The sequence below is a fragment of the Peromyscus eremicus genome, chromosome 1, assembly GCF_949786415.1.
Source record: "Peromyscus eremicus chromosome 1, PerEre_H2_v1, whole genome shotgun sequence".
In the NCBI taxonomy this organism is placed as follows: Eukaryota; Metazoa; Chordata; class Mammalia; order Rodentia; family Cricetidae; genus Peromyscus; species Peromyscus eremicus.
The window spans coordinates 195,234,539-195,306,627 of NC_081416.1; the positions used below are offsets into that span (position 1 = coordinate 195,234,539).

At 40.8% G+C, this 72,089-nt stretch overlaps 4 protein-coding genes and 1 pseudogene across 4 annotated transcripts in view; 3 read left to right on the plus strand and 2 right to left on the minus strand.

Moving 5' to 3' along the window:
* The window catches only part of LOC131904235 (zinc finger protein 551-like), a 10,484-nt gene extending 10,159 nt beyond the window's left edge, over positions 1 to 325 (plus strand). Inside the window, exon 4 of the mRNA XM_059255298.1 lies at positions 1 to 325. This exon is cut by the window's left edge and continues 2,332 nt beyond it. The gene's annotated coding sequence lies outside the window, so the exon portion shown is untranslated.
* Positions 326 to 26,316: 25,991 nt separating this feature from the next.
* Positions 26,317 to 27,102, plus strand: LOC131902722 (small ribosomal subunit protein eS6-like; annotated as a pseudogene).
* A 3,124-nt stretch (positions 27,103 to 30,226) lies between these two features.
* LOC131904242 (zinc finger and SCAN domain-containing protein 4-like) lies at positions 30,227 to 34,188 on the plus strand. Its single transcript, XM_059255310.1, has 4 exons — positions 30,227 to 30,295; positions 30,643 to 31,101; positions 33,251 to 33,347; positions 33,497 to 34,188. Exons 1-4 carry the CDS (start codon positions 30,227 to 30,229, stop codon positions 34,186 to 34,188), a joined length of 1,317 nt encoding a protein of 438 aa, XP_059111293.1.
* An 11,230-nt stretch (positions 34,189 to 45,418) lies between these two features.
* Positions 45,419 to 49,057, minus strand: LOC131904252 (zinc finger and SCAN domain containing protein 4D-like). Its single transcript, XM_059255321.1, has 4 exons — positions 48,662 to 49,057; positions 46,198 to 46,357; positions 45,934 to 46,110; positions 45,419 to 45,627 (listed from the first exon to the last, which is right to left on the minus strand). The coding sequence occupies exons 1-4, from the start codon at positions 49,055 to 49,057 to the stop codon at positions 45,419 to 45,421; spliced, it is 942 nt and encodes a 313-aa protein (XP_059111304.1).
* Positions 49,058 to 62,378: 13,321 nt separating this feature from the next.
* On the minus strand, positions 62,379 to 63,329 carry LOC131894979 (vomeronasal type-1 receptor 2-like). The gene has a single exon (XM_059245359.1). It carries the CDS (start codon positions 63,327 to 63,329, stop codon positions 62,379 to 62,381), a length of 951 nt encoding a protein of 316 aa, XP_059101342.1.
* Positions 63,330 to 72,089: the final 8,760 nt, after the last annotated feature.

Consider the following 72,089-nt stretch of genomic DNA (forward strand, 5'->3'; position numbering starts at 1 on the left):
CCTTTAATCTTGAAGGTTCTGTTCATTCTCTGGTGTGACTTATCAACTGACCTATGATGTCAGCGTTAAGGGGTGGACCAATTTCATAGATATCCTCACTGACTATGTTTTAGAAGGTATGGTACAGCTGCAAGAAGCAGCTGTATGGAGCATTGGTCTGATTTTCATCGCTGCCCCTGCCCCTGCCCTCACAGGTAAGACTGTTGGGTTTTCTGTTCCTGACTTACTGAAGGTGCTATGATTTGTAAGGTTAAAAAGTCCTGATGAGGAGGAGAATTATGACAATCCCAGGTGCTTCTGTAAACCGCGGGAACAATTATCCTCACCTTTCCACTGGGATGTCATATAATTCCTAGCATTGTTGAGGGTGATCTCTTCTGTAGGCCTTGCATTGCAGCCATTTGCTATAATGTCTTGACTAGAGTGCAGGGCAGCAGTTTGTGACTGGGACAGGAACTGAGTTCTTAGATATGGAAATAATCTCACATTTTCTTCATTGTGAGTGTTTGTGTGTTAGTGTTCATGTGCCATGGCACATGTGTAGACGTCAGAAGGCAGCTTTTTGAGATGATTCTGTTCTACCATGTAGGTTCCAGAGATTGAATTCAGGTCATCAGGCTTTTGGTAAATGCTTTTACCTGCTGAGCCATCTCTCTGGCCGTGGACCAAGCCTCTACTAAAAATTCACCCATAGATGTTTCAATGACTTTGTGTGAGTAATATTCTCAAGATCTGTGTGGCTATTTACTGTGGCTGTGGTTATTGTCAGAGAAAATAGTGAGACATTTTTGTGGATTCCTGTATTCTTCCTTCTCTACCTAGGGCTAAAGCTGTACAGGCCCGAAAACAAGAGGGGAAAGATGGTTTTGTGGGGTGGGGTATAATTCTTACCTATTTGTGATTCAAGGGGCAGTAGCTTTCCTGCCAAGATTGGCTGCCAGTGGAGCAAGGCTGCACCTCTGAGGTTCTGAGAAGAGAGATGGTGGAATCCATATTAGTCTGTGAAAAAATTCTGAGAACAGTAGGACATCTAGGTATATTGTTTCCGGCTACTTTTTATAGCTTCTTTTATGTATCATTTATGTAAGTGATACTTAACAAAGTACATGGCATGGCACTGTGGCATGTACTGTAGTTCCAGTTTCTAGGAAGGCTGAGGAATGAGGAGTCTGTGGGCCCAGGGGTTTGTGGCTCAGTGACGCCAACACAGCACGACTCTGGCTCAAAAAACAAAACCCCAATTGGTAAAGTCTTGAAATCATTTCAGTTATGAAAACAAATTTATTTGTCATCTGTATATTTACAGCATGCACATTTATTATCTTAGATTTCCTACCTCTCCTGGCAACCAATGATTTTGTTTTTAATTTAAACTATTTTATGTGTATGCGTGTTCTTCCTGCATGTATGTCTGTGCACCACATGCATGCTCTGTGCCTGTGGAGGCCAGAAGAGGGAGTAGGCCCTCTGGGGGCTGGCATTTCAGATGGTTGTGGGCCACCATGTAGGTGCTGGGAACTGAACCCAGGTCCTCTGGAAGATCATCTAATGCTCTTAACTGCTAAGGCATCTCTTCAGGCCCTGATTTTTCTTAAACCGCAGATTAGTTTACATTGTTTGGAATGTTAAATTATTGTCATCATAACATGTGTGCTTGTGTATGTGTAGGTATGTTGTATAATTACTTCAAGATTCAACAATGATTCCTATGTGAAATGTTGTTATTGTTGCTGAGTAACGTTTGGTGTGGATCAACTGTTTGTTGAATCCATTAATTTATTTAGAAAGTTTCTTTATAGATTTTACATATTATAAATAAAGCTGCTGTGAATATTTCAGTTTTTATGTGGCTGTGCATTTTAATCACTTTGTGTTACTAACTGGAGTGTAACACCAGAGTTATAGATGAATATTTTAAGAGGAGTTCAGGAAATGCCGACTCTGATGTGTTTGCTCCCTGTTATTGCGTTCTCACCAGCAGTGTGTGAAAGTTGCTGTTCCTTTCCATCCCGGCATGTACACCGGGGCTAATCCTTGAAGATTTTACTCTACTGGGTGTATTGTGACATTGCACTGTGCATTTCATTGCATTTCCTTAAGTATTCTGAAATAAAACACCTGTTTCAGATGTTTAATTGCCACTTGTACATCTCTAATAAAATGACTGTTCACATATTTTTCTTATTTTCCTTCAGTGAGTTTGTTGTTGTTGTTATTATTATTACTATTATTATTATTGTTATTTTGAGACAGGGCCTCTCTATGTAGTCCTGGCTATTCTGAGCTTCCTATGTAGGCTGGGCTGGCCTAGAACTCACAGAGATCCTCCGCCTCTGCCTCCCTACTTCCTGACTGCTGGGATTAAAGGTTTGTGCCACCATGCCATGCCCAAATTTATTTTAACAGATGTGACAGAGTGTGACACCCCAATAAACTTATCTGGGGATTGTAGAACACAACAGACACTATATTAAACATAGAGGTTAGGCAGTGGTAGCACACGCCTTTAATCCTAGCATTCCAGAGGCAGAGATCCATCTGGATCTCCATGAGTTCAAGGCCACACTGAAAAGAGCCAGTCATGGTGACACACTTTTAATCCTAGCACTTGAAATCTCCTTTCTTGCTTGGGAGAGACACACAGCTTTAATCCCAGAAAGCAACGGCAGGAAGCAGACAAGTATATAAGGCATGAGGAATAAGAACTAGAGGCTTTTAAAGCTTGTAGGCTTTTAGCAGCAGTTCAGCTGAGATCAATTTGGATGAAGACTCAGAGGCTTCCAGTTTGAGGAAACAGGATTGGCTGAGAAGTGAGGTGAGGTGAGATTAGCTGTGGCTTGTTCTGTTTCTTTGATCTTTCAGAATTCACCCCAGTATCTACCTTTGGCTTTGTTTTTATTAATAAGACCATTTAAGATTCATGTTACATGTGTTTTTTTCTTTCTTTTTTTTTTTTTTTTTTGGTGGGGAGGGTGAAATACAGGCTTGTGCCTGGTTTAGTGGCCCATACCTTTAAACCTCAGCACTAGGGAGGATGAGGGAAGTGGCCCATACCTTTAAACCCCAGCACTAGGGAGGATGAGGGAAGAGTTTGTGGTGGTTTGAAAGAAAATGGCTCCCAAAGGGAGTGGCATTATTAGGAGGCGTGGCCTTGTTGGAGGAAGTGTGTCACTGTGGGGGTGGGCTTTGAGGTCTCTTCTCAGGCTTCAATCAGTGTGACCGTCAGTTGACTTCTTGTTGCCTATGAGTCAAGATGTAGGACTCTCAGCTCCAGGGCCACATCTGCCTGCATGCCACCATGCTCCCCGCCATGATGATGATAAAGGACTGAACCTCTGAAATTGTAAGTGAGCCCCCTCAATTAAAGATTTTATTTATAAGAGCCATGGTGTCTCTTCACAGCAATAAAAACCCAAACGAAGACAGACGTGGATATACAGCAAGACCCTTACTAAGCGAGTTTGTTGAGGCTGAGAGATAGCTCAGCAGGTAAAGTGCTTCCCATGCAGCTAGATGACCTGATTTCGCTCTCAGGGCCCTTGTGGTTGAAGGAGAGATGCGTTTCCTGTAAGTTGAGCCCCAGCAGCATGCTGTGGCACATGCAGTCCCCATGAGACAAATGCATATTCTATAAAATTGGATAAAAAAATTGGTTTATAATGAAGAATTCTTTCAGTTAGATTTTACTGAAAGGTTTTTATTATTTATTTATTTAATTACTTTTGTTGTTGTTTTTTTCCCTACAGGTACACATACTCTTCCTTTAGGTGTAGAGAGATTAATGGAAGGGGCAGTTGCTATTATTAGAGCCTCAAAATTAGAACCCTGAAAAGAGTCAGTTGAAATCCAAATGCAGAAAGTCACCACTGACTAATTATCATTCCTGCTGTGCTCCCATTCTGAGGGGGAGTTTTAGGAAGCATGACCCAGGATTCACAAAGTAAAGCAATGGAGTCTTAGTCATATGTCAAGACCGCCAAAGGTGCACCCCTACCTATCCCCAGTTTTTCCAGAAATATGAATTTTTGAGTTGCCCCAAAGGCAGGTGGCATAGAAGGGGAAGGGCCAGGCTCAGAGCTGGAGGCATGGGACTGAATGAGTATTGTGGGCACACAGTAAGGTGTTCCTGGGTGTGCTCTTTAGCTAGGTGGCTCTTGGTCTGTAAATCCGTTCTGCTCTTTTTTTTTGTTCGTTTGTTTGTTTTGTTTTTTGAGACAAGGTTTCTCTGTGTAGCCCTGGCTGTCCTGGAATCCACTTTATAGACCAGGCTGGACCTGAACTCACAGAGATATGCCTGTTTCTGTCTCCCAAGTGCTGGAATTAAAGGTGTGTGCCACTGCCAGCCCCCTTCTGCTCCTTAACACTGTCCCCTTTTGGCTCTCCTGGCATCAGGCCTCAGGGCACTTTTGACTTAGCAAAACAGACCATTGTTGCTACCATGTTGTAATAATTCTCCACTGGAGTCTGTCTCATTTCACTTACATTGTCAGTATTCAATTGGGGGATATAGATGTATCAGATTTTTTCCCCCCATATTAACAAGGATTCTTTTCCTAACAAGAAAAAAAAAATATTTTTAACTTTACGTGTATGAATGTTTTGCCTGCATGTCCGTCTGTACCCCATGCTTAGTCAGTGCCCTCATAGGCTGGAAGTGGGCGTTGGATCCCTGTTGTGATATTTTATCTGTGTCTCCCAATGAAGTTTAAGATCAGAGGAAAAAGACAGCCAGTATATTGAACATAGAAGTCAGGCAATGGTAGCACATACCTTTTTTAATTTAATTTTACATATCAGCCACGGATTCCCTCGTCCTCCCCCCTCCCGTGCCCCCACCCCCACCTTCCCCCAGCCAACCCCCCCCCCCCATTCCCATCTCCTCCAGGGCAATGACTTCCCTGAGGATTGAGTTCAACCTGGTAGATTCAATCCAGGCAGGTCCAGTTCCCTCCTCCCAGGCTGAGCAAAGTGTCCCTGCATAAGCCCCAGGTTCCAAACAGCCAGCTCATGCACTGAGGACAGGTCCTGGTCCCACTGCCTGGGTGCCTCCCAAACAGTTCAAGCTAATCAACTATCTCACTTATCCAGAGGGCTTGATCTAGTTGGGGGCTCCTCAGCTATTGGTTCATAGTTCATGTGTTTCCATTCATTTGGCTATTTGTCCCTGTGCTTTTTCCAATCTTGGTCTCAATAATTCTTGCTCATACAAACCTTCCTCTTTCTCGCCAATTGGACTCCTGGAGCTCCACCTGGGGCCTGGCCTTGGATCTCTGCATCCAGTTCCCTCAGTCATTAGATGAGATTTCTAGCACAACAATTAGGGTGCTTGGCCATCCTATCACCAGAGTAGGTCAGTTTGGGCTTTCTCTCAACCATTGCCAGTAGTCTATTGTGGAGGTATCTTTGTGGATTTCAGTGGATCTCTCTAGCACTTTGCTTCTTCCTATTCTCATGTGGTCTTCATTTATCATGGTCTCTTATTTCTTGTTCTCCCTTTCTGTTCTTGATCCAGCTGGGATCTCCCGCTCCCCTAAGCTCTCTTTCCCTTGAAACTTGCCCTTCATTACCTCCACTCACGTCCAGGTTGTTTATGTAGATCTCATCCATTTCTCTGTCATTGCGAGATCCCTGTGTCTTTCTTGGGGTCCTGTTTTCTAGGTAGCCTCCCTGGAGTTGTGAGTAGCAGTCTAGTCATCCTTGTTCCACATCTAGTATCCTCCTATGAGTGAGTACATACCATGTTTGTCTTTCTGAGTCTGGGTTACCTCACTCAGGATGATTTTTTCTAGATCCATCCATTTGTCTGCAAACCTCATGATGTCATTGTTTTTCTCTGCTGAGTAATATTCCATTGTGTATATGTACCACATTTTGTTTATCCATTCTTCAGTTGAAGGGCATCTAGGTTGTTTCCATGTTCTGGCTATTACAAACAATGCTGCTATGAACATAGCTGAGCAAGTGCCCTTGTGGTATGATTGAGCATTCCTTGGGTATATGTCCAAGAGTGGTATAGCTGGGTCATGGGGGAGATTGATTCACAATTTTCTAAGAAAGCGCCATATTGATTTCCAAAGTGGTTGTACAAGCTTGCATTCCCACCAGCAGTGGAGGAGAGTTCCCCTAGCTCCACATCCTCTCCAGCATAAGCTGTCTTCAGTGTTTTTGATCTTAGCCATTCTTACGGGTGTAAGATGGTATCTCAGAATCGTTTTGATTTGCATTTGCGTGATGATTAGGGATGTTGAGCAATTCCTTTAATGTCTTTCAGCCATTTGAGTTTCCTCTGTTGAGAATTCTCTGTTTAGTTCTATAGCCCGTTTCTTAATTGGACTGTTGGGCGTTTTGATGTCTAATTTCTTAAGTTCTTTATATATTCTGGATATCAATCCTCTGTCAGATGTGGGGTTGGTGAAGACCTTTTCCCATTCTGTAGGCTGTCGCTTTGCCTTGTTGACCGTATCCTTTGCTCTACAAAAGCATCTCAGTTTCATGACGTCCCATTGATTGATTGTTTCTCTCAGCATCTGTGCTACTGGTGTTCTATTTAGGAAGTGGTCTCCTATGCCAATGCATTCAAGACTACTTCCTACTTTCTTTTCTAGCAGGTTCAGAGTAACTGGATTTATGTTGACGTCTTCGATCCACTTTGACTTAAGTTTTGTGCATGGTAACAGATATGAATCTATTTGTAGCCTTCTACACATTGATATCTAGTTATGCCAGCACTATTTGTTGAAGATGCTTTCTTTTTTTCATTGTACAGTTTTGGCTTCTTTGTCAAAAATTATATGTTAATAGGTGGGTAACACATACCTTTAATCCTATCACTCGGGAGGCAGGGATCTGTCTGGATCTCTGTGAGCTCAAGGCCACACTGGGAACAGAGCCAGGCATGATGGCACACACCTTAAATTTCAACACTATTTAACCATAAAAGTCTAGAGGTCTGTACAGACAGACAGGAAGTGACAGAGCTGGGCAGGAAGAGGAAGTGATGTAGCTGGGCAGAGAGGAAATGAAATGGCAGAAAAGAAAGGCATATAAGCGTGGGTATATAGGAAGTAGGTCTGTTTGGAAGCTGTGGAGTTGGTGAGTTGAAGTTAGCTGTGGCTTTTCCTATTTCTCTGATCTCTCAGGTTTGAATCCTGATATCTGGCTGTGGGTTTTTACTTAATAAGACCATTTAGCAATTCATCCACAGATCCCCTGGAAGTGGAGCTGTAGATGGTTGTTAGCCACTATGTGGTGCTGGGAATCAAACCTAGGTCATCTGGAAGAGGAGCCAGTGCTCTTAACCATTGAACCACTGCTGCAGACCCATGGGTAATGGCTGTTCATCACATATCAGCTGTCTGTGAATCCAGATTTCCATAAGTTTTGGCTTCAGCATCTCTGTTCACAGCTTTTACTCCATATTTAATCAGCTGCTCGTCTGTGTAGACTCTGTAAATAATTGGGTTAAAATATCATTTTATAATAAAATGAGCCATTCCTGCTTTTTTTTGTTCAAAACCAACATCTATTACCTTGGCGATCCGATTTCTGAAATTGTATCACTTTCTGACATTTAAAAAAAATCTGAGATCTCACATGGTTCATATTCCTCCTCTTATTTAATAGAGATGTGCTGTGTTAGTCTCCTTGCTTTACACGATGTGTTTTCTATTGCCCTAACCTATGGTCATAATACACAAGGTTTATAAACTGACTGTGTGAACCTGTAATAAACTTTCATGAGGGGGAACCCAGGGGTAGCTTCCTAATCTTCTTAATGTATTGTTCATGGCAAGATGAGGAAATATTCTTCATTAGAATTCAAAAGGAGATTCCCTAATTTTAATTTTATATTCTCACCCCCACTCCATCATCTCTTTCTATCTCTCCCTCACTCTCCGCTCATTTTATTCTTGGCTTCTTAAGAAAAGAGTTATGCAAGCTTCGATATACTTGTTAGATTTCATCTTTCAATGCAGTTGCTGATTATATTTGTTTTTTTATTCGGCCTTTCACCTTCTTGTGTGTGTGTGTGTGTGTGTGTGTGTGTGTGTGTGTGTGTGTGTGTGTTGTGTATAGGCCAAAGGTTGATGTTGACTGTCATACTTCATCTCTCTCTACCTTGTATTTTGAGACAGGGCCTATCTAACTGAACTTGGAACTCACCCATTCTGCTAGGATTGCTGGCCAGTGATGTCAGGGGTCCACCATCTCTGTACTCCATTAACTCAGGTGTTACAGACTTGTACCACAATGCCAAGCTTTTATGTGAGTGCTGGGGATCTTAACTCACCTTCTTACGCTTTCGTCAGACACTTCACTGGTAGAGCCCTCTCTAGGTCCCATTCCACTTACCATGTTAACATATTATGGAGTTTCTCTTCCCTCAGTTATACCTATAATTAAAAAAAATTGGTCTTTTCATTTTGTTCCACAGTTCCTCTCTCTCCCTGTCTTCTTTCAAATTTAACATTATTTTTCTTGTGTTGTCTCCTTCCCCTAGTTTGTCTTAAAGACTTCATATTCTATGTTCACTTGGTCCATTCTGCTTCGAAGGCTCTCCTCTTGAGTTCTGATATGGAGTTTTTCAATTCCATCTCCATTACAGCTTGAGTTCTCTTCAGTGTTTCTGTCTTTGTATTGAATTCAGCTTTTAAATACTGGATTGTGTTTATTATTTCACTTTGCCTAATATTTGTGTTTTTTTGGACATCACTCTGCATGTTTATTATCTTTAAGTTCATTGAGCAGTTGGTTTGTGTCTTCTTTAAACTCCTTGAGTTTTTTTTTTTTTTTTAATAAAGTTCCTGGTTGTCCCTTTAAAGATCTGTATCCTGCCGATCAACTAGGTGATTCTCATTGGAGAACATTTCTGTAAAACTGGTGGATGTTGAAGGGCACATGCTGTTTTGATCACATATTGTTTGTACTTTTGCAGTGAGCCCTGTGCATGTGTAGTTTTTGGTTGTTGGGTATGTGTCTGATGTGGACACAGGAAACTGGGCTGTACATAGCATGTGCTTCTTGTCCCAAGCCTGGAAGCTGGGAAGGGACTCACCAGCCTGGGCCAGTGGACTCAGTGTATGACTCAGGCTTGTCTGAGGGTTGGACTGAATGCAGGATGCTTAGGGATAAGATGACTGACTCAAGAGTCTGGGCTGGAGCACAGGATGTGCTTGCCTGGTTGGACCTAGAAAATGGCTATGGCCTAGGAGAAGGGAATATGGTCTGGCAGAGGAGGAGGGAGTTTGTGTTTACAAAGGTAAGTTAATGATATGGGGACTCATGTAGTTAAGGCTGGCCTAGAGCTCACTTTGTAGTTGAGAATTACCACGAATGTCTGAAGCTCTTGCCTCTACCTCCCAAGGGCTGGGATTACAGGTATGTTCCATTACATCAGTTTATGTGGTACTGCAGTTCAAGCTCTGTGCTTGTATATGATATGCACTCATTCTACCAACTGAGCCATATCCTCATCCCTACTTAATGTTCTTCTATTAATTTCAGCTGTGATTTACTCAATTGAAGCTTACAGCCAAATTATCTGACCAGCTCCATTATCACAAACAATTTTTTTGTGTTATTTTGAACTCTCTATATCATTGGATACATGATAACTCTTTTCCCCTAAACTTGAGATTTATTTTTGCAATCATCACATAAGAACACTGGCTCCTTGCAGATTCGAGACCAGGATACATCATTGGTGCACAGGATCTACACTGACGTTTTTATGGAAGCATTGGATTATTTTGGTGACTGATATGGAGCCAGAACTGGCTTGAAGATAGACCTGCAACCTAGGTGTGGGGTTTGGTTTGATCCTTAATCTTAGTATTTGACCTGCAGGAAAATCTGTGGAATTACGGACAGCCAGAAATATGCTTCCTGAGCCTGCAATAAGGGATGTTCAAGATTGCTTGGTGTCATATCTGTGGAATTGTCAGGACTGGGTGTGTGTGGTGTACCTCTTGGACTTGGACCTGTTTGTACTTGTAACTCCTCCTTAAGGAGGTGCTTGGGAGCAGACATTATGATAGTTTTGCACAATTGTGGTTTCAGTAACTATTGTGGTCTTGTTTCTAATGAGTGGAGATCACTGATTTGCATCAGAACTTAGATTTGGAACACTTCCAGCATATGTATTTTTTTTGTCAAAGGATCATTTTACAAATACTTTAATCAGTTTGTTCATGTTCTGAAAACAATTGCACTTCCAGCATATGTATTTTTTTTTTGTCAAAGGATCATTTTACAAATACTGTGATCAGTTTGTTCATGTTCCCTGGAAAACAATTGCGTCATTACATTAAAAGAGATGAGATGGCAACAGTAACCTCACAAGTCTACATAGTCAACTCGCACCCCCCAAAAAGACTTTAATTATGACAATAATTTCACAACAGTCATATTTTGAATGGTCAAAATAGAAAATGTTACCCAACTTTAAAATGCATGCTTAACCACTAAGAGATAAATTCATATCTTACAACAGTTGACATAAAATCTCAACAGAGAATTAATCCTTGATTGGCATAGTGGGATATACCCATAGGTACAATGGTAACACAAGGGTAATCTACCAATTTCTGGTTGGATTTAGGGCTTGCTTCTCAAGAAGAAATACATGCCTGATAATGCAAATCTGGCCAAGAGCTCACAGGCCCCAGGGATGAAATTGTTGCTATTATTTTTCTAAGTGGACATAGTGTCAAACTGCCCTTTAAATCCATATATCTATATTTCTATATTAGTTCTACATTCAGAACTCATCACAGGGGTTTCTTTGTACTGTGAAGGTGGTTATTGCACTGACAAAAGTTCAGAAAATAAGTGTTTCTGTAATGATCTGTCACAAATGGGATATTTGTATCATCCTCCTCACTGCAAGGTTCAGGTAACATCACGGAAAAGGGGTTGGAAAGAGTGTAAGAGCCAGATGTCAGGAAGGATCAGAGAAAAACAGTATCTGCTGTCTATGACAGAACCACTGCACTCATGAAGGACAACTTGGTTGCCTGCATGAGATCTGTACATGATCAGGTTACTCAACATTCTAGCATAGGAAGGGGTTCCTGAGAGCCCAGCCCTGACTGAGGAGCTACGGACAGTTCATGGCTTCTTGGCTGAGAGAGTTAGGCTTCCTTAAGGATCCCTAGTAGATCAAGCAAGCTCCAGTGGATTGACTTGTACACCTATGAGTATATGGAGAACAAAAATTGGATTTGGTGGGTTGTATAACATGGAGGACATGAAGTTGGGAGAGGTTGGGAATGAGGGGTAAATCTAGAGGACTTAGGGATGAAGGTAAAGTGGTGAACACGATCAAAGTGCATTGTATGTATATATGATATTCAAAGAATTAATAAAAATTACTCCAATAACTATAATCTGTTCTGAAGTTTGTACCAGCCAACATATGCATGTGCGCACTACATTCCACTTATAAGGAATTTCAGAGCAAAAACTCTAAATGAGAGGCTACACATTTAACTATCCACATAAATTATTTTATAAACATGGAAAGGAGTGCAGTATAATTCATAAAAAATAAATGACAACTGTACAGTAAAAATTAATCTATCTTTTAGAAAATGTAGTTTAAAGAAAGGAGATAAAGATTATCTACTGCATCTGTTTTTTCATGCGTATTAATTCAGTTGTTCTTCAGAGTTAAAAAATCTCCAAGGATGTCTGGGCTTTGGGAAAAGCTCTCAGCCTGTCCCATATTCATCAAGGTCATGCAACCAACTTCATAGTCATAGCATTGGCCCTTTGTGTCTTCTGCATTCCTTGTAGGACTGGAGGCTCACTGTGATGTTTTCTTCCTAATTACTCCTAATTGCTTCATTGGATTTGCTGTGGTGATGTGGACACCTTTACACTGACATTTAATTGGTAGAGAGTCATTTAAAAGTTTTCTCAGCCCCCTATGTAGATGGTGTTATGGATCTAAAGATGAGCTGGAAATCACTCCTGTAGTAGAAAAGGAGACCTGGGAATAATAAACCTATAACTCAAGGCCCAGAGTCTCATCTCAACACAGAACAGACTCAGGCTTTCAGTCTGGCACATGCTATTCTGTCATCACACAGCATGCAGATGACAATTATTTTCATGTCAAGACATGGATAATCATAAACTTGAGGCTTACATGGCTAGGGGACTTGACTATATTGCTGTGACTATAATTATTTATCAAGAATTGGAGGTTGTTTACTACTGGGTACATTAAGAGCCTGTCGTCCATCCCTTCTTATAAAAATCTAATCACTTCACAAGATCCCAAAGATTATCCCCCATTAAGTTGGAATTCTTTTCCTTATTTATTCATTCTTTCCTTTATTCATTTATTTATTGCTCCCTTTCTTCTTGCAGTTTCATTTTACCCTTTATGAAAATTTGTTAAATTTCTACCCCTAACCAAGAAGCTATTTACAATTGAAACTTTCTAGGAGAAAAAAACAACTTTCTTCAATGGAGTGACACTATGTATTAACCACACTCAAGGGCAGGCTTCATATCAGGAAGAGTTGGCCAACACAGATTGGACATTATATTATTTCAGTATTTTTTTCCCATTTGCTTTTGTTGTTTCTAAGAAGGAGAAAGAAAATAAAATACAGTGGTTAGGATTAGAAAGGAGTTGAGGAATGTGGAAGATTATATGAGAAGCCTTCTGGAAAGTTGGGAATCGATCTACCTTAAGATCCAGGTATGCCATTTTTGGTCATATAAACACAGGATTATTCATCCGACAACAAGAATACTTGCTCAACCATATTAATTGTGGCTTTATTCATAATAGCCAGAACTGGGAACAACCTAGTTCTCCTTCAACAGAAGAGTGGGTACAGGAAATGTGGTACATTTACACAATGGTATATTACACTGCTGTTGACAAAATGACATCAAGAAATTAAAAAGAAAATGGATGGAACTAGAAAAAAATATCATGAGTGAAGTAACCCAGACCTAAAATAATAAATATAATATGCAATCCCTTAAAAGTAGATATTAGCCAATAAGTAAACAGCAATCAAGCTACAATTCATACACATAGAGATCTCAGAGTGACACATGGAGCTCCCTGGGAGGGAGAAATAAAATAGGTTTTACATGCAGACTGGGTAGGTGGGAACAAGAATGGGGTAATCAGGTGGGGAGGGAGATGGGGTGCAGGGAGAGAGTGCAGGGAGAGATTTGGAATCCTGGGCATTTGGAGGTGGTATGGAAAACTAGTTCAGTGGAAACATAATGGAATTTATATAGTCAATCCTTTGAGGACTCCTGCTAATGAGGGATTCAGAGGCTCAACTGGCCATCTCTTGTCACCAGGCAGGGCTCCCAGAGGCAGGACTAGGTTATATTTAATTGAGTTGTTGGCCAGGGGGTCCCATGAAAATCCCCAAACAACCCAGGCTCTTGCTGACACAAAGGGCTGCTCTCTGCAACCCACTGTGCACCTGAGGACAACAGCCACACAAATCATTGAACATGGAAAAGGAGAGCTGGTGCCTACAAGGAGCCTTTACCCCTACATTCTAGACTCTTTGGTGCAGGAAGGTACTCTGCAGGATACAAAAGGAGAAATATGGACACCAGCCCAGCCACAAAACCCTTGACCTATAATCTGTCTTGCCTGCAAAATACTCTAGGGCAATTGTGGCACAAACTTGTGGGAGTAGCCAACCAATAAGCTGATTAGACATAAAGCACACTCTGAGAGAAGAAGCGCATACCCAATACCGCTTGAGTAAGCAAGAACCAGAGACTAAGTGGCCAGAGACCTAGTTTGGTAAAATCAAACACCAGTGGTTAGGAAAAAATGGTTTCAATACAAATGAGTCCTAATGATACTCTGCTATTCTCATAGAGATTTCAACGCTCAAAATTTTCAGCGTTGTGGTTTTAGGGGACTTCAGATTTCAGAGTTTTTAATCACTGAACTTCATGCCTTTTTTGGAATTATGGCATTTAGGGTTCTATCTTTTGTGCTGAGGTCAAGGGGTTTTTGAAATCAAACCACAGTCTTTGTGGTTCAAACTTCAAGATATTAATTTCAAGGTATACAGTTCAAACTAACCAATAGAGTGCTTGTAGAAAACCAGTCAGGTGGCTGTGGTAGTTTGAATGTAACTGGCTCCCATAATCTCATGAGGAGTGGCACTATTAGGAGGTGTGGCTTTTTTGGAGTGGATATGGCCTTGTTGGAGGAAGTGTGTCATTGTGGGCTGGGCAGCCTTTGAGATTTCCTGTAACATGAATCTTAAAAGGTCTTATTAATAAAAAACCCAGAGCCAGATACTGGGGTAAATTCTGAAAGATCAGAGAGGCAGAGAGCCAGCCACTAGTTCTTTTTTTTTTTTTTTTGGTTTTTCGAGACAGGGTTTCTCTGTGTAGTTTTGCGCCTTTCCTGGAACTCACTTTGTAGACCAGGCTGGCCTCGAACTCACAGAGATCCGCCTGCCTCTGCCTCCCGAGTGCTGGGATTAAAGGCGTGCGCCACCACCGCCCGGCCCAGCCACTAGTTCTTACCTCTACAAATTCCTCCACCGAAAGAAAGCAAGTTCCTATTTCCTCACGCCTTATATGCCTTTCTGTGTCCTGCCATATTACTTCCTGTTATTAAAGGCATGTGTCCTTCCCAAGCAAAGACATGAGATCTTAAGTCCTGGGATTAAAGGTGTGTGCCACCATTGCCTGGCTCTGTTTGCAGTATGGCCTTGAACTCACAGAGATCCAAATGGATCTCTACCTCCCGAATGATAAGATTAAGGGTGTGTGCCACCACTATCTGGCCTCTATGTCTAATCTAGTGCCTGGCTCTGTCCTCTGATCCCCAGATAAGTTTATTAGGGTACAATATATCACCACAGTTTCCCATTCTGAATATACCACCCAGTGTCAGTTGACTTCCTGTTGCCTGGAAGATGTAGCACTCTCAGCCCCAACATCATGTCTGCATGCATGCTACCATGCTCCCCATCATGATGATAATGGACAGAACCTCTAAAACTGAAAGTGAACCTCCCCAGTTAAATATTTTCTTTATAAACGTCATGGTGTCTCTTCACAACAATCAAAACACTAAGACAGAAGTTGGTACCAAGGACTGGGTATTGCTGTGATAGGCCTGAGCATGTGTTTATTTTGAGTAATATGGAGTTTGGTTCAGTATTTCCTCACTATGCCCGCTTTCCTATGTTTTAGAATGGTAATGTATATCCTGTGCCATTATATGTTTGAAGTATGTGATCTTTATTTTATTATGGTTTTATAGGGGATTAAATTTAAGAGCTTGTATGAATCTTAAGAGACTGAACTTTGGGCTTTTAACATTGTTGAGACTGTGATAGACTATTGGGACTTTTGAAGATGGACTAAATGCATTTTACATTATGATATTGTTATGAGCTTATGGGGGCCAGGGAGTGCAATGTAGTAGTTTGAATATGATTGTTCCCATAATCTCATAGGGAGTGGTACTATTAGGAGGTGTGGCTTGGTTGGAGTGAGTATGGCCTTGTTGGAGGAAGTGTGTCATTCTAGGGGAAAGCTTTGAGGTTTCCTATGCTCAGGATACCACCATGTGTCAGTCGACTTCCTGTTGCCTGCAAGATGTAGCACTCTCAGCTCCAGTACCACATCTGCCTGCATGCCTCCAAGCTCTCTGTCATGGTGATAATGTACTGAACTTCTGAAAGGGTAAGCGAGCTACCCCAATTAAATGTTTTCTCTGTAAGAGTTGCTGAGGTCATGATGTCTCTTCATAGCAATACAAAGTCTAACTAGGACAGTGGCACAGAATTTTAATTACAGCACTTGGGGTACAGAGGCAGGTGAATCTCTGTAAGTATGAAGCCTGTCTGGTCTACATAGCAAGTTCCAGGACAGCCAAGGCTGTATAGAGAGACACTGCATCAAAAAGATAAAATAAAACAAAATAGACCAACACAAAAGAGGTTGCTCGAAGTAGCAGAACAGCTCTGGAGTCCCACAACTGGGGAGGTAGAAGCCATAGAATTAGAGTCCAAGGTCATGCTCAATTACTTAGTGAGGTTGTAAGCAGACTGGCTTACAAGACACCTTTATGCAAAAACAAGCAAACACCAAGAAAATAGAAAAGGAAAAAAAAGATGAAGGAACATAAAACCACTCATTTTTGGCCACACCATTTTAATTTCTCCCCAGAGTAGAGTCCTCAAATCATATCTATCAAACATCGTCTTTTCCCAAAATGTAATTCAGTCACCTCTCTGTGCCTACACAGCTGAGCCTGATCCAGCCTGTCTTTTCTATGTAGGGCTACAGACACCTCCTGGGAACTGACTTCTGTCTAATTCCACTGCCCTAGGTTTTCCCCTGTTCACTGCAGCATTTGGGATCAAAACTATGGAAATCAGGAACTTCTGACAGGTTTGGAATGAACACTATATGAGAGCACAGGATCAGAATTCCTGGGAGATGGAAGTCAGTCTTGATGCTCCCTCAGTGTGGTACTATCCCCTTTCACTACAATGACTTGCAATGCTTGCTTAGGATGTGATCTCCTCCCAGAAAAGCCTCAAGCATTGCATGTGAGACACAGAGCTGGGCCTGAGTTAAGATTCCATCTGTGACTAAACCATCTGGAAAGGTTAATTTCCCCTGTTTTGTTTCTTTGCTAGTTTTTGCTGCTGTTATTTATGCATCTCTCAGGGAACAATGAAACCAACAATAACAGTTAATTTTAGTATTTTTTTAACTTTAATCATATGTCTCTTCTCTTTTTAATTCATAGGTTTTATACATCCACAAATTGTTGAAACAGATCCTTAAGTCACAAGGCAGATACGGAACTGTCATGGTTGACTCTTTCTGAGGATCCTCACCAGAATGGCTTCACTGTTCAAAAAAATCTTTTAAGCCAGAGTCACCAGCACATGACCTTGAATTAGACAATGCAGAGTTCATTCCAAGCCAGTCTGGAGAAGAAATCTCTAACTCCTCAGGCACACAGCTCAACTTTCCCCCAAATAATTGGGCAAAGCAGGGGCTGCAAAGATCCTGGGAGATGTTTCCCTCATGGTTGTAGCCTGAAAAGCAGAGCAAGCAGCAGGTGATTTCTCAACTGGTCTTGGAGGTTTTTTTCTCAAAACTGCAAACTATGAGGACAAATTTGTCTTGAAAGAGAAGTGGGAATCAAGTGGCAGGAAGCCTGGGAGTTTCACTGAAGGTCTCTTTGATGAATGTTAGAGCCTCCTGTCAAGTCAAGGGGAGTTCCTGGGATGAGAGATGGCTAACTCAGGAAGACAGTCATTTTGAGAAGAAGTACTGAGAAGGTGTTGTAGTTTTTTATTATTCATGAGAATGTACTGCCCCCAACAAAACTGTTACCAGGGAGGATATCCAGTGCCCTAAATTAGCATGAATAAAGCAAAATAAACCCATTGGTGGTTTGATGGACACACTTGAATGTAATTTATTTACATGGTGACAGAGAGACTGGGGAATTAATATTTGGGAACTTAAGGCTTTAGAGGAGATACCCCAGTCTTAGAGATGGCTCAGTCAGTGAGGTGCTTACAATGTAATCATGAGGTCTGAGTTGGAACCGCAGCACACACTTAAAATATGGCTTGAGACACTAGCGTGTGATCCCAATACATGGGATGCAGAAACTGGGGATCAAAGAATTTACATGTCTTTCCAAATATGGTAGTAAACGTCATTAAGGCACTGTGTCTACACAGCTGAGTTGGCAGAATGATAGAGTAAGGTTTGTGATTTTGAAATCTGGATTTCCCATGCACACGCAGCAGTGACACACCCATAAGAAATGCCTTCAGGATTCCTGATGCATCATTTCAAATTTTTGAATCTGGGAAGGCTTGATATAGAGGTAATTATATTGGATCCTTTTTCAGGGTCTAGATTTTCATAATTCTCAGTCAGTGACAGAAATGGCCAATGTAGTGAAAATTTTAAAACACCCCATATACACAATTCCAGACATTATTCTACAAATCACTTCTTAGGGTTTTAGGATGTTTGTTTAAATATTTGTTTGTTTGGTCATATTTTTGTTATTAGAAACTTGGTTTCATTGTGTAGCCCTGGATGGCCAGGAACTCAGGGATATTATACATCCTCTGCTTTTCAAGTGCTGGAATTACCATTGCAGACTACTATTCACTACTATTTATTTGAGTTTCTGGCTCTTATACACAAGTTCTCATTTCACAGTTTAATTCCACATTTACACTCTTTTGAGCTTTGTTTTAAATTGAGGATTTCATGACTGATACCAGTTCCAAGTACACTACTGCCATACTGTCCTGTCATGTGCCTAAGAGCAGAGGCAGTGTGCATCTGTGGAGACAAGGTTAGGCCCATGTGCAAAACAGAGGCAGGCCCCTTAAAGAAAGGCTCCTTCCTTCAATGACTTTACTAGTTGAAGACAGCATTGTGACCAGAGCTCAGAAGAAACTGACTTTGTTTTTGTTGTACCCAGAATCCCCCAAAGACCATCAAGAGACCGAATCTGATGCAAAAGCCAAGAGTCTTTTTACTATGAGTTAACTCGGTACTCTCTGTCCATCGGGGGCAGCAGCAGAGCAAGAGAGACGCTGGGTAGCAATGACGCAGGGTTTTTAAAGCAAAAGGGGCTTGGGGGTCTACAGACTACACAGGAACAGACTCAGGATGGTTTGTGTGAGTGCCAATCATGTTAGTAAGTTTTAATTGGCTAGGGTTAATTGGGGGTTACAGTTACCATTGTTGGACAGCCTTGTACTGTCCTGTGCTACCGTGGAGGCTGGCTGGCCTTGCATGTACTGACTGTGGGGGCTGATTCAGTGGCCCAGGCTCTGTCCTTGACTCATGCACATAGCTCTAAGTTGGTGAAGGTTCCCAGTCAGTAAACAATTGGCTTCACCTTGAGCAGTCAGAGCAAGTGCAGAAAAGGAGCTACGGCAAGGACTATGTCTTTTATTGATGGCCCTCCCAGAAACTGCTTGCTCAAGTCTCAGGAAACTGACATTGAGCCTGATCTCTGAGAGAAGACTGAGAGCAGGCTGTTATGGTGTCTCCTTGGTCCCATCAGTTTTTTCCTTAGGAATAGCAACTCAACACTTGCAAACACAGTGTGAATAGTGACTTAGGAAGAGAACCTGGGAATGCCAGGATGACATCATTAGAGATGAGGGATAGACAGATAAAACAGCCCACACTCCGGGGATCCTGTGCAAGCAGGTTGAGGGCAGTTTTTCTGTCTTCCATAGATTCATTGACAATGGTCATCTGATCTCCTCTAGAGTTCCATTTCTCCACGCAGGGACAGGAAGCTTGTAATTGTTTTTTCCTTTTACTCTTTGGGGGCCCAGCACCCAGCACCCAAATAAATACATGGAGACTTATTCTTACTTAAGAATGCTCGGCCTTAGTGTGGCTTGTATTGAGAAGGTTTTCTAACTTAAATTATCCCATTTCTCTTTAACTACGTTTTGCTTCTGGGATTTTTACTTTTCTTTATTCTACATATCTTGCTTTTCTTCTTACTCCCTGGCTGGCTGTGTGACTGTGTGGCTGACCTTTGGAATCCTCCTCTCCATTTCCTTTTCTTGCTCCTCATTCTTCTCTTCTATCCAGTCTAGATTTCCCCTCCTATTTATTCTCTCTGCCTGGCAGCTATGCTTACCCCTCTCCTGCTTAGCTACCTTCTGTTCAGCTCCTTATTAGACTAAGTGAGTGTTTTAGACAGGCAAAGCAAAACAGCTTTACAGAGTTAAACAAATGCAACATAAAAGAGTGCAACATATCTTTGCATCATTAAACAAATATTTCACAGCATAAAGGAATGGAACACATCTTAAACTAATATTCCACAAAAGAAGCCGATTTTCCCAGAACATGTCCTCAAACAAGTCAAGAGGCCTTTGAAACAAAAGAAATCAGCAACAACTCCAGCACAAGAGAATGCAAGGACACTCTTGCAGATCCCACAAGGTACATTCTTGGCAACGTTCAGTCGGGAACCTGGACGGCAGAGGGGTGTCTTGTGGGGTTCCCTTCCCAAACACAGTTTCTTAGCCTCTCTTATTTCCACAGGACATGAAAACAGAGACTATGGCCACAACTCTCTCTGCAATGCTGAAGGAAATGGCTGTGTTAGTAGTCTCATAAATAAGATGGATTCCCTTCTTGTTATCCAGAGAGGGCATTATCCTAAGCCTGAAAATGTGGGTGTTTCTTTTGGAATCCCTCAGGAAGTCAGAAGAGCAAGTCAAAATACATCCAGCTGTAAGAAGAGTCCCTCTGGGACCCTGTTTACCAAAATCATGAGATAATATCCACATATGCAGGTCAAAGGTCAAGAATCCAGCAAAACCTCAAAACTACAAATTTGAGGAATGTCCCGAAATCTTCAAATATCCCTGTAACCTTTCAGCTCACCAGAGGAGACACAGCAATGAGAGGCTATTTGTCACTCCCATTTGTCAGAAAGGCTTCTATCCAGTCTCAGACTCCCGAGTTCATGAGGTCAGACATAACCAGAGAAGCCACAAGACCAACCTGAAGGATCACGAGAGGATTCACACAGGAGAGAAGCCCTACATCTGATCCCTGTGTAACTAGAGCTTCCACCAACCATCCACATCCACTGTCAAATGAGGAATTGCCACCAGTCAGACTGAACCGTGTACTTCCTCACCAGAGGTTAGCAGGGCTCCAGTTCAGTGTCTCATCTGCACATGAAGAAGCGTGTAGTTTCCAAACAGCAAACAGATGTGACATGTTAACTTCTGGATTGTTCTCTCTATGTGTTGTCACATTCCAGTGCCATGTATGGGTAAAGAAGACGAGTCATTTGTGTGTTCACTAACATTTTTTAACTGTCTTAAGGTATCTTATAATTTGTGCCAGAGATGTATTAAATAAATGGATGGAACTGTAATAGAATTGCCTCTTATGTACATTTTGTGTGGTGTGTATTTGTGATTTTGTGAGTTTTTTTTTCTGCATTCTTGCAGAATGAGTGGCCAATGGAGGACTTAGTTGTCAGTTTTTTATTTTTGAGACAGGGTCCTTCTTATTTGGAGCTTTGTACACCAGCATATCTGGTACTTCAGATTCCAAACATTCTCTGGTTTCCAGCTCTCATCAGTACAGGGGTTCATGTCAGTGCCCTGCCATTCTATCTGACTCTTTTCTACCCTGTTATGGCCACAAATCCAAGTCTTAGGCCTACATGGTAAATGCATCACTCTTTCAGCCATTTCCAATCCTGTGAGTGCTTACAGTTCAAGAATATACCCCCACCTGTGTGGACAGGGTTCCAAAGTAGTATAAAAATATTCATTCGATTGCAGTGGTTCAGAGCAGTCTACCATACTTACACCATTAACACTATACTCTTCATGAACTCTTCAGAACACCTAGAAATTAGGGAGTAGAGGTGGTTGTATGGAAGCTGGCCAGAGAAGATGATAAATAGATTACAAAATGCAGAGGTTGTCCATGAATAAACACCAAAAACTGCAGTCAAGGAAGGAAAAGGGAATAATAGCTCTATTGAGAAACTGGAACTGTGTACATATTTGAACCCAGCATGCATAGGGTCACTGAGTTGATGGCACCTTAATGTGGACGATTTCATTGAGGAAGCTGAGCTGAGTTCCAGTGTCATGTAGAAATGTTGAGGTTGAATTATGACTTTCCCCTGATGTCCCTGGTTCAGCCTTAGAGTAGTAAACCAGGAGGCTTCAATTGTTAAAATCCAGAATTTCCTCAGTTGACATAAATTCCAACAGAATTTATACATTTTCACATTGAAGTTTTTTTACTGTTGGGGTACTTATGGCTGATTTCTCCCCCAGCATTTGCCTTCAAACCCTCTGCCTATGGTGGTGTGTTCTCTAGTCTTTCTTTCCCTGTGAGACTTTGTAAGTTGGGTGATTTAGGCTGCAAGATTTCAACAGTAAAGTTTCATAGGTTGTGGTTGTATGAATATTTTAGTCTTTATAATCTTTTAAGATTCTAGCCTTTTGGTGATTACAGAATTTTGGATTAGGATCATAATGTACCTTATGATTCCAAATAAAGTCACAGCCTAAAGACGGTGGTTAAGTCCTGTACACCTGAACACCAGAGGCCAGAACTCAGCTGATAGCAATGAGGTATCCTGATGGCATGAAGCACTCCCGCCATCTCAGCACCTGGGAAGTGTGAGCTGAGGGATCAGATATTCAACCATTCTCTGCTACAAAGTGTGTCCAAGGCAACCCTGGCCTACCTTAGGGCATTTCTAGAGAACAACAAAATGTGGTTGGTTATTAAAGTAGAGGATGTGCAGTCGCAAGGGCTTGGGAATGTGAGGGTGGATTTAGAGGACTTCAAAGGACAAGTAAATGGTGAACATATTAAAAGTGCATTGTATTCACATATGGTACTCTCAAAGATTTCATTAAAATGCTTTGTTAAAAAACTATAACAATAATCATTATTCTCCCTTAGTGTGTGCAGAGAAACATGCAGACAAACAATTAATTTAAAGAAACTTCAGAGCAAAATAAGCCTAAATAAAGAGCCATGCATTGCCTATCCATATAAATTACTTCATTCGTGAAATAGAGTACAGCATAGTTCAAAAGTGATGAATGACATTTGCATAGAGAAATTAATCTAACTTTTAGCAAAAGTCTCTTGAAGAGAGATTTCTCATAATCTTTATGAGATAATCTCATAAAGATAATCCACTGCCTCTCCTTCCTTTACACCTATTCGTTCAGTTGTTCTTCAGAGTTTAAAATTATCTGTTAAGGATGTCTGGGCATTAGAAAAGGATCTCAACTCATCCTATTGAAAAGACCAAGCAGATGCCATAGTGGGCTGCTCAGTCTTCTGTAGCAGGAATCTTAAATGTTCTCGCCAGTTCCTTTGCTGATCCTGTTTCCTCAGACTGGAAGCCTCTGAGTCCTCATATCAGAATGGCTCTTAGTTGAACCGTGCTGCTCCGAAACCTGAAAGCTTAACCAGCCCAATGCTTCTAGTTTCTGGTCCTCACACCTTATATACATTTCTGCTTTCTGCCATTACTCCCTGGGATTAAAGATTCACTTTCTGGGATTAAAGGTGTGTGTCAACATGCTTGGCTGTATCCTTGAACACATGGATTTCTGTCTCTGGAATGCTAGGATTAAAGGTGTGTGCTACCACTGCCTATCCTAAGTATCTAGTGGCTTTTCTGTTCTCTGACCCCAGATATGTTTATTAGGGTACACAATATTTTGAGGAACACAATACCACCATAGTCTTCTCTCAGAGATCAGGCCTCAATGTCAGTTTCATGAACTGAGCTATTAGTTTCTGGGAGGGCCATGAAAAAAGACAGTTAATCACTGATGCCCCTGCCAGCAGGACCAGGAGATAGACACACCAAGTCTGTGCCACTGAGCCAGCCCCTACAGTCAGCACTTGCTAGGCCAGCCAGTCTCCACAGCAGCTCATGGACAAAACATGGGACTGGTCATGTCTGCTCAGAAATGGGTAACTGTAACCCCAAACTAACCCTAGCCAATTAAAGTTACTAGCATAACTGTCACTCACATAAACCAATCCCAAGTCTGTTCCTATGTAGTCTGAAGACCAGAAGAACCCCTTGCTTTACCCCTATGAAAACCCTGCCCCATTGCTACTCTGGGTCTCTCCTGCTCTGCTACATCAGACAGACAGTGACGCCAGGGTATACCCAACAACAGTAAAAAGACTTTTCTTTCTTTTTTATTTTTTTATCAGATTTGGTCTCTTGGTGGTCTTTGGGGATTCTGGGTACAACACTACATTCAGCAACTTCATATTCTTCACATTGGCTCTTTGCATGTTCTGCATCCCTTGAGAAACTGCTGACTCACAGAGATGTTTTCTCCCAAAGTCCTCCTAATTGCTTCACTGGATTTGCTCTTTTGATTTGTACACATTTGAACTGACACCTAATTGGTGGAGAGTCATTTAAAATTTCCTCATTTCTTTATGTACATGATATTATGGATTCACAGTTGAGTTGAAATCCACTTCTGTAGTAGGAGAGGGGACCAGGGAATAAGAAAGCAATAAATCAGGGCCAGAGTGTCATCTCAACACAGGACAGACTCAGCGGTTCAGCTCAGCAATTGCTACTGTGGCATCCCACAGTATGCAGGTGAGAATTACTTTCATATGTACATATAGATAAAGATAAACTTCAGATTTTTCAGGGTAGGGTGAATTGACTATATTGCTGTGATTGGAGTTGAGTTTAAAAATATTTTAACTGGAACTGTCTGGTATTTACTACTAGATGTAGAATGAACTGTATCCATCCTTTCTGGTGAAAATCTAATTATTCCCACCAGATCCCAAAGGTAATCCTTAATACCTTTGCACCTTAAAGTACAATCTTCTAATCTTCTCTTCATTTGTTCTTTGTTTCCTTTTTTATTTATTTAATCCTTCATTCTTCCTTCCATTTTCAATGTAGTTTTGATAAGAGTTGTTAAATTTCCATCAGTAACCAAGGAGCTATTTGTGAGTGATTGTTACCAGTAGAAGTCAAATCAATTGTCTTCAATCTAGTGGACCATTGGCACTGGAATGAGACAGAGGGCAGGAGGCAAGCAGGAGAGTCTGAGACACAACATAGAAAAACCAGAGGCTGAAGCAGGTTCATTTCTGTTGGGAGAGAGTGGCATATATTTTCTCTTTGGAAAACATGAAATTGATAGACATGAGATGAAGACTGTGATCTGCGGAGGAATTGAAATTGGGTGGCCCAAAAGAGCAAGGTGATTTTTGGTCTCTCTTCATTTTTCATTTGATTACTTTTTTCTTTCCTTTGTTTAATTTTCTATCTTTGATTTTGTTGTTGCAATATGTTTACTTTCAGTCCACTCTTCTTATACATTCACAAAGTCATTGTGAATGGCCGTTCACTACAATTCTATGGCTTCTACTCCTCGGATCTGGGGTTGAATATTGCCTCCCTCCTTCAGGCATGCTTTTTGTTTGTTTTTCTCTTTAATTCTGGTTTGCAAGACTTTCTATCTCTGAAACCCCAGCTAGAATTCACTCTGCAGTCTGAGATGGCCTCAACTCAGATATGTACCTGCTTGTGTTTATTTAGTGCTGGGATTAAAGGTGTGTGTAGAGATTAAAGGCACCTGACTTTCTCCAAGCATTGGAATTGTAAGGCTGAATTGTGTCCCCTGCAATTCTCATGAAGGAAGTGAATAGTGAAACACAGGGGTATGTTTATGATTCTGTGGGAACAAATGTTTTCATAGGAGTGTTTCTTCTGGCCAACATTGCTTTAATTACTTAAAACCCAGAATATTATCAACAAGCTGAAGATTCAATCATATTCACAAGTTTTGGTTAATCAATTTGCAAACTTTGATCATTTTTTCCTATTATGTGGATTTTTTTTATTCTCCCAGAAGAACTGAGGCTTGAGGTTTAAACATTCACAATTTTAGTATTATGGTTTTAAAGGACTTCAGAAATATTAGTCACTGAGCTTTAAGGCTTCTTTGGGATAATTGCATTTGGGGTTCTGTCAATTTGTTGGGATTCAGCACATTTTGATATAAGGCTACAGTCTTTGGGCATAAGACCTCAACAATTTGTTGAATTGTTTCCCCTGAGGAAACAATTCAACTTCTACTTCTAAGTCTGAGTCCAGTCAAAAATAAATCTTTAAGGGTAACAAATAAATGATCATACCTTAAAAAACTAAAACAAACAAACAAACAAACAAAAAAACATCAGAACAGCAGCAACAACAAGACAGTATAGAACAGACAAAAAACCAAAATGGATTCTTGAAGTAGTGAGACAGCTCTGGGCCCCCAGCACTGAGGACTTTGAAGCCATAGAATTGTAGTGCAAGATCATTGTCTACAACCTAATGAGTTTGTGAGTAGACCTGGCTAACAAGGCAGCCATTTGCAAAAACAAGCAAACACCAACAAATTAGAAAAGCAAAGAAAAAAAGACAGGAAAATGTAGACAAATTTCTAAACAGTCTTAATAATTAAGACCACACAGAGACTCTGCCTTAATTGTTTCCTCAGGGGAAACAATTCAACCTAACAATCAGCATGCTTGGAGAAATTCATTCATAATGACACAAGCCTTTAATCCCTGCACTTTAATCCCAGAGCAAGCATTTGTGAGTTTGAAATTAAACGGGACTACATAGTAGTTACAGTACAGCCACGGATACATAGTGAGACAATGTTTTAGAAAACAGAACAGTGGTCTCTTTTTCTTGGCTCCTCCTAGGCATTCCGCTGTGTCAAGATGAAGCTGAATATCTCCTTCCCTGCCACCGGCTGTCAGAAACTCATGGAAGTGGATGATGAGCGCAAGCTTCGCACGTTCTACGAGAAGCGAGCACATGGCCACAGAAGTGGCTCCTGACGCCCTGGGTGAATAGTGGAAGGGCTACGTGGTCCGAATCAGTGGCGGGACTGACAAACAAGGTTTTCCCATGAAGCAAGGCTTGTTGACCCACAGCAGAGTGTGCCTGCTGTTGAGTAAGTGGCATTCTTGTTATAGACCAAGGAGAACTGGAGAAAGGAAGCGCAAATCTGTTTGAGGATGCATCTTGGATGCCAATCTCAGTGTTCTCAACCTGGTTATTGTAAAAAAAGGAGAGAAGGATATTCCTGGACTGACAGATACTACTGTGCCTCGTCGGTTGGCACTCAAAAGAGCTAGCAGAATCTGAAAGCTTTTTAATCTCTTTAAAGAAGATGCTCACCACCAATACACGGGCAGAAAGCCGTTAAACAAAGAAGGTAAGAAGCCCAGGACCAAAGCACCCAAGATTCAGCGTCTTGTTACTCCACGTGTCCTGCAACACAAACGCCATCTTATTTCCCTAAAGAAACAACGAACCGAGAAAAACAAGAAGGAGGCTGCAGAATATGCTAAACTTTTGGCCAAGAGAATGAAGGAAGCCAAAGAAAAGCGCCAGGAACAGATCGCCAAGAGACGTAGGCTGTCCTCTCTGAGAGCTTCTACTTCTAAGTCTGAGTCCAGTCAAAAATAAGTCTTTAAGGGTAACAAATAAATGATCATACCTTAAAAAACTAAAACAAACAAACAAACAAACAAACAAAAAACCATCAGAACAGCAGCAACAACAAGACAGTAAAGAACAGACAGAAAACCAAAATGGATTCTTGAAGTAGTGAGACAGCTCTGGGCCCCCAGCACTGAGGACTTTGAAGCCATAGAATTGTAGTGCAAGATCATTGTCTACAACCTAATGAGTTTGTGAGTAGACCTGGCTGACAAGGCAGCCATTTGCAAAAACAAGCAAACACCAACAAATTAGAAAAGCAAAGAAAAAAAGACAGGAAAATGTAGACAAATTTCTAAACAGTCTTAATAAATAAGAAACACAGAGCCAAATATTGGGGTAATAACCGAAGAGATCAGAGAATTAGTGAAGAACCACTGACTACCCTTTAGCTTACCATCAAGTTGTAGTTTCCTACACCAGAGAGCTTCATCCTCCCTAACCTGCACTTTTATTACTTTCCTGTTCCGCCTTCTCATTGACTCTAAGACCAGCCACATGTCTTCCTAGTCACTGTCTGTCTATACAGACATCCAGGTCTCTATGGTTGGTACTGGGATTAAAGGCTTGTGTCACCAGGCTTGACTGTGTCCTTGACCACACAGAGACTCTGCCTGCCATGTCATCGGATTAAAGGCTTGGTCTACTAATGCCTGATTTCTGTTCCAGGCTCCCTATGACCTCTGATCTCCATGAAAACTTTATCTATTAACATACAAATAAAATCACTTTTCAGCACAATTAAAATATCACCATAGGAAAATATTCATTTTGTATATACATTTTAATTCCACCCTAAACTACAATCCTCCTCACATACCTATGGTACATCATGTAAAACAAGTCAAACACCTTCATTTGTCCCTAGAGATGAGCCCAAAAAAGGCTCTCTTTTCTTTGTTGTGCTTCAGACACCTCATAGGCTCTTCTCCCTGTGTGTCTCATTCTACTGCCAAGGCTTTACATTGTTCACTACACCATTTGAATTCCAAACCCTCTGGATATCAGAAATTTTTAACCAGTTTGGAATGAGCTGTATGTCAGAAGTCATAGTAGGTGAATGACAATCTTTATAATTCCTTTCAGCGTGTTACTGTCCCCTTTCACTGCAATGACTGACTATGCTTGCTTTGGATGTGTTCTCCTTCCATGGCATAATCCATGATTGCATAGAGATGCAGAGCTGGGGGTTGAGGGAGGATTCCATGTGTAATTCAATCAGAGGGGCAAGTGTCTTTCCCATTTGGTTAGCTTGTTTTTTTTCTGCTCCAGTGAGGCTTTTCACTGGTCTTCATATACTACCAGGCTGTTCTGGGACTGGAGACCCTTCAGTCCACTTACTGAATGCTAGGATGGAAGTGTTGACTGCCACACCCACAAGCAGGAGGTGTGGTCCAATCTTATTATCAAATGATTGGCATCTCAGATTGAATCACTGAAGCCAGGCACTATAAAAGGAACTCAACTTGAACAGAACCTCAGATGAAGAAGAGCAGTGACCTGGAGACACATCGGCTCCTAGTGCCAGCTGGAATCACTGGAGAAATTCACTGTAGAGACAAGTAACTGTAGAATAGGAACATTTGACTTCTTTGTTGCTTGAGTATGTGTGTTTTGTGAATATTTGTGGGGTTTGGGAGATGCTGCTTCACAATTTTGGGAGATCTCAAAGATGTAGTGTGGTCCTTTCTACCTTTCTGATTAAGGGTTTAACCATTAAAATTCTGAAGGATAGCAATATGCTTTTTTTATAGACTTGTCTTGGCTGTCCTGTGAGTTAAAGGTTGTTGGTCATTCAGTTTCAAAGTTTTTCTTATGAAAGTTTAGCTTTGTGGCTCTTTAGAATGGGAGACAAGGGTGAATCTTAATATTTGAAGTTCAGCAACTACAACTTCACCTTTTTTTTATTAATTTTTATTTTGCAATACAATTCAGTTCTACATATCAGCCACAGATTCCCTTGTTCTCCCCCCTCCATCCCCTCCCCTTCACCCCAGCCCGCCCCCCCATTCCAATCTCCTCCAGGGCAAAGCCTTCCCCACAGACTGAGATCAACCTGGTGGACTCAGTCCAGGTAGGTCCAGTCCCCTCCTCCCAGGCCGAGCCAAGGGACCCTGCATAGGCCCCAGGTTTCAAACAGCTGACTCATGCAGTGAGCACAGGACCCGGTGCCACTGCCTGGATGCCTCCCAAACAGATCAGGCCAATCAACTGTCTCACCCACTCAGAGGGCCTGATCCAGTTGGTGACCCCTCAGCCATTGGTTCATATTTCATGTGTTTCCGTTTGTTTGGCTATTTGTCTCTGTGCTTTATCCGACCTTGGTCTCAACAATTCTCGCTCATATAAACCCTCCTCATTCTCGTTAATTGGACTCCCAGAGATCCACCTGGGGCCTAGTCATGGATCTACTCACATCACCAGGCAGGCTACCTGGAAAACAGGACCCCAAGAAAGACACAGGGATCGCCCAATGACAGAGAAATGGAATGAGATCTACATGAACAGCCTGGACATGAGTGGGGGTAGTGAAGGGCGAGGGTCGAGGCAAAGAGAGCTTGGGTGAGTGGGAGATCCCAGCTGGATCAACAACAGAGAGGGAGAACAAGGAATAGGAGACCATGGTAAATGAAGACCACATGAGAATAGGAAGAAACAGAGTGCTAGAGAGGCCCACAGAAATCCACAAAGATACCCCCACAACAGACTGCTGGCAATGGTCGAGAGACAGTCTGAACTGACCTACTCTGGTGATGGGATGGCCAAACACCCTAATTGTCGTGCTAGAAACCTCATCCAACTACTGAGGGATCTGGATGCAGAGATCAACTTCACGTTTTATAGGGAAGGAACAGATAGCCCTGTGCTACTGAACACCTTGCTGTTCTCTTCCTTCAGGTCATCCCATCTTCAACCCAGGTTGTTTCTCTCTGATGAGTCATGGACTGTTACACTCACATCTACATCTCTTTGTTCTGGTCTCTAGAATAAATTGTGTAGGACTCTGTTGAAGTATTTAGTGTCAAGAAATAATGGAACTGTGGTTATTGCAATGTATCTGGGACCCATAAACTCATAGGGAGTGGCACTCTTAGGAGGTGTGGCCTTGTTGTAGAAGATTGAATGAAACACGCCTTTAATCCAGACCGTGATGTGGAGGGCACACCTTTAGTGTGGATCACACCATCTGGAGTAATTGAGTCACTATTGAGGTTGGATTTGAGGTCTTTTTCTCAAGCTTCAATCAATGTGTAAGAGTATATCTGTTGATGTACTGTGTATCAGTCTCAGCTCTAGCACCACCTCTGACTTTCTGAGGCCATGCTCCCCAAAATGAGGGACTGAACCTCTGAAATGTAAGTGAGCCACCAAAATGAAGTATTTCCTTTATTAGAGTTGCTGTGGTTATGGTGTCTTTCACAGCAATAGTAAATCCTCAATAAGATAGAAACCATCTGTGATAAGACTCTTAGTTGTTGTTATTTAATTATGTCAAGTTTAATTTATAGCTTTAACATATTCACAACTTTCTTAAATAGATCATCAAGTCACAAGAGAGATACTTGACTGAGAAAGTTGAATTTTTTGAGGAGTCTCAACAGAATGGCTTCCAGCACAACAACTCCTTTAAACCCCAGTCACCAGAAAGTGGCCTTGTATTAGACAACAGGAACTCCCTTCCAAGCCAGGATACTTCTCTACAGTGGGAAGAAGATATCTGTAACTTCTCAACTGCTCAGCTCAACTTTCCCACAAATGACAATGGTTACTGTGCAAAGCAGGAACTGCAAGCAATGTGGAAGTGGTTTACCTCCTGGTTGAAGCCAGAAAAGCGTAGCAAGGAGCAGATGATTTCTCAGCTGGTCTTGGCTGAGTTTCTCAAAACTGGGCACTACAAGGACAAGTCTGTCTTGAAAGAGAAGTGGGAATCAAATGGCAGAAACCTGGGGAGATTCATGGAGGATCTGACTGATGAGTGCTTGAAGCCTCCCATCATGGTGAGTACCTTGGTTGAGAGATGGTTAAGTTATCAATCAAGACAGTCATTTATATTTGGCGAAAAGTAAGAAGATGTAGTTATTTTATATGTGAGTCTGTCCCATTCCAACAATTATTTACAATGGAGATTATTTACTACTGTAAATGTGATATAAATTTAATGAGAATTTAAGTTTAAGAAGCTCATGGCTCTTTTGACTGATACAATTATATTTAGATTCTTTACATGGTGATAGAGAGACTGGGAGATGATATTTGAGCAAAGCTTGTAAGGGTTTAGAATAGAGACCCTAACTGGGATTGGAAGATGGCTCATTTAGGTAGGTGATTTTATATTGGAATTATGAGTATTTAGTTGGAATTGCAGCACACACTTAAAATTCTGGCTCTCAGACCTAGTCTGTTATTCCAGGACCTGGGCTGTGGAAACTGGGGATCTAATTGGCTTAATGGTTTTCTAAATTGTCTACTACATGCTATTAAGTTCCTATGTAAAAAACTCAATGTGCAGGAATGTAGAATATGATTTCTGATGCTGAAATGTGGCTATTAAATGAGTATTCAACACCAACACACCCCTAAGAAAAGTCCATTTCTAAATGTCATGGTTGAAATAACTTCTTATTGCCTTAAACTTTTAAATTTGGATATTAGTTGGCTTGTTTCGTTGCTTCTTTAGGTATTTTTTTCCCATTTGGGAATGACTTTTGTTCAACTGGCTTGAGTAGGATTCAGAGGAATTATATTTTCCCAGCACTTCAAGTACTGGATTAAAGCTGTCCACCACCACACCCTGATTTTTATTTCAGGTTTTTACTCTAAGCACAAGTTGTCATTTCAGTTTATTTTATCCCACATTTCACTCCTTTGATTTTGTTTTAAACTGATCATTTCATAATTGAAACTGAATTCCAAATAAAATGCTGTCACGTTCCTAACAGCAGAGACAGCATGTTTAGGTGGAGACAATATATGTGTTAGAAGGGTTTCAGTCAGATGTAAGTTGTATTAAGGACTTAAAAATAGAAAACAACATCCCTTAGAAATAGAGCTATGATACTAGGGGCATCATCAACCAAAGGTTTTTATCTAGAGTTAGTAGTTAAATTTAGCAATCAAAAATATAGGTATTGGAAATACAACCCACTCCCACAGCAAAGTGAAGTGACAGTGGAAGAGATAGGGACCACTGACAGACTAATGGCCATAAGTGGGGGATGGGAAATCCTCAGCTATCTGGGAATGAAAATGTCAGAGTCATGCACATGAAAGCAGAAAGTTACAATTGCCAATATGACACCAGGACACCAAAAGGACATCAATTACACAGTTACTGTAGACATCCTAAGAATTTCAGAAAAAAACTAACTATTACTAATCAAAGGCTGAATAAGGAGCTTCTAGCATAGCAGCCATTTTTCAGACAAAGAATACAGAAATGTTAAGGGTTCTGGGCACTGATTAATAACTATAGATCCTGGGTGCAAGAGAAGGAGGAAAAATAAGGAGCTACAAATTAAGGAGATACAGAGAAACACTAGCCATACAACTCTTTGTTAAACAGAAAAAAAATATTAGAACTGATAACACCCATCAATTAACAGAAGAGGCCCTAGAGGTGCAAGACCCACAGGCAAGTCTATGTCAGAATTTTTACAGGCTCCTTTGGGTCTTCTCGATCTCCAGACTACCTCCGTCCTTGATATGTCCTACCTCGCCTTGGTGTCTTCTCAGTAAACCAGCTATTTCATTATAGTTGACCTAGATTGGGTGGAATGGGGACAGTCCTTGGAAAAAAATGAGAAGCCTTTTTTGATGGAGTAAGTCTTTATTTTCTGAATTGGAACAAGAATACATTTTCTTGTTCAATGCATTGACCAGGTGAAGAAAATGTTGTGGCTAGACATTGCAGAAACCTAACCTTACCTTTTCCCTTGGTACTGTGACTCAACACTTGCAAATACATTGTGAATAAGGACTTTAGAAAACATAACTTGTGAATGATAGAATAACACCATTAGAGATGAGAGATAGACAAATGACCTAACTCTTAGTTCAGTGATCCCGTGCAATCAGTTAGAGGACAGGTTTTTACTCATCCACAAATCCACAGATTCATTGGCAATGGTCCTCTGGCTTTGTTTATAGGTTCACACCTCCATGCAGGGGCAGGAAGCCCTCTTTTCTAAGAACATGTCTTTAGAAGAAACCATCAACCTTCTGAAAGAGCAGCAATCAGCAAGAAGTTCAATACAAGAGAGCGCAAGGACACCCTTGTCAACCCCCAAGACATGTTATTGACGACAGGTAAGTGTCAGGAAGCTGCACAGAGGAAGGGTGTTGTGTCGGGATCTTTTCTTGGGCACAGTTTCATAGACTGTCTTATTTCCACAGGACATGAAGACTGGGAAGATAGCCAAAACAATGGCTGGAGTAATAGTGATGTAAATGATGGGGATAGTCGTCCTGGAAATGAGATGGACTTCCTTTCCCTTATCCAACAAGTTCAGTTTAATGAACCTAAAGACAGAAGTGTTTCTGATGGAAATCCTCTGGATTTAAGCAGAACAAGTCAAGTCACCTCTAGGTACCAGGAAGAATTTCATAGAGGAACTTCTTCTGAAGATGTTCCTATGGAGGTACAACCAGAGATTACTTCCAGTCCAGAGCAGACAGAAGACTGCCAGAATCCTGATGCAAGCTCCACACGTGGGGGTCGTCAAAAGAGACCCCTCAGAGACTCAAAGACATACAAATGTGAGGAATGTCCCAGAACCTTTCAATATCCCAGTAGACTTGCCGCCCACCAGAGAATACACAAGAAGCAAAAGTCATTTGTCTGTAAAACATGTCATAAGGGCTTCTATACTCGCTCAGACCTGAGAGTACATAAGGTCATACACCAGGAAAATAAACCTTTCGAATGTAGTACATGTGGAAAGTCTTTCAGCAATCAAACCAATCTGAAAGCTCATGAGAGGATTCACACAGGAGAGAAGCCCTACACCTGCTCCCTGTGTAACCGTAGCTTCCGCCAGTCATCCACATACCACCGTCACCGGAGGAATTGCCACAAAGCAGACTGAACTGTGTACCTTCCTCACCAGATAATAGCAGGGCTCCAGCTTACTGTTTCATCTGTAGATGAAGAAGCATGTAGCTTCTAAACAGCAAGTAACCATTGAAGACATGACTTGTAACTTCTGGATTGTTCCATCTGTCTTTGTGGATAAAGAAGATGAGTCTGTTTTATGTTAAGTAATATTTTTCCAAAGCCTTAAATTGCTTATAATTTCTGCCTGATAAATATTAAATAAATGAATAGAATTGTAATACAATTGCCTCTCATGAATATTTTGTGTGGCCTGTGCTTGTGATTTTGTGAGTTTTTGTCTGCTTTTTTTGGTCTCAGTTCCACAGCACGAGTGGACAATAGAGGACTGTGTTGTCAGTTCTTTATTTTTGCCTTGGTTGAGACAGTGTCTTTCTTGTTAGGAGCTTTGTACATAAGTATGTCTGGTACTACAGATTCCAAATATTCTCTGCTCTGTAGCCCTTATCTCTACAGGTTCATGTCAGTGCCCTGCCATTCCCTCTGACTTTGGTACCCCATTAAAGTTTCAATCCCAAGTCTCAGGCTTGCAATGTAAATGCATTGCCCTCTCAGCCATCTCCCATGCTATGAGTGATTACTGCTTAATGTTCAAGAATGTGCCCCCACAGGTTGGACAGGGTCCTGATGTAGAGTAAAAAGCTTCAGTTGCTCACAGTGGCTCAAGGGAGCCATCTTTATCAGTTCCCTTATAGTCCCACTGTAATCTTCATAGCTCTAACCACAGGTCCCTAGAAACTTATGGAATAGAGGGAGCTGTGTGGATGCTGACCTCACATAATGACAAATAGAAGGCAATTGGCAAATGTTTTCAATGAATGAACTCTAAAAAGTATCTTACAGAAAGGAAAAAGGACTAATATGTATATTGTAAAACAGGATTCTGTGCAGCGTTGAAGACAAGCACAGGCTGATTGAGATGTTGGCATCTGTGTATGTGTTGGTGACTTCCAGGTTGAAGCCTAGCTGAGTTCAAGTAACCTGTAGACATGTTGTGGCAAACCATGATATTCCCCTGATGTATGTAGTACAGCCTTACAGCTAGCCACCAGGAGCCTTCAATTTATTAAAATACAGAATGAGCTGACATGAATACCAATACAATTTATACATTTTGACGTTGAAGTTCTTTTTTTGTTTTTGTTTTTGTTTTTTCAAGACAGGGTTTCTCCTTGTAGTTTTAGAGACTGTCCTCGGTCTTGCTCTGTAGACCAGGCTGGACTCAAACTCAAAGGGATTTGCCTGGCTCTGTCTCCCACTGTGCTGGGATTAAAGGGGTATGCCATCTCCACCTGGCCACTTTGAAGTTCTTATTGTTGGCATACCTTGAGGCTGATCCTTTCCCCAGCATTTGGCTTTCTGATCCCTTTCCTTATGATATGTTCCCCAGTCTTTTTATTTTCCTCATGAGACTTGTACATTGGGGGGATTTAGTCTCTCAAGATTTTAGTATTGAAGATTCCTGGACTGAGGTTGTGGGGATTTCTTAGCCTTTTCATGTTTAGAGATTGTAGCCTTTGTGGGATTAGAGAATTTTGGAATAGAACCACAGTTTTCCATATGTTTCTAAACAAGGTCATATCCTAGGTTTGGGGGTTAAGACCTGTACATGTGAGTGTCAGAAAACAGAATTCAGCTAATAACAATGAGATATCCTGATGGCATGGAGCATTCCTGCATCATAGCACCTGGGAGATGTGGTCAGGAGGATCATAAGTTCAGTCCTTCTTTGCTACATAGTGTGTTCCATGCCACCCTTGCCTACATGAGAGCTTTTCTAAAGACAACAAAATGAAAAAATCACACACACCAAATAAAATCAAAGGTTCAGTTTTTGATGCCCATCGTGGCATATGTGTGTAATCCAACATTAAAATGCACTTGTTCTCAACCTGTGGGTCTCAACTGCTTTGGAGGCCAAGTGACCCGTACACAGGCAATCCTATATCCTGCAATAAGCTATTTATATTACAATTCATCAAAGTATCAAAATTACAATTATGAAGATGCAACAAAAATAATTTTATGTTTGGCTGTCCCCACAACATGAGTAATTGCAATAACAAGTTAGTGTATTATGAGTAAGATAGAGAATCAGTGTTCAAGCAGTTTAGGCAGCAGAATCCAAATCACAGTGCTAGTGGGGACACATGCCCTAATCCTGTGTAATTAAACCAACAATAATGTTTGTCAAGAAATATACAGGTGGACAATAAGGCTATCTCAGAAAGACCTTTTTAGGGTGAAAAATCAAACTCATTAATCTGGCCACATTTTTCTTCCATAAGTTCTTGTAATCATAAGACCATTTACAGGGATACATATGTAAAATTTTTTAAGGACAAATCACACAAGAACTTCTTTGTAACATAAAGTATATCACAAAAACCATGCTGATTCCACAAACTGGGATTCAGAAGGAAGACTTGTTCTACATTCTGTAAGAAAATATTAAATCTCAGAGACATGAAGTATCAAACATTGATGAAATTCCATTGAGTCTCAGAGAGCAAGGTGTAGTTTATTGCCTCTCATATGTAGACACTACAATTCAAGTGACATGTCTGGTCTGACAATGTTGTGGAAATATGGATGGAAAAGGGTCACCTTAAGGAAACAGTCAGGACACACCCTCTGAGACTGCAATTGTTCCCTGAGACAGAGCCTGCCAGCACCTGGCTGGACTAAGAGGTGAGTCTTTATCCTCATACCCGAAAACATGTCCCACCCCTTAGGCTTTGGGTCAAGGGGCACAACCCTATGCCCCTACACCCTCACCCATTGGAGTTCCAGTTTCAGGCCAGGTGGCAGGCAGACCTCCTGCACACAGGTCAGACTACTCCCATCCCCCATCAGACCCTGTAACCAAAGCCCCACCTCCTCAAATCCCACCCACCCTCTGAGACTGCAGCTGTTTTCTGAGATAGAGCCTGCCAGCACCCAACTGGGCTAAGAGTCCAGTAGACAGGCAGACATCCTGCACACAGGTCACACTACCACCATCTACCACATGGTAAGACTGCAGCTGCTCCCTGAGACAGAGCCCACTAGCGCCAGTTGGACTAAGCTGATCGTGAGACAAAAAGTTCATCAGCATAGACTAGACCAAGAGCTCCCACTGGATCAAGAGTATTAATCAGACCAAGAGAGGCTCTCTCAGATACAGACACCACTTGCACCAAGTGGAGAAAGAGATGGGTAGATGCCAGTGCAAAAATACAATCAAAACCATAAAAACGGAAGATATCTACCATAAAAATGACTTTAAGAAGATATTAGAGATCTTAAAAGAGGAAATAAAAAAAGAAGTCGAGGAAAAGTCGAACAAAAAATGGGAAGAAATCAGTAAATCCCTTGAAAGCCAAGAGAAAGCAATTAAACAAATGAGGGAACCAGTTCAAGATTTCAAAACTGAAATAGAGTCAATAAAGAAGACACAAATTGAGGTAATGCTGGAAGTCGAAAATCTGAGTAAATGAACAGGAACTACACGTGCAAGAATAACCAACAGAATGCAAGAGATGGAAGAGCGGATCTCTGGCATTGAAGATACAATAGAAGTATTTCTTCTATTCTTTTCATCAAAGAAAACACTAAAACCAATAACGTCATGACCCAAAATGTTCAGGAAATTTGGGATACCATGAAAAGACCAAACCTAAGACTAATAGGGATAGAAGGAGAATACCAACTCAAAGGCACAGAAAATATATTTAACAAAATCATAGATGAAAATTTTCCCAACCTAAAAAGGAAATGCCTATAAAAATACAAAAGGTTACAGAACACCAAATAGGCTGGATCAAAAAAAAAAAAAAAGACTCCCCTCGCCACATAATCATCAAACCACTAAACATACAGAATAAAGAAAAATTATTAAGAGCTGCAAAAGAAAAAGGCCAAGTAACATATAAAGGCAGACCCATAAGTATAACACCTGACTTCTCAATGGAGACTCTAAAAGCCACAAGATCCTGGACAGATGTTATGCAGATACTAAGAGACCATGGATGTCAACCCAGACTATTATGCCTAGCAAAACTCTCAATCAACATAAAAGGAGTAAACAAAATATTCCATGACAAGACCAGATTTAAACAATATCTCTCCACAAATCCAGCCCTACAGAAAGTACTTGAAGGAAAAATCCAACCTAAGGAAGTTAGATACACCCATGAAAGCACAGGCAAGAGATAGTCCCATACCAACAAATACCAAAGAAGGAAAACATAAAACACTACCAACCAAAAATAACAGGAATTAACAATCACTGGTCATTAGTATCCATCAATATCAATGGTCTCAATTCACCTATAAAAAGACAAAGGCTAACAGAATGGATAGAAAAACAAGATCCATCCATTTGCTGCATATAAGAAACACACCTCAACTTCAAAAACAGACGCCACCTCAGAATAAAAGGCTGGGAAAAGGCATTCCAATCAAATGGATTACAGAAGCAAGCTGGTGTAGCTATCCTAATACCTAATAAAATAGACTTCAAACTAACATCAATTGAGATAGGGAAGGACACTACATATTTATCCCAGGAAAAATCCGACAAGATGAAGTCTCAATTCTGAATATTTATGCCCCAAATACAAGGGCACTGGCATTCGTAAAAGAAACATTACAAAAGCTTAAATCGCACATCAAACCCCATACACTAGTAATGGGAAACTTCAACACCCCACTCTCACCAATGGACAGGTCTGCCAGACAGAAAGCTAACAGAGAAATAAGGGAACTAACAGACATTATGACTCAAATAGACTTAATAGATATTTACAGAATATTCTACCCTAACACAAAAGAATATACATTCTTTTCATCACCCCATGGAACCCTCTCCAAATTGACCACATGCTTGGTCACAAAGCAAATCTCAACAGATACAAAAAAGTTGAAATAACCTCCTGTGTCTTATCAGACCACCACGGCATAAAGTTAGACTTCAACAACAACAAAAATTACAGAAATCATACAATCTCATGGAAACTGAATAATGCCCAATTGAATCACCAATGGGTCAAGGAAGAAATAAAGAAAGAAATTAAAGATTTCCTAGAATTCAATGAAAATGAATGTACAACATTCTCAAACTTATGGGACACCTTGAAAGCAGTGCTAAGAGGAAAATTCATAGCACTAAACGCCCACATAAAGAAGTTGGAGAAATTTCAGCACAACTGAAAGCTCTAGAACAAGCAGAAGCAAACTCACCCAGGAGAAACAGACACCAGGAAATAATCAAATTGAGGGCTGAAATCAATAAAGTAGAAACAAAGAGAACAATACAAAGAATCAATGAAACGAAGAGTTGGTTCTTTGAGAAAATCAACAAGGTAGATAAGCCCTTATGCAAATTAACCAAAAAGCAGAGAGAGAGCATCCAAATTCACAAAATCAGAAGTGAAAAGGGGGACATAACAACAGACAATGAGGAAATCCAGAGAATCATCAGGTCACACTTCAAAAACCTGTACTCTACAAAATTGGAAAATCTGAAAGAAATGGACGATTTTCTGGATAGGTACCCCATACCAAAGTTAACTCAAGACCAGATAAACTATTTAAATAGACCAATAACCCCTAAGGAAATAGAACAGGTCATTAAAAGTCTCCCAACCAAAAAAGCCCAGGATCAGATGGTTTCAGTGCAGAATTCTACCAGATTTTCAAAGAAGAGCTAATACCAATACTCTTCAAATTGTTCCACACAATAGAAACAGAAGGAACATTACCAAATTCTTTTTATGAGGCTAGAGTGACCCTGATACCCAAACCACACAAAGATGCAACAAAGAAAGAGAACTATAGATCAATCTGCCTCATGAACATTGATGCAAAAATACTCAATAAAATACTGGCTCACTGAATCCAGGAACACATCAAAACAATTATCCACCATGACCAAGTAGGCTTGATCCTAAAGATGCAAAGATGGTTCAACATATGAAAATCTGTCAATGTAATACACCATATAAACAAACTCAAAGAAAAAAAAACACATGATCATGTCACTAGCTGCTGAAAAGGCATTCAACAAAATCCAACACCCTTTCATGATAAAGACCTTGGAGATATCAGGAATACAGGGAACATACCTAAACATAATAAAGGCAATTACAGCAAGCCAACAGCCAACATCAGATTAAATGGAGAGAAATTCAAAGCGATTCCACTAAAATCAGGAACAAGGCAAGGCTGTCCACTCTCCCCATATGTATTCAATATAGTACTTGAAGTTCTAGCCAGAGCAATAAGACAACATAAAGAGATCAAGGGGATACAAATTGGAAAGGAAGAAGTCAAGCTTTTTCTATTTGCACATGACATGACAGTATACACGAGAGACCCCAAAAATTTGACCAAGGAACTCTTACAGCTTATAAACACCTTCAGCAATGTAGCAAGATACAAGATTAACTCAAAAAAAATCAGTAGCCCTCCTATACACAATTGAAAAACAGGCTGAGGAGGAAATCAGAGATACATCACCCTTTACAATAGTCACAAATGACATAAAATAACTTGGGGTAACTCTAACTAAGCAAGTGAAGGACCTATATGACAAGAACTTTAAGTCCCTGAAAAAAGAAATTGAAGAAGATGTCAGAAAATGGAAAGATCTCCCATGTTCATGGGTAGGCAGGATTAACAAAGTAAAATGACAATCTTACCAAAAGCAATCTACAGATTCAATGCAATCCCCATCAAAATACTAACACAATTCTTCACAGATCTGGAAAGAACAATACTCAGCATCATATGGAAAAACTAAAAATCCAGAATAGCCAAAAGAATCCTGTACAGTAAAACAACCTCTGGAGGCATCATGATCCCTGACCTCAGCTCTAGTATAGAGTAATAAAAACAGCTTGGTACTGGCATAAATCCAACACATGGACCAATGGAATCCAATTGATGACCCTGACATTAATCCACACACCTATGAACATATGATTTTCGACAAAGAAGCCAAAACTGTACCACGGAAAAAAAGAAAGCATCTTCAACAAATGGTGCTGGCATAACTGGATGTCAAATGCAGAAGATTGCAAATATATCTGTATTTGTGGCTATGCACAAAACTCAATTCCAAATGGATTAAAGACCTCAGCATAAATCTAGTTACACTGAAATTGACAGAAAAAAAAGTAGGAAGTAGTCTTGAACCCATTGGACAGGAGACCACTTTTAAATATAGCACCAGCAGCACAGACACTGAGATTAATAAATGGGACCAATTAATAAATGGGACCTCCTGAAACTGAGAAGCTTTTGTAGAGCAAAAATTTTTACATATGTATCCCTGTAAATGTTCTGGACTGGTCTACTCTGGTGACCCGCCTAAGACAAAAGGGAAGTCTACAGAATGAGAAAAGATCTTCACCAACCCCACATCTGACAGAGGGCTGATCTCCAAAATATAGAAAGAACTCAAAAAGCTAGAATTCCAAATAATGAACAATCCAATTACAAAACAGGCTAAAGGGCTTAACCGAGAATCTCATCAAAAGAATCTCAAATGGCTGAAAGACATTTAAAGAACTGCTCAAGACATCCTTAGTCATCAGGGAAATGCAAATCAAAACAACTCTGAGATACCATCTTACACCTGTCAGAATGGCTAAGATCAAAAACACTGAAGACAGCTTATGTTGGAGAGGATATGGAGCAAGGTGAACACTCCTCCACTGTTGGTGGGAATGAAAACTTGTACAGCCACTATGGAAATCAGTGTGGCAGTTTCTCAGAAAATTGGGAATAAGTCTTCCTCAAGACCCAGCTATACCACTCTTGGCATATACCCAAGGAATGCTCAATCTTACCACAAGGACACATGTTCAACTATGTTCATATCACCACTACTCATAATAGCAAGAACCTGGAAACACCCTAGATGCCCCTCAATTGAAGAATGGATAAAGAAAATGTGGCACATATACATAATGGAATACTACTCAGCCGTTAAAAAAAATGATATCAAGAAATTTGCAGTCAAGTGGATGGAACTAGAAAATATTATCCTGAGTGAGGTAACCCAGATTCAGAAGGAAAAACATAGTATGTACTCACTCATAAGTAGATACCAGATGTGAGGAAAGGGATGGCCAGACTGCAACCCACAGTTGCAGAGAGGCTAGCTAACAGGGAAATACCCTAGGAGGGACACATGGATGACCCAGTGATGGAGAAGTGGATGAGATCTACAGGAGCAGACTGGATGTGTGGGAGGGGGTGTCAGAGGGTGAGGTGTGGGGAATGAGAACATAGAGAAATGGGAGGGTTGAGCTGGAACAGGGACAGAGTTGGAGGGTAGGAATGGAGATACCATGATAGATGAGGACATCATGGCAAAAGGAAGAGGCAGTGTGCTTGGGAGGCTCTCAGGAACCCATAAGGATGACACCACCTTGGACTGCTGGCAGTGGTCCATAGGGTGCCTGGACTGGTCTACTCTGGTGACTCGCCTAGCGCATACCCTAACAATCATCATAGAGCCTTTTTGCAGTGATTGATGGAGGCAGATGCCGAGATCCACGGCCAGGCACCAGGCTGAGCTCTGGGAATCCAACTGATGAGAGAGAGGAGGGATTCTGCAGGCGGGAAACATCGAGATCACAACAGGAGAAGTGCAGAGATGACCAGCCACACTGGTGGAAGCCCATGAACTGTAGGCTAGTGGCTGCGAAGCCCCCATGGGACTGGACTAGGCCCTCTGGATATAGAAGATGGTGGTTTGGCTCGAATTGTTTGGGGAACACCCAGGCAGGGGGATTGGTGTCCATCCCTGGTGCATGGACAGGCTTCTTGGAATTTGGTGCCTGTAGTGTGGTGCCTTGAGCAGCCTTGTTACAGTGGGAAGGAGCTTGGACCTGCCTAGGCTCAGTATGCTGGGTTTGCTGACCCCATTCGAGAACTTGATTTGAGGGATATGGGGATGTGGGGTGGCTTGGGAGGGAGAGCTGGGAGATTGGAAGAGGTAGGATCTGTGGGTGGTATGTAGAGTGAGTAGAAAATTTCTTAATAAAGAAAAATTGACAAAAAGGAACATAATATTACATAATACAGGTATTCTGATGAGCCATCTAGAAAGTGGATGACACAGAACATGGCATGTAGGATCTGGAGTCAAGAGACAGTCATGTAGTAAATGAAACAAATGGGCCACAGAGCTATGATTACAACTTTCAATTAATTTTTATTTAAAATTTATAATAATAGTGCATACTAAGGTGTTGCTTTGTAATACTTGATTTCAAGTGAAAGAACTTTCCTGTGTGGGGCTTTCCTTAAGGTGATCCTTTTCCATCCATATTTCCACAACATTGTCACACCAGACATGTCACTTGAGTGGCATATGAGAGGGAATAAACTACAGGATGGAACAATGAACACCTTGCTCTCTAAGATCCAATGGAATTTCATCAATATTTGATACTTCATGTCTCTGAGAGTTAAGATTTTCTTACAAAATGAAGAACTAAGTGTTCCTTCTGAATCCCAGTTTGTGGAATCAGCATGGCTTTTCTGATATACTTTATGTTACAAAGAAGTTCTTGTGTGATTTGTCCTTAAAAATTTTTACATATGTATCCTTGTAAATGTTCTTATGATTACATATGGAAAATTGTGGTTCTACTCCAAAATTCTCTAATCCCACAAAGGCTACAATCTCTAAAGATGAAAAGGCTAAGAAATCCCCACAACCTCAGTCCAGGAATCTTTAAACTGAAATCTCGAGAGACTAAATCTACAAGTCTCATGAGAAAAAAAAAAAACTGGAGAACATATCATGAGGAAAGGGATCAGAAAGCCAAATGCTGGGGAAAGGATCAGCCACAAGGTATGCCAACAATAAGAACTTCAAAGTGGCCAGGTGGAGATGGCATACCCCTTTAATCCCAGCACAGCGGGAGACAGAGCCAGGCAAATCCCTTTGAGTTTGAGTCCAGCCTGGTCTACAGAGCAAGACCGAGGACAGTCACTAAAACTACAAGGAGAAACCCTGTCTTGAAAAAACAAAAACAAAAACAAAAAAAGAACTTCAACGTCAAAATGTATAAATTGTATTGGTATTCATGTCAGCTCATTCTGTATTTTAATAAATTGAAGGCTCCTGGTGGCTAGCTGTAAGGCTGTACTACATACATCAGGGGAATATCATGGTTTGCCACAACATGTCTACAGGTTACTTGAACTCAGCTAGGCTTCAACCTGGAAGTCACCAACACATACACAGATGCCAACATCTCAATCAGCCTGTGCTTGTCTTCAACGCTGCACAGAATCCTGTTTTACAATATACATATTAGTCCTTTTTCCTTTCTGTAAGATACTTTTTAGAGTTCATTCATTGAAAACATTTGCCAATTGCCTTCTATTTGTCATTATGTGAGGTCAGCATCCACACAGCTCCCTCTATTCCATAAGTTTCTAGGGACCTGTGGATAGAGCTATGAAGATTACAGTGGGACTATAAGGGAACTGATAAAGATGGCTCCCTTGAGCCACTGTGAGCAACTGAAGCTTTTTACTCTACATCAGGACCCTGTCCAACCTGTGGGGGCACATTCTTGAACATTAAGCAGTAATCACTCATAGCATGGGAGATGGCTGAGAGGGCAATGCATTTACATTGCAAGCCTGAGACTTGGGATTGAAACTTTAATGGGGTACCAAAGTCAGAGGGAATGGCAGGGCACTGACATGAACCTGTAGAGATAAGGGCTACAGAGCAGAGAATATTTGGAATCTGTAGTACCAGACATACTTATGTACAAAGCTCCTAACAAGAAAGACACTGTCTCAACCAAGGCAAAAATAAAGAACTGACAACACAGTCCTCTATTGTCCACTCGTGCTGTGGAACTGAGACCAAAAAAAGCAGACAAAAACTCACAAAATCACAAGCACAGGCCACACAAAATATTCATGAGAGGCAATTGTATTACAATTCTATTCATTTATTTAATATTTATCAGGCAGAAATTATAAGCAATTTAAGGCTTTGGAAAAATATTACTTAACATAAAACAGACTCATCTTCTTTATCCACAAAGACAGATGGAACAATCCAGAAGTTACAAGTCATGTCTTCAATGGTTACTTGCTGTTTAGAAGCTACATGCTTCTTCATCTACAGATGAAACAGTAAGCTGGAGCCCTGCTATTATCTGGTGAGGAAGGTACACAGTTCAGTCTGCTTTGTGGCAATTCCTCCGGTGACGGTGGTATGTGGATGACTGGCGGAAGCTACGGTTACACAGGGAGCAGGTGTAGGGCTTCTCTCCTGTGTGAATCCTCTCATGAGCTTTCAGATTGGTTTGATTGCTGAAAGACTTTCCACATGTACTACATTCGAAAGGTTTATTTTCCTGGTGTATGACCTTATGTACTCTCAGGTCTGAGCGAGTATAGAAGCCCTTATGACATGTTTTACAGACAAATGACTTTTGCTTCTTGTGTATTCTCTGGTGGGCGGCAAGTCTACTGGGATATTGAAAGGTTCTGGGACATTCCTCACATTTGTATGTCTTTGAGTCTCTGAGGGGTCTCTTTTGACGACCCCCACGTGTGGAGCTTGCATCAGGATTCTGGCAGTCTTCTGTCTGCTCTGGACTGGAAGTAATCTCTGGTTGTACCTCCATAGGGACATCTTCAGAAGAAGTTCCTCTATGAAATTCTTCCTGGTACCTAGAGGTGACTTGACTTGTTCTGCTTAAATCCAGAGGATTTCCATCAGAAACACTTCTGTCTTTAGGTTCATTAAACTGAACTTGTTGGATAAGGGAAAGGGAGTCCATCTCATTTCCAGGACGACTATCCCCATCATTTACATCACTATTGCTCCAGCCATTGTTTTGGCTATCTTCCCAGTCTTCATGTCCTGTGGAAATAAGACAGTCTATGAAACTGTGCCCAAGAAAAGATCCCGACACAACACCCTTCCTCTGTGCAGCTTCCTGACACTTACCTGTTGTCAATAACATGTCTTGGGGGATTGGCAAGGGTGTCTTTGCACTCTCTTGTATTGAACTTCTTGCTGATTGCTGCTCTTTCAAAAGGTTGATGGTTTCTTCTAAAGACATGTTCTTAGAAAAGAGGGCTTCCTGCCCCTGCATGGAGGTGTGAACCTATAAACAAAGCCAGAGGACCATTGCCAATGAATCTGTGGATTTGTGGATGAGTGAAAACCTGTCCTCTAACTGATTGCACGGGATCACTGAACTATGAGTTAGGTCATTTGTCTATCTCTCATCTCTAATGGTGTTATTCTGTCATTCACAAGTTATGTTTTCTAAAGTCCTTATTCACAATGTATTTGCAAGTGTTGAGTCACTGTACCAAGGGAAAAGGTAAGGTTAGGGTTCTGCAATGTCTAGCCACAACATATTCTTCACCTGGTCAATGCATTGAACAAGGAAATATATTCCTGTTCCAATTCAGAAAATAGAGACTTACTCCATCAAAAAAGGCTTCTCATTTTTTTCCAAGGACTGTCCCCATTCCACCCAATCTAGGGCAACTATAATGAAATAGCTGGTTTACTGAGAAGACACCAAGGCGAGGTAGGACATATCAAGGAGGGGGGTAGTCTGGAGATCGAGAAGACCCAAAGGAGCCTGTAAAAATTCTGACATAGACTTGCCTGTGGGCCTTGCACCTCTAGGGCCTCTTCTGTTAATTGATGGGTGTTATCTGTTCTAATAATTTTTTTTGTTTAACAAAGAGTTGTATGGCTAGTGTTTCTCTGTGTCTCCTTAATTTGTAGCTCCTTATTTTTCCTCCTTCTCTTGCACCCAGGATCTATAGTTATTAATCAGTGCCCAGAACCCTTAACATTTCTGTATTCTTTGTCTGAAAAATGGCTGCTATGCTAGAAGCTCCTTATTCAGCCTTTGATTAGTAATAGTTAGTTTTTTTCTGAAATTCTTAGGATGTCTACAGTAACTGTGTAATTGATGTCCTTTTGGTGTCCTGGTGTCATATTGGCAATTGTAACTTTCTGCTTTCGTGCGCATGACTCTGACATTTTCATTCCCAGGTAGCTGAGGATTACCCATCCCCCACTTATGGCCATTAGTCTGTCAGTGGTCCCTATCTCTTCCACTGTCACTTCACTTTTCTGTGGGAGTGGGTTGTATTTCCAATACCTATATTTTTGGTTGCTAAATTTAACTACTAACTCTAGATAAAACCCTTGTTTGATGATGCCCCTAGTATCATAGCTCTATTTCTAAGGGGTGTTGTTTTCTATTATTAAGTCCTTAGTACAACACACATCTGACTGAAACCCTTCTAACACATATATTGTCTCCACCTAAACATGCTGTCTCTGCTGTTAGGAAGCTGACAGCATTTTATTTGGAATTCAGTTTCAATCATGAAATGATCAGTTTAAAACAAAATCAAAGGAGTGAAATGTGGGATAAAATAAACTGAAATGACAACTTGTGCTTAGAGTAAAAACCTGAAATAAACATCAGGGTGTGGTGGTGGACAGCTTTAATCCAGTACTTGAAGTGCTGGGAAAATATAATTCCTCTGAATCCTACTCAAGCCAGTTGAATAAAAGTCAGTCCCAAATGGGAAAAAACCCTAAAGAAGCAATGAAACAAGCCAACTAATATCCAAATTTAAAAGTTTAAGGCAATAAGAACTTATTTAAACCATGACATTTAGAAATGGATGTATGGGGTGTTTGAAAAATATCACCACCTTGACCATTTCTGAGAGTAACTGAGAATTATGCAAACCTAGACATTTATAGAAGTTTCAATGTAGTTACATCCAAATTAAGAATTTCAGTTCTAAAACTTTGAATTGCAGCACTATTATTCATCAGGACTTTTCTTAAGGGTGTGTTGGTGTTGAATGCTCATTTAATAGCCACATTTCATCATCAGAAATCATATTCTACATTCCTGCACATTGAGTTTTTTACATAGGAACTTAATGACATGTAGTAGACAGTTTAGAAAACCATTAAGTCAATTAGATCCCCAGTTTCCACAGCCCAGGTCCTGGAATAACAGACTAGGTCTGAGAGCCAGAATTTTAAGTGTGTGCTGCAATTCCAACTAAATACTCATAATTACAATATAAAATCACCTACCTAAATGAGCCCTCTTCCAATCCCAGCCAGGGTCTCTATTCTAAACCCTTACAAGCTTTGCTCAAATATCATCTCCCAGTCTCCCTATCATCATGTAAAGAATCTAAATATAATTGTATCAGTCAAAAGAGCCATGAGCTTCTTAAACTTATAATCCCATTAAATTTATATCACATTTACAGTAGTAAATAATCACCACTGTAAATATTTTGTTGAAGTGGGACAGCCTCACATATAAAATAACTACATCTTCTTACTTTTCCCCAAATATAAATGACTGTCTTGATTGATAACTTAACCATCTCTCAACCAAGGTACTCACCATGATGGGAGGCTTCAAGCACTCATCAGTCAGATCCTCCATGAATCTCCCCAGGTTTCTGCCATTTGATTCCCACTTCTCTTTCAAGACAGACTTGTCCTTGTAGTGCCCAGTTTTGAGAAACTCAGCCAAGACCAGCTGAGAAATCATCTGCTCCTTGCTACTCTTTTCTGGCTTCAACCAGGAGGTAAACCACTTCCACATTGCTTGCAGTTCCTGCTTTGCACAGTAACCATTGTCATTTGTGGGAAAGTTGAGCTGAGCAGTTGAGAAGTTACAGATATCTTCTTCCCACTGTAGAGAAGTATCCTGGCTTGGAAGGAAGTTCCTGTTTTCTAATACAAGGCCACTTTCTGGTGACTGGGGTTTAAAAGAGTTGTTGTGCTGTGAAGCCATTCTGTTGAGACTCCTCAAAAAATTCAACTTTCTCAGTCAAGTATCTCTCTTGTGACTTGATGATCTATTTAAGAAAGTTGTGAATATGTTAAAGCTATAAATTAAACTTGACATAATTAAATAACAACAACTAAGAGTCTTATCACAGATGGTTTCTATCTTATTGAGGATTTACTATTGCTGTGAAAGACACCATAACCACAGCAACTCTAATAAAGGAAATATTTCATTTTGGTGGCTCACTTACAGTTCAGAGGTTCAGTCCCTCATTTTGGGGAGCATGGCCTCAGAAAGTCAGAGGTGGTGCTAGAGCTGAGACTGATACACAGTACATCAACAGATATACTCTTACACATTGATTGAAGCTTGAGAAAAAGACCTCAAATCCAACCTGAATAGGGACTCAATTACTCCAGATGGTGTGGTCCACACTAAAGGTGTGCCCTCCACATCACAGTCTGGATTAAAGGCGTGTATCATTCAGTCTTCTACAACAAGGCCACACCTATTCATAGTGCCACTCCCTATGAGTTTATGGGTCTCAGATACATTGCAATAACCACAGTTCCATTATTTCTTGACAGTAAATACTTCAACAGAGTCCTACACAATTTATTCTAGAGACCAGAACAAAGAGATGTGAGTGTAACAGTCCATGACTCATCAGAGAGAAACAACCTGGGTTGAAGATGTTATGACCTGAAGGAAGAGAACAGCAAGGTGTTCAGTAGCACAGGGCTATCTGTTCCTTTCCTATAAAAGGTGAAGTTGTAGTTGCTGAACCTCAAATATTAAGATTCACCCTTGTCTCCCATTCTAAAGAGCCACAAAGCTAAACATTCATAAGAAAAACTTTGAAACTGAATGACCAACAACCTTTAACTCAGAGAACAGCCAAGACAAGTCTATAAAAAAAAGCATATTGTTATCCTTCAGAATTTTAATGGTTAAACCCTTAATCAGAAAGCTCCAAAGGACCACACTATATCTTTGAGATCTCCCAAAATTGTGAAGCAGCATCTCCCAAACCCCACAAATATTCACAAAACACACATACTCAAGCAACAAAGAAGTCAAATGTTCCTATTCTACAGTTACTTGCCTCTACAGTGAATTTCTCCAGTGATTCCAGCTGGCACTAGGAGCCGATGTGTCTCCAGGTCACGGCTCTTCTTCATCTGAGGTTCTGTTCAAGTTGAGTTCCTTTTATAGTGCCTGGCTTCAGTGATTCAATCTGAGATGCCAATCATTTGATAATAAGATTGGACCACACCTCCTGCTTGTGGGTGTGGCAGTCAACACTTTCATCCTAGCATTCAGTAAGTGGACTGAAGGGTCTCCAGTCCCAGAACAGCCTGGTAGTGTAGAAAGACCAGTGAAAAGCCTTACTAGAGCAGAAAAAAACAAGCTAACCAAACAGGAAAGATACTTGCCCCTCTGATTGAATTACACATGGAATCCTCCCTCAGCCCCAGCTCTGCATCTCTATGCAATCCTGGATTATGCCATGGAAGGAGAACACATCCAAAGCAAGCATAGTCAGTCACTGCAGTGAAAGGGGACAGTAAGACGCTGAAAGGAATTATAAAGATTGTCAATCACCTACTATGACTTCTGACATACAACTCATTCCAAACTGGTTAAAAATTTCTGATATCCACAGGGTTGGGAATTCAAATGGTGTAGTGAACAAGGTAAAGCCTTGGCAGTAGAATGAGACACACAGAGAGAAGAGCCTAGGAGGTGTCTGAAGCACAACATAGAAAAGCCAGCCTTTCCTGGGCTCATCTCTAGGAACAAAGTGGAGATGTTTGACTTGTTTTACATGATGTACGATAGATATGTGAGGAGGATTGTAGTTTAGGGTGGAATTAAAATGTATATACAAAATGAATATTTTTGCCGGGCGGTGGTGGTGCACGCCTTTAATCCCAGCACTCGGGAGGCAGAGCCAGGCGGATCTCTGTGAGTTAGAGGCCAGCCTGGGCTACCAAGTGAGTTCCAGGAAAGGCGCAAAGCTACACAGAGAAACCCTGTCTCAAAAAAAACCAAAAAAAAAAATGAATATTTTCCTATGGTGATATTTTAATTGTGCTAAAAAGTGATTTTATTTGTATGTTAATAGATAAAGTTTGCATGGAGATCAGAGCTCATAGGGAACCTGGAACAGAAATCAGGCAGTAGTAGACCAAGCCTTTAATCCGATGACATGGCAGGCAGAGTCTTTGTGTGGTCAAGGACACAGTCAAGCCTGGTGACACAAGCCTTTAATCCCAGTACCAACCATAGAGACCTGGATGTCTGTATAGACAGGCAGTGACTAGGAAGACATGTGGCTGGTCTTAGAGTCAATGAGAAGGCAGAACAGGAAAGTAATAAAAGCTCAGGTTAGGCAGGATGAAGCTCTCTGGTTTAGGAAACTACAACTTGATGGTGAACTAAAGGGTAGTCAGTGGCTCTTCACTAATTCTCTGATCTCTTCGGCTATTACCCCTATATTTGGCTCTGTGTTTCTTTTTTTATTAAGACTGTTTAGAAATTTGTCTACATTTTCCTGTCTTTTTTTCTTTGCTTTTCTAATTTGTTGGTGTTTGCTTGTTTTTTCAAATGGCTGCCTTGTTAGCCAGGTCTACTCACAAACTCATTAGGTTGTAGACAATGATCTTGCACTACAATTCTATGGCTTCAAAGTACTCAGTGCTGGGGGCCCAGAGCTGTCTCACTACTTCAAGAATCCATTTTGGTTTTCTGTCTGTTCTTTACTGTCTTGTTGTTGCTGCTGTTCTGTTTTTTAAAACATTGTCTCACTATGTATCCCTGGCTGGACTGTAACTCTTATGTAGTCCAGTTTAATTTCAAACTCGCAAATGCTTGCTCTGGAATTAAAGTGCAGGGATTAAAGGCTTGTGTCATTATGAATGAATTTCTCCAAGCATGCTGATTGTTAGGTTGAATTGTTTCCTCTGATATCCACATGTTCGGATCTTATGCGCAAAGACTATGGTCTTATATCAAAATGTGCTGAATCCCAACAAATTGAAAGAACCCCAAATGCTATCATCCCAAAGAAGCCTTAAAGCTCAGTGACTAATATTTCTGAAGTCTGAAAACCATAACACTAAAATTGTGAATGTTTAAACCTCAACACTCAGTTCTTCTGGGAGAATAAAAAAATCCACATAATAGGAAAAATGATCAAAGTTTGCAAATGGATTAACCAAAAGGTGTGAAAATGATTGAATCTTCAGTTTGTTGATAATATTCTGGGTTTTAGGTAATTAAAGCAATGTTGGCCAGAAGAAACACTCCTATGAAAACATTTGTTCCCAGAGAATCATAAACATACCCCTGTGTTTACTATTCATGAGAATTGCAGGGGAAACAATTCAGCCTTACAATTCCAATGCTTGGAGAAAGTCAGGTGCCTTTAATCCCTACACACACCTTTAGTCCTAGCACTAAATAAACACAAGCAGGTGCTTGTCTGAGTTGAGACCATCTCAGACTGTGGAGTGAATTCCAGCTGGGGTTTCAGAGATAGAAAGTCTCTCAAACCAGAATTAAAGAGAAAAACAAACAAAAAGGATGCCTGAAGGAGGGAGGCAATCTTCAACCCCACATCGGAGGAGTAGAAGCCACAGAATTGTAGTGAAAGGCCACCCACAATGACTCTGTGAATTTATAAGAAGAATGGACTCAAAGTAAACATATTGCAACAACAAAATTAAAGATAGAGAAGTAAACAAAGGAAAAAAAGTAATCAAAGGAAAAATGAAGAGAGACCAAAAATCACCTTGCTCTTTTGGGCCACCCAATTTTAATTGCTCCGCAGATCACAGTCCTCATCTCATGTCTATCAAACCTCACGTTTTCCAAAAAGAAATACATGCCACTCTCTCTGCCAACAGAAATGAACCTGCTACAACCTCTGGTTTTTCTATGTTGTGTCTCAGACTCTCCTGGTTGCCTCCTGCCCTCTGTCTCATTCCAGTGCCAATGGTCCACTAGATTGAAGACTATTGATTTGACCTCTCCTGGCAACAATCAACCATAAATAGCTCCTTGGTTACTGATGGAAATTTAACAACTCTTATCAAAACTACATTGAAAATGGAAGGAAGAATGAAGGATTAAATAAATAAAAAAGGAAACAAAGAACAAATGAAGAGAAGATTAGAAGATTGTACTTTAAGGTGCAAAGGTATTAAGCATTACTTTTGGGATCTGGTGGAAATAATTAGATTTTCATCAGAAAGGATGGATACAGTTCATTCTACATCTAGTAGTAAATACCAGACAGTTCCTGTTAAAATATTTTTAAACTCAATTCTAGTCACAGCAATATAGTCAATTCACCCTACCCTGGAAAATCTCAAGTTTATCTTTATCTATATGTACATATGAAAGTAATTCTCACCTGCATACTGTGGGATGCCACAGTAGCAATTGCTGAGCTGAACCGCTGAGTCTGTCCTGTGTTGAGATGACACTCTGGCCCCGATTTATTGCTTTCTTATACCCTGGTCCCCTTTCCTACTACAGAAGTGGATTTCAACTCAACTCTCAATCCATAATATCATGTACATAAAGAAATGAAGAAATTTTAAATGACTCTCCACCAATTAGGTGTCAGTTCAAATATGTACAAATGAAAAGAGCAAATCCAATGAATCAATCAGGAGGACTTCAGGAGAAAACATCTCTGTGAGCCAGAAGTTTCTCAAGGGATGCACAACATGCAAAGAGCCTGTGTTAAGAATATGAAGTTGCTGAATGTAGTGTTGTACCCAGAAACCCCAAAGATCACCAAGAGACCAAATCTGATAAAAAATAAAAAAGAAAGCAAAGTCTTTTTACTGTTGTTGGATATACTCTGGCGTCACTGACTGTCTGATGCAGCAGAGCAGGAGAGACCCAGAGTAGCAATGGGGCAGGGTTTTCACGGGGTAAAGCAAGGGGTTCTTCTGGTCTTCAGACTACATAGGAACAGACTTGGGATTGGTTTATGTGAGTGACAGTTATACAAGTAACTTTAATTGGCTAGGGTTATTTTGGGGTTACAGTTACCCATTTCTGGGCAGGCATGGACCAGTCCCATGTTTTGTCCCTGAGCTGCTGTGGAGACTGGCTGGCCTAGCAAGTGCTGACTGTAGGGTCTGGCTCAGTGGCACAGACTTGGTGCGTCCTATCCCCTGTCCTGCTGGCAGGGGCATCAGTGATTAACTGTCTATTCATGGCCCTCCCAGAAACTAATAGCTCAGTTCATGAAACTGACATTGAGGCCTGATCTCTGAGAGAAGACTATGGTGGTATTGTGTTCCCCAAAATATTGTGTACCCTAATATCTGTGGTCAGAGAACTAGATACTTAGGATAGGCAGTGGTAACACACAACTTTAATCCTAGCATTCCAGAGACAGAAATCCATGTGTTCAAGGATACAGTCAAGCATGTTGACACACGCCTTTAATCCCAGAAAGCAAACTTTTAATCCCAGGGAGTAGTGGCAGAAATCGGAAAGGTGTATACGGTGTGAGGACCAGAAACTAGAAGCATTTGGCTGGTTAAGCTTTCAGGTTTCGGAGCAGCACAGTTCAACTGAGAACCATTCAGATATGAGGACTCAAAGGCTTCCAGTCTGAGGAAACAGGATAAGCAAAGGAACTGGCAAGAACTTTTAAGATTCCTGCTACATCTGGCGGCCAAAATTTGTGCTACAAATTCAGGAAAAAGCCGCTTGCCTGTGGCCTTGTGGGCCCCAGCTCAGAACCGAACTGCACTCTGCCGGTTGTGGTGGCACATGCCAGTAGGATTTACTGAAGAAGGCAGAGGGAGGAGGATCCTGAGTTTGAGGCCAAGGTAGGAGAAGCTTTGGCTGGGGCCGAGCCACAAACAGTGGTGGGACCATGGAGGCAGTGGCTGCTGCTCCGAGTTGCTGGCTCCTTCTCATCTTATTCGTGATGATGTTGATGCCTCTACCTGGGATGAAGGGTTTTCTGATGCTTGTTCAGAGAATTGCCAGGACCATCGTGTTACTAGAAAACATCGAAGAAGGTCAGTTTGGGAAAGATTGGCAAGACTATTGCTGTGAAGATTTTCTCTTCTAGGGAAGAACGTTCACGGTTCCCGGAAACAGAGGTTTATGAGACTTGTGTTTCCTCCAAACCACAGAGGAGGGACAAAAAAAAATTCTAAAGGGAACCATGACCACACCTAACAGCGACTTTGGAATCTTCAAAGGATGATAGGATCCCACAATGATGATTCCACATGGACTATGGTAAAGCCATTAAGCTGATTAACACCAAGGAAAGATCGGCTTTGGACTACAAACTGCTCAGGAAAATTTGGAGATGGCTAGCTGAGATGATTCAGCCTGACAGACTACTCGAGCAAGGACTTGAGACAAGCCCTGAACTTTCCCACTAAGCAGCGACTGGACAAATGATACAGGACTTGACAATTAACCCAAAAATTTTCTTTTCAGGATTCCCTACAGATATCTTCACACCTAGAAAGCAGGAAGTAACTTTAAGAAAACAACACCCACATTCCCAAGCGGTGGAATGGGAGGGTTTGGTTGTTTTATGAGTTATGAATATTGTCATTGTTTATGATGGTTGGTTACAAGTTGTTAATTGTTAATGGTCAGGAAAAAAGCTGATCATGGAGATTAGATTCAGAGGTTTTGTTTTAAAAAAAAAAGGAAAAATAAAGAAGAGAATATACATATGAGGTAGATCACTGAATCTACCCTGAGAAAAACAGATAAAGAATTAATAAGATAAATGGGTAGATAATTGAATGCACTCTAAAAAGAAAAAGAGGAATATATAAAAATGACAAAAGGTAGAGATTACTGAATCTATTATTAAAAGAAAAATACTTTTAAAAAGGAACTACTTGTTTTACGTAGGATAAGTAATGAAAATTAGTTTGTCTGAGTTTATCAAATGTTACTGGACTGGACATTGTTAATATATATATAATGGAGTTTTTTACTGTATATATTGTATATACTTATTAGATAGTTATTCTTGTATTAGTTATAAGATTTTTAAATTTTAGACAAAAAGAGAAGAAATGTGGTGGTATTGTGTTCCCCACAATATTGTGTACCCTGATAAACTTATCTGCGATCAGAGAACAGAAAAGCCACTAGATGCTTAAAATAGGCAGTGGTAGGTAGCACACACCTTTAATCCTAGTATTCCAGAGGCAGAAATCCATGTGTTCAAGGATACAGCCAAGCATGGTGACTCACGCCTTTAATCCCAGAAAGCAAGCTTTTAATCCCAGGGAGTGGTGGCAGAAAGCGGAAAGGTATGTAAGGCATTAGGACCAGCATTTGGCTGGTTAAGCTTTCTGGCTTTGGAGCATCAGTTCAGCTTAGAGCCATTCAGATATGAGGACTAGATACTTAGGATAGGCAGTGGTAGCACACACCTTTAATCCTAGCGTTCCAGGGACAGAAATCCATCTGTTCAAGGTTATATGCAGGCATGATGACACACACCTTTAATCCCAAGAAGTGAGCCTTTAATCCCAGGGAGTGATGGCAGATAGCAGAAAGGTATATAAGGTGTGAAGACCAGGAACTGGAAGCATTTGGCTGGTTAATCTTTTAGGTTTTGAGCAGCACAGTTCAGCTGAGAGCCATTCGGATATGAGGACGAAGAGGCTTCCAGTCTGAGGAAACAGGACCAGCTGAGGAACTGGCGAGGTGAGGTGGCTGTGGCTTGTTCTGTCTCTCTGATCTTCCAGTATTCACCCCAATACTTGGCTCCGGGTTTGTTTTATTAAAAAAGACCATTTAGATTTTTGCTACAGCACTCTTTTATGTTGCATTTGTTTAACTCTGTAAAGCTGTTTTGCTTTGCCTGTCTAAAACACTCACTTAGTCTAATAAGGAGCTGAACAGAAGGTAGCTAAGCAGGAGAGGGGTAAGCATAGCTGCCAGGCAGAGAGAATAAATAGGAGGGAAATCTAGACTGCATAGAAGAGAAGAATGAGGAGCAAGAATAGGAAATGGAGAAGAGGATTCCAGGGGTCAGCCACACAGTCACACTGCCAGCCAGGGAGTAAGAAGAAAAGCAAGATACATAGAATAAAGAAAAGTAAAAATCCCAGAAGGAAAACGTTTTGGGTCACATGTTACTGTCTCAAGCCATATTTTAAGAGTGAGCTGAGGTTCCACCTCAGACCTCATGATTACATTGTAAGCACCTCCCTGACTCCCTGACTGAGCCATCTCTAAGACTGGGGTATCTCCTCTAAAGCTTTAAGTTCCCAAAGATTAATTCCCCAGTCTCTCTGTCTCCATGTAAATAAATTACATTCAAGTGTGTCCATCAAACCACCAATGGGTTTATTTTGCTTTATTCGTGCTAATTTAGGGCACTAGATATTTTCCCTGGTAACGGTTTTGTTGGGGGAAGTATTTTCTCATGAATAATAAAAACTACAACATCTTCTCAGTACTTCTTCTCAAAATGACTGTCTTCCTGAGTTAGCCATCTCTCACCCCAGGAATTCACCTTGACAGGAGGCTCTAACATTCATCAAAGAGACCTTCCGTGAAACTCCCAGGGTTCCTGCCACTTGATAACCCAGCAATGGACAAATGGACGAGATCTACATGAGCAAAGTGGGGGTGAGGAGGGTTAATGGAGGGCAAGATTTGGGAAAATAGATCTTAGGGGAACAGGAGGTCATAGCTGGATCAGGAACAGAGTGGGAGAACAATGAAAGAGATACCATGATAAATGAAGACACCATGGGAATAGGAAGAAGCAGAGTGCTAGAGAGGTCCCCAGGACACACAAAAAATGTGTCCACTATAAACTACTGGTAATGGTTGAGAGGGTGCCTGAGCTGACCTACATTAATAATCAGATGGCGGAACACCCTAACTGTCATCAAAGAACCCTCATCCAGTGACTGATGGAAGCAGATGCAGAGATCCATGGCCAGGTCCCAGGTGTAGCTCCAGGAGTACAGTCGATGGGGGAGAGGAGGGATTCTGTGAGCAAGAGATATGGAGACCATGATTGGAAAAAGTACAGCAACAACTACAACTAGCCAAACTAGTGGGAACACATGAACTGTGGACCAATTGCTGAGTAGCCCCTGTGCAACTGGACTAGGTCCTCTGGATAAGTGAGACAATTGTTTAGATTCAACTGTTTAGGGGGACCCAAGGCAGTGGAACCAGGACCTGTCCCTAGTGCATGAGCCAGGTTTTTGGAACATAGTGCCTATGGTGAGACACTTTGTGTAGCCTTGGGGCAAGGATGAGGGGCTTAGACCTAACTCAACTGAATTACCAGGCTCTGCTGACTCCCCACGGGAGACCTTGCCTCGAAGGAAGTGGGAATAGGAGGGTGGATTGGGGAAAAATTTTGGGGGGGGGTGGGAGGAGGGAGGACAGGGGAATCTGTGGTTGATATGTAAAATGAGTAGAAAATCTCTTAATTTAAAAAAAGGAGGAAAAAGGAAATCACTCCACAAGTCTAAGATAAAGTTTTCAGTGAAAATGAGAAACACAATAAAACCAAAATGTGTCTTTTCTCAGACCATCTCAAAAAAAAGTCATGGTTTAATCATATTGATCTCTATATTTTTTTAGTTTGTAATAGTTCTCTGAGAGTTTGGTATAAGCTGTTTTAACATATTCACCCCTCCCCCAACTCTTCCCAAAGCCACTCTCCCTCCCCTACCCACTAACTTTCTGTGTTTTAAAAACAGTCCTATCAAGCAAGACCAATTGGTGCTGCCCAAATATTCTTGCATGCATGATCTTCCACTGGAGTATAGTCTTACTATAGTATTACCAGGAACTACGCTGTTAGAGAAAACAGTGTCTTTTCTTATCTCAACAGCTGACAATTGCCATTAGCCCCCAGCTAGGGAAGAATTTAGTGCCAATTCCATTTTGTATGATGGGATTTGATATGGCTTGCACTTGTACAGGTCTTGTGCATGCTGTCACAACCACTGTGAATTCACATGTGCAGTGCCCTGCTGTGCACAGAAGACATTGTTTCTGTATAGTCATCAACCACCTCCAGCTCTTACAGTCTTTCCATGTTCTTTTCTGCAAGGATTCTTGAGTCTTATGAGGAGAGGATGTGATCGAGACATCCTGTTTAGGGATAAGCATTGTCCTACAGTCTCTTATTCTCTGCACCTAGACAGTTATGCATTTCTAAGTTAATTATTATCTACTGCAAATAGGAACTTACCTGATGAGGACTGAGAGATGTAGTAATCTATGGGTCTGACAAGTCATTAGGAGTCAGTCTAATACTATGTTCATTTAGAAGATTAGAAGCAATAGGTTCTCTCCTAGAGCCTATGACCTGTCTAGCCATGGATTCTTGGTCCAATAATGGTGCCAGGCATGGTTTTCAGCTTGTGGAGCAGGACTGATGCTTGTGTCACTATTACACCAGTGAGCATGTCTTTCAAAGTTATTCATTGTCACGTTTGCACAGTGGCAAAGCTGGGTAAAATTGATTATAGCTTTTCAACTCCAGCAATGTAATAGAAATCCCTGGCACTGTGAAGATTACCCAGTAGGGATCAAGTTTCTAGGTCTGTACCAGACTGCTTTCTCTGTCACTTTCTGGGGGGTAAATAAGAGCAATGGACATACTAAGTCCTATTTTTTTTAAACTAAGACAACTTTTAGTTCTCAGTCTTCAAATGTTTTTGGTGGCGGTGCTGGTAGTGGTGATAGTGTTTTTTTTTTTAAAGTTTTGATTTGAATTGCTTGGGTCTAATAAGGTAGGGTGGGCTAGCCTCAGACTTTCTATCTTGTTTGAACTCACCTCAGATTCATAACCATCCTCCTGTCTCAGCCTACAGAGTGGTAGAATTATTGTACTAAAACACTATAACAGGCAGTACACATGTTTTCAACAGATTATCTTTAAATGATATTCACCTTATATAGATGTCTACTATCTTGGAAATCATGGAACTGAATAATCTCTTATAACCTATCCCATTATTCATATAGTGCAACTATTCAGACAAAAACACAGGCTTCAATACCCCCACCCTCGAAATATAAATTAGTAAAAAGAAGTAGATGAAGGAAAAAGTGCTTTAACAGAATTAGATAATATTAGATTAGAAATACATAAATCTTAAAAATCATGGTAGGAAAACTTACAGTTTTATAATGAATAAAATTATGTATTTTTTTATTTATTAGCATTGATTTAAATGAACTTGGTTCTTGTTTAAATTCTTATTCCTGTTATTTCATAGGAAGAGGAAAAAATAGTTGTTGTCTTCTCTAGGGTATGTATTTTTTTCTCTTGTATATACAAAGCTGAAATTCTAAGCATGTATTAATCACATAAGTTGGAAAAATATAAACCCTATTCTACATAATGTTGTAAGTCCTGGAGGATCAACTTGAGTTGACAGCCTCCCCAAAGTTGCAGTATTTGCTATCTTCTGCCAGCAGGCACTGAGATGTCCATTTTACAGCAATGTAAAAAGACAAATAAAGCCTCAAAATTTAACTCCATTTAAATATGCTGTAGCCACCACAATGACTCATAAGATTTTATCAGTACAATTTAGAATACTATTGAGTTATTTAGTTAATTTCTTCAATGTTTTGACTAAAAAAATGACTAAAACAATTTAGAGTGGAATTGGTTTATTTCAGCTTGCAGTTTGAGTACACAGTCCATCATGGGAAGGAATCATGGTATCAAGAGGTTGACGCAGCTGATCACATGGTATCTCTAGACAGACAGCAAAGAGAGATGCATGCCAGTTCTCAACATGTTTTCCCCAGTTTATTCAGTCCAGGAATCTAACCAGAGAACCAATGGCTGTGCTGAATTAGAGTGGGTCCTCTACCTCCATTAACCCAGCTTTAAACTCCCTCAAAGATGTATCCAGATTCTGTCTGTTGTGTGATTCTAGATCTTATAAAGTGGACTATCAATATTAACCATCATGTTACCTCATGTTAGACTTGCACAAATAATAAAGAACATATGTATATATTCATGAACAGAAATCAACAACTGTGACACATTGAGAGATTAGAAAAATACTATCTTTTCTATGGCAGGGAAAAGAGAGTGTGGAGATTAAGTTGGGAACACTGATGAATACAGTAGGACAACGTATGGAGAATGCTTGTAGAAATGTAGAGGTTAACCTCCACAGCCTTGGATTGTCATAGACTGTCATACAGAATGCCAGGGTGCAAGCAACTGAGTAGGAGGTAACAACGGCCCACAGCAGAATTGGGATGACTAGGAAAGTCTCTGTCTTCCAGGGAAGTCTTAGGAAACAATGGGCACAGCAAATAGACAGCATTTGTCATTTCTTCCCATAGAGGAACCTGGAAGTGGAGCCACAAACCCACATCATAAGATCAGATGCAGAACATCGGTGAAGACAAAACGTGAATGAATAAAATGGAATTGATCACATAAACATGCCAAAGATTCTGGATTTCTCTTTGCTCTTCTTTTCTGTAATTCAGTTGCAGCAGTGGGATCAGAGTCCAGGCTGTGCTTGAAGAGAAACACATACCTCAACAGCTAATTAGATATCTTTAAGCGTATCATATTTTTTTAAATTTTCTATGAGCGATTTTCTAGTCATTTTACATATCACCCACAGATTACCCTGTCCTCCCTTCTTCCACCCTCCAGCCTTCTCCCGCAATCTACCCCCGATTCCCACCTCCTCCAAGGCAAGGTCTCCCCTGGGGAGTCAGCCCAGCCTGGTACATTCAGTTGAGGCAGGTCCAATCCCCTCCTCCCTGCACCAAGGCTGAGCAAAATGTCTCAGCATAGGCTCTGGGTTCCAAAAAGCTGGCTCATGCACCAAGGACAGGTCCCAGTCCCACCACCTGGGGGACCTCCTAAACAGTTCAAGCTAATTAATTGTCTCACTTATCCAGAGGGCCTAGACCAGTTCCATGGGGGCTCCTCACTTCATTTGTTTCCGGGAGTTTGGCTATTTGTTCCTGTGCTTTTTCCAATCATGGTGTCAATATCTCTTGCTCATATCACACTTCCTCTCTCTCATCGATTGGACTCCTGGAGCTCCACCTAGTACATGATGATCCCCAATCTCTTAGCTTTTAGAATAAAAATAAAGGGATATCTTCATGTCATGGAACTGCTTAGGCAGCATTATGACTGCAGTAACAACTGGCAATGCTTAATTTAGAGAGCCATTAACTTGCTAAACAACACCTGGTCATGTGTGAGTCTAATGATCAGTAATAGATGAAAGAATATTTAAATTTATCATAACACACACATCATCATGTTAAATTACCTTCTCCTACAGCAGGGAAAATGATTCTTTGTACCAGATTTGTTATTACAGATGAGGATGAAGGGGCAAAATGTGGGAAAAAATGTGTCTAGGAATGTAAATATGTTGATTATCCACAGACTTGGATTGTCAAATGCCACATTATAGATAACTAATATGAAGGACATTGAATAGGAGAGGACAAAGGTACAGACAAGGGTCAAGATGGTTTTTGTGGCTCTGTCTTCAGGGGAGACTCTGAGAGAATGCTGGGCACTGTGAATATGTTGTAGCTGAATCTTGTGCCTGTAGAGGATGCGCATCATGAAGTCACTGGTCCAAACCATGAGACCCAAATACAGACCATCAATGAAACAATGCAATAACAGACGTAGTACAGTTACAAGGTTGCAAGCAACAAACGCCGAGCAGTACCCCAACTTGATTTTCTTGGTGAAGTTTTTGTTAGTATCAGGTCCAATCACATCTATAGCTGTTTTGCTGTTTAGGAGCAGATGCACAAGCCAGCTGAGTGAGCAGGACCGAGCCATGTACTTGGAGACTCTGTGTTTAAGCTTCATCCACCTGGAGTTGCTGGGGCTGATTGTGATTGCTTGGAAGCAACTCAAGAGGCAGGTGCAGTGCAGGGAAATGGCCCGGGCCACTCGATTACTGTAGAGAGTGAGTTTACATAAAAGGTCACCCAGGAGATATTGCAAGCCCAGCTGTACCATTATGTGAGGAATTACTCTTGAGATAATGACCAAGGAATTGGCTAGAATCAAATGCCTTAAAATCTGGTCTTTGGGCATCAGACTTTTTCCAGTGAATACAGACATGATATATGGAAGAAGAACTGACCAGTTGCCAAGAATCCCAACAGCTGTTAGAGAAAAAAAAAGAATCCCCATTGGCAAGTTCTCAGGAACCATGTTCTTTTCACCTGAGATAACCAAATTTAACAGCATCAATACAACCAGGAAGAAGACATGTAAATGTGTATTAATTATTTGTAGCTCAAATTACATCATTATCGATATCATGAAATTTGCAGGCAAATGGATAGAACTAGAAAATATCATCTTGAGTGAGCTAACCCAGACTCAGAAGGACAAACATGGTATGTACTCACTCATAAGTGGATACTAGATATAAGGCAAAGGACAACCAGACTACAACCCACAGCTCCAGAGAAGCTAGCTAACAAGGACCCTAAGAAGGACACATAGATAGCCGAGTGAAGGAGAAAGAGATGAGGTCTACATTAGCAAACTGGGAGTGTGTGTGTGTGTGTGGGTGATGGAAGGCAAAGAATGGGGATGAGAACATAAGGAAATGGGAGGGTCAAGCTGGAACAGGGACAGGGTGGGAGAGTAAGGAAAGAGATACCATAAAAATGAAGACATCATGGGAATAGGAAGAGGCAGGGTGCTGGGGAAGTTCTCAGGAATCCACAGGATGACCCCACCTTGGACTCTGGCAATGGTCGAAAGGATGCCTGGACTGATGTACTCTGGTGAACAGACTAGTGAATACCTTAACTGTCATCATAGAGCTTTTATCTAGTGACTTATGGAAGCAGATGCAGAGATCCACAGCTGAGCACCAGGCTGAGCTTCGGGAATCTAATTGATGAGAGAGAGGAGGGATTCTGTGGGCAGGGGAAGTGGAGATCATGATGGGAAAACATACAGAGATGGCCAGCCATGCCAGTAAAGCCCATGAACTGTGGACTAATAGCTGTAGAGCCCCAGTAGGACTAGACTAGTTCCTCTGAATATGGGAGACAGTTGTTTAGCTTGAACTGTTTGGGGGTGGGCGGCAGGTAGGAGGATAAGGATCTGTCCCTGGTGCATGGGCGGCTTTTTGGGGACCAGTGCCTAGGGTGTGACACCTTGCACAGCCTTGGTGCAGGGGGGGAGGGGCTTGGACCTGCCTCAGCTGAGCATGCCAGGCTCTGCTGACTCCCCATGGGAAACCTCAATTTGGAAAATGTGGGGATGAGGGGGTGGGTTGGGTGGAAGTCTGGGGGTGGGAAGAGGGAAGAGAGGGAGATTTGTGGTTGGCATGTAAAGTGAATAGAAAATTTCTACTCATAGAAGTTTATACTAAGTCACATACTTGCTTAATAAAGTTTCTGTGGTTAAGTGATGTAGTGAGGTAGGAAGAGAGCAATCAAATACATTGTGTAGAACAAGAGACTTAACAGCACACTAGCCTGAAATTAGACAGGGAGAAGGGGATAAGACAAAATACATTGGTTCACAGGGTGAAAAGTGTCAGGCTATTAAACAATGTGGAAAATCAGGCAATGTAGGAGATACTGTGTTCAAACAAGACAGCTCCAATGAGTCAGATTTTGTGATAGATGCCGTATTTGGGTTCAGTCATTTCATCAGTCTATAATGAATAATAAGCAGTTCTTCCAAAAAAATGGGAAGTGGAAGATGTAAAGAGATAATAGAACATCTAGAAAGGAAAGACTTTGTCAGTACACAGATAGCTCAATATGAAATTTCTTCAACAACATGGAGGAAAAGTGATAAAAGGTCTAAACCAGAAAATGAATGCTAGTCATCTCTCTGATGCACTTCAAAGGAGAATTTTCTATAAATTCATTTTGAAAAACTAGAAAAGTGTCTTTCAGGCTGGGCATCAAGGGAACTGGAGAAGCTGTGTCTGAATTTGTAGTGGATTCACATACAGAGGGAAGTGCTCAGAAGCAACAGTTCCCAGAATGCCCCCCCACCCCCGCCCTGCTCTCCTTGCAGTGTTCTTTGCTTGAGTCCAGCCCTGTCCAGCCTGTGATGCTCTTTCTGGGTTCCTGGAAGTGCCAGCACTCTCCATCACCTTTTCACTTGAACCCTGGGCTCATGTCCTAAATGTCTGCTGAACTTCAGATTGTACCAGGAATGATCAAAACCACACCAGTCAACAGTTAGCTTTCACCATCGGGTTTTCAATCAGTACTAGTATTCATAATTCTCATGATAAAGTGCTGAGGATAATAGTAACTGTGTTTTCTGTACATCCCTTAAGCTGATGTAGAAGGGTATCTATTGTCCCAAACTTTTGCAAAACTAACTGGAAGAATTCTCAGTTGAAACACAGGAATTCTAAATGAGTCTGCAATGAGGAGGAGCCAATCATACTGTGTGTGCATTGTTGCTCAATATGCACACTGTCCATTCAGTCACACAAAAGCTGTGGTTTAAAGTACCTATTTCTTTAAGAAAATAAATCATCTTTTTTTAGGAAGTCATTAATGGCTTACACACCTGTGATTTTAAGATTGGTAACTTTGGGGGCTGGGGAGATGGGTTAGTAGTTAAAAGCACTTGCTATTCTTTCAAAGAACCTGGGTTCTGTTTGTGACACCCACAGAGTGCCTCACCACTGCCTGCAACTCCGGCTCTAGGAAGAATCTGATACCTCTGGGCTCTACTGGCTCCTGCACACATATATGCACATACCCACAAACAGATAGAAACACAAATACCTGTAATCTAAAATAATAGAAATAAATCTTAAAAGGAACTTTTCTCCAAAAGGAGGGAAAAATAAGAGCAGAATTCAACCCCTAAAATGGATAATACATGGGCAGAATAGATGGGGTAAAAGGTAAGAGCACTTACTACAAGTATCAAGACCTGAGTTAAGATCACACTGCCTACATGATATTGCTGGGGGTTGTTGGTCATCAACTTAGAAAAAAAAACACAAGCTCTAGATTCAGCCAGAGATCTTGTTTAAATAAAAATGGTAGAGAGGAAAATGGAAGAATATCCAACCACTCCTCTGCTAGCCATACACATATACTACATTATCTATTATCTATCTACGTATCTATCTATCTCTGTGTATCTCTATGTATCTATGTATGTATGTATCTATCTATCTACCTACCTCCCTATGCAACATGTATCTATCTATGTATCTACCTACCTACCTACCTACCTACCTACCTACCTACCTACCTATTTATCATCTATTTATTATCTATCTATCTATCTGTCTGTCTGTCTAACTGGATGTTTTCATTTGCATGTATATTCATAACACATATAGAAATGAGTGGAGTCAATGTATTATAAGATAGGAAGGGACCCTTTGGAGCTTGCTGAATGCACAGAGAGGGAAAGGCAGGAAACTGTACATCATCCTTTGCCAGCAAAAAATAGCTTCCATTTCATGTGAAATCCTTTTTATCATCTTACTTCAGTACTTAGAAACAGTAACTTTCCCTTATTCCCTCTAAATATAGATTCTCCAGTCACTTGTGGCTTGGTATAAAGAGAAAATGGACTTACCGTGTGTTCTGTTTAACACAGAAGTTGGAGTAAGCAACTGAGTCTGTCTTGTTGAGATGAGACTCTGGTCCCTTACTTACAGGCTTATAATTCCCTGGTCTTTTCCCTCACAGGACCTGTGATTTTCAACTCTAGATCCATAACAGCATCTACATGGGGAATTAAGAATACCTTTTCAACAGCCATGCTCCAATTACCTGTAAAAGAAAAAAGTCCAGATTAAGACAGCAAATCCAAGAAGGCATTATAAAGAGTTGAGAAAAACTTTTCTGTGAGTCCTTAGAGTACTCGGGGTGTCGCAAGGAGAGCCACACAAGTCCCATGCCAAGGGCGGAGGAGTGGAAACAAGGGAAATATGTGGCTTTCTCTGGATTTGAGCAGACTTGTCAGCTTTAACTCACCACCTAATATCTTAGGTGATGTCAGAAGTAAATAACCAGCACCAAGGGGCCTTGAAATGGGAGATTCCAGGAAAATTTTACATCTCACTTCTTTGAAGCGGCATTTTCTAAGAGCTTCTCATTTCATTTCTGTGCAGCTGGAGTCCATTCATTTTCATGTCTGAAGAAACACTAGTGCATGTGTTTACAGTTATATATCTGAACAGCTGATGTGCGGATTCCAGTTTTGAGATTGCATCAATGAGAATTTTGAGCTTGTATAAATGAGGATTCTCTGAACTTCCTAGCAAAGGGATTCTATTTGCAATGTGCATGTATTTTGATGGCATAAATTTAAGAAAGAATCATTGGTTAGGGGGGTTTACGTTTATTTTAAAATACTTTTCTTTATGATTTTAAAACACACACACACACACACACACACACACACACACACACAGTGTAGCCTGGTCATACCTATTCCCCCACCTCTTTTCCAATATCTCCTTTCCAGTATATCTACCTCTCAATTTCACATCCTTTCTTTTTTTTGTTTCTCTTTTTTGTGTGCCCCACTGAGTCCAATTAGTACTACTAATAGCTCATGGTTGTGGGTCATCACTGTTGTTTGGTCAACTTAGTTCTCAAACAGCCAAGGAAAAGTCACTCTCCTGCTCTCAGTACCGACCACTTGCCAATGGTCCATATATAGGAGTGGGGCATTAGTAACCCTTCCCCCATCCATTCTGGAATCTTCACTGGCTGAACATTGTGTAGATCTAATGCCCGTAACCACAGTGGCTGTGAGTCCAGATGGGAAGCAGGCATGTCATATACGGAAGACAGAATTTCATAGCTGTCCTCTGTATCTTCTATATTGTAATTTTCTTTCTGTTTCTTCTTATATGCCGTGTCCCCTGCACCTGGAGTAATGGATGTCTATGGCTGAGTACTCACAACTCATTCTCAGCACTTGACTTGTTATGAGTTCATGCATTAACTGCTACAAAAAAGAAGCTTCTCTGACCAAGGTTTAGTATAACACAAATCTATGAGTACAAACATAAATATTTAAAAGGCAGCATTTGGACAATATGACTACTTAAGGAAACAGCTGTGGTAGGTTGCCCTATAGGGTCTATGATCTCCCAAGATTTGGAGATTTGACCAGATTTGCAGGAATAGGCATGAATTCCCTCTTGTGTTATTAGCCCCAGATAAAATAAGAAAGCAACTGGTTATCTGAGTAACAACCATGACACTAATGTACCATTTGCACATCTTGCTTGGGTAGGTCACTATTGTAGCCTGCTGGGTCCAGTGCTGAATAAGACCATTAATGTCTCTTCTCTCCCACAAGCTGATGTAGCACCTCCAGTACTATGCCACCTAGCCAACAGGAAAAGAGTTTTCTGGTCAGTTCAAGATTGATTTTTCAATGTTCTGCAACTAATCTGTATGGTGTACTCAGAAAGAGAGTCTTACCACCCAGTTCAAGTAAGCAACCAAGAACAATAGCCATACCTCAATGGTTTGGGAGTCTGGGGGTTGCAGCACACATTCTTGTTGGACTATCTTTGTACCACCAGCCCACAAATAATGACCCAGAGATTTATTATTAACTATGAAGCTTCGCCTTAGCTTATGCTTTATCACAACCAGCTCTTTTAACTTAATTAACCTATGTATTTTCTATTCTACATTTTTCCATGTAGCTCTGTTAGCCTCTCTTAGTTGGGCACATCTGACTTGTTCTGAATCTGCTGGCAAAATCCCAGTTTCCTGCTTCCTCCTCCCAGTTTCTCTCTCTCTGCCTGGAGGTCCTGCCTATTCTCTACTGTCTACCTATTATCCATTTAGCTCTTTATTAAACCAGTCAGAGCAACACATCTCTATGCAGGATACCAATATTCTGCAACACAGGAGACTCTCCAAATAATAAATAAAGAAATATATATCTCATCCAGAAGCAGAATTTTTGTTTGAAAACCCGTGGTTTCTGCTAAATCATGCTGAATATCTCTGTTAAAATTCCTTATTAAATTGTATTTTCCAATCAGGTTATACACTGGTAAATTATTACATGAGTTTCCCAAACATCATTAGTTTTGGTTGAATCACACCTCTCCCAAATAGCTCCCATTCCTCTTCTACCACCTCACTGGCACAAATGATTCAGAAGTACGACTTTACAACATTGGGTTTAGGGTTCACCTAGGCTACTATTTCCAGAAGTTATTACTTCTGATCTATTCTATTCAGTTCAGTTTCTCAACATGAGTTGATTTTCAGCCCATCTCAGCACATCCCACAAACCCCAAATGCTCTATTTCCCAGCACCAACCCTTCATATAAACCCCAAATCTACTGATAAAACTATCTTCAACCTCATGCTCCTAGAGGAATACAATAAAATACTCATTTCAAGATTTAAAAAGACAGCCAGGGAACTCTGACTGAACACTCAGGAAAGGTTAGTCCATCTGATGTATTTTCTCAGGGTCACAATTACTTCACCAAAAAGTAATCAAAAATTTTCAAGTTATGTATAATTTGTACATATATGTGTTAAATGCTGGGCACTGCCTAACACTGCACACATTTCACAGACAATTTTGAGTGCTATCACAGGATAGATTATCAGTGGATTTATAAAGCCAGGAGCCAGTTCTATAAAGATGCTATTTCAAATGACTGAAATTCCTAGATACTTTGCAGTGTCTCCTACTTTCATGTAAGTCATTCAGTTGAAGGACTAAGACTACAGTCAAGGCTGTTCCTGTTGTGAAATTCATATAAAACATTCTGGTTGATCAGGTCTAAGGAGACAGAGTCATGATTGATGAAGGAACACATGAATATATTAGAGAAAATAAGCTACTAGAACATGTAAAAATAGTTTAAAATTTTACATTTTCTACAATGAAGAAAGTACAACCTGGAGGGAGAATTATATTTCTGAGGAGAACGAAAGGGCTGGATGTGGAAAAACTTGTTTGTAGAATTGCAAATATTTTTAGGACTGATCAACCTGAATTATCAAAGAACACCATATAAAGAACCCGGATGGAAAAGATGGAGTAGCAGGTGACAAGGGTCCACATAAAGATCAGAATGGATTGAATGTCTCTGGATACAGGGGAGACTCTAGGGCAGTCCTGGGCACTGTGAATATGCTGTCCCTTCTTTCTTGTGCCTGTGGAGGATGCACACCATGGTGACACTAGTCCAGACCTTGAGACCCAAATACAGACCATCACTGAAGCAGAACAGAAACAAATACAGTGAATCTGTAATGGTTCCAGAAACAAACCCAGCACAGTATCCAAAACTGAATCTGTTGGTGCCATTCCTGCTCTTATGAGGATCTGTTACTCTCACAGCAGTTGTGATGTTGAGGATCAGATGCACAAACCGGCTAAATGAGCATGAGGAACCAATGTACTTGATGGCTCTGTGTTTAAGCTTCATCCATCTCGTGCTGCTGGGGCTGGTTGTGATTGCTTGAAAGCAGCTGAGGAGACACGTACGTGGTGCACAGGGAAACACCTTGGGGTACTAGAATAAAGTACACAACAAGTTCACATATAAAGTCATCCAGGAAAGATTTCAATCCAAATTCTGACACTATTTGTGGAATCCTTCTTGAGATAATAACCAAAAAGTTAGCAAAGATTAGGTGTTTTATAATCAGGTCTTTCAGCATCAAACACTTTTCAGTACATATCAAAATGAAATAATGAAGCAGAAGTGACCAGTTGCCCAGGATTCCTATGGCTGTCTGGGAGAAGAGGATCCCTACTGCTACATTCTCAGGAGTCATTCTTTCTCTATCGAGAAAAAAAAGGATATGGATAAATTACTGATATTAAAGAATCAAGGGGAGGAAACTTGATACCTTATGTTAAGGAACATTTTCTGTTGAGATAAACAATATAAATTTTAAACACTGAAGGCTTGAAACTATCCTGCATTCTCAACTCTGGAAACTTCTATTCATCAATCAAAAGCCTTTCCTTGTGTAGGCCAAATATTCCTCTTTGTGTTGGTATTGCTCAGTCTTTTTTTTCATTTTCTAATCTTTTAAAAAATATTTAAATTTATTTGTGTGTATGTGTGTGGGCATGTGTGTATGTAACCGTGTTTTTTAATTCCTACTGAGATGAGAAGTGCCAGGTATTACAGGCTGTTGTGAGCCATCTGAAACAGATGTTGTGAACCAAAAGAAGTCTTCTATAAAACCAGCCAGTTATGAACTGCTGAGCCATCACTTCAGTCCCCTAGCACCTGGTATCTCCCTAGCCACATGATATCTCTTTCTATCATGATATCTCTTTCGTTGTTCTCCCACTCTGTCCCTGTTCCAGCTTGACCATCTCATTCCCTTATGTTCTCATCCCCCATCACCTACCCTCCATTGCCCCCCATCCCCATTTTACTCATGGATGTCTCATCTATTTCCCCTTCCTATGGTGATCCATGTGTCCAGCTTAGAGTCCTCCTTGTTAGTTAGCTTCTTTGGAGCTGTGGGTTGTAGTCTGGTTTTACTTTGCCTTACATTTAGTATCCACTTATGAATGAGTACATACCATGTTTATATGTACTTCTGAGTCTGGGTTACCTCATTCAGGATGATATTTTCTAGTTCTATCCATTTGCCTGCAAATTTTATGATGTCATTGTTGTTGCTGCTGAGTAGTACTCCATTGTGTATATGCACTACATTATCTTTATCCATTCTTCAGTTGAGGGTTATCAAGGTGGCTTTCAGGTTTTGACTATTACAAATAATGCTGCTATGAACATAACTGAGCATGTATCCTTGTGGTAAGATTGAGCATTCCTTGGGTATATGCCCAAGAGTGGTATAGTTGGGTCTTGCGGTAGATTGATTCCCAATTTTCTGAGAAATCGCCATACTGATTCCAAACTGGCTATACAAATTTACACTTGCACCAACAGTGGAGGAGTGTTCCCCTTGCTCCACATCCTCTCCAACATAAACTGTCTGCAGTGCTTTCATTAGCCATTCTGACAG

What these genes read in the sequence shown, in the direction of transcription:
- LOC131894979 (XM_059245359.1), bottom strand. Translation starts at nt 63,329, where the DNA reads ATGCTGTTAAATTTGGTTATCTCAGGTGAAAAGAACATGGTTCCTGAG.
- LOC131904242 (XM_059255310.1), top strand. Translation starts at nt 30,227, where the DNA reads ATGAAACACGCCTTTAATCCAGACCGTGATGTGGAGGGCACACCTTTA. An exon ending in GCTTGAAGCCTCCCATCATG is followed by an intron (nt 31,102 to 33,250) that starts GTGAGTACCTTG and finishes CTTTGTTTATAG; the next exon opens with GTTCACACCTCCATGCAGGG. An exon ending in AGAGCAGCAATCAGCAAGAA is followed by an intron (nt 33,348 to 33,496) that starts GTTCAATACAAG and finishes TTATTTCCACAG; the next exon opens with GACATGAAGACTGGGAAGAT.
- LOC131904252 (XM_059255321.1), bottom strand. Translation starts at nt 49,057, where the DNA reads ATGGCTTCACAGCACAACAACTCTTTTAAACCCCAGTCACCAGAAAGT. An exon ending in GCTTGAAGCCTCCCATCATG is followed by an intron (nt 46,358 to 48,661) that starts GTGAGTACCTTG and finishes CTTTGTTTATAG; the next exon opens with GTTCACACCTCCATGCAGGG. An exon ending in TCTGGATTTAAGCAGAACAA is followed by an intron (nt 45,628 to 45,933) that starts GTCAAGTCACCT and finishes ATACTCGCTCAG; the next exon opens with ACCTGAGAGTACATAAGGTC.